This window comes from Alligator mississippiensis, chromosome 6, assembly GCF_030867095.1.
Source record: "Alligator mississippiensis isolate rAllMis1 chromosome 6, rAllMis1, whole genome shotgun sequence".
NCBI lineage: Eukaryota > Metazoa > Chordata > Crocodylia > Alligatoridae > Alligator > Alligator mississippiensis.
The window spans coordinates 8,755,989-8,827,171 of NC_081829.1; the positions used below are offsets into that span (position 1 = coordinate 8,755,989).

At 48.5% G+C, this 71,183-nt stretch overlaps 1 protein-coding gene and 2 long non-coding RNA genes across 4 annotated transcripts; 2 read left to right on the forward strand and 1 right to left on the reverse strand.

The window, feature by feature from the left end:
• The first annotated feature begins 3,703 nt into the window (after nucleotides 1-3,703).
• On the forward strand, nucleotides 3,704-11,532 carry LOC106739766 (uncharacterized). Its single transcript, XR_002090479.2, has 3 exons — nucleotides 3,704-4,024; nucleotides 6,558-6,752; nucleotides 10,110-11,532. It is a non-coding gene; the product is annotated as an uncharacterized LOC106739766 (long non-coding RNA).
• A 39,661-nt stretch (nucleotides 11,533-51,193) lies between these two features.
• Nucleotides 51,194-58,390, reverse strand: C6H1orf216 (chromosome 6 C1orf216 homolog). 2 transcript variants are annotated; one of them, XM_059729611.1, is made up of 2 exons: nucleotides 58,222-58,390; nucleotides 51,194-53,489 (listed from the first exon to the last, which is right to left on the reverse strand). In XM_059729611.1, the coding sequence occupies exon 2, from the start codon at nucleotides 53,475-53,477 to the stop codon at nucleotides 52,590-52,592; it is 888 nt and encodes a 295-aa protein (XP_059585594.1). In that variant the 5' UTR covers nucleotides 53,478-53,489; nucleotides 58,222-58,390; the 3' UTR covers nucleotides 51,194-52,589. The 2 variants fall into 2 exon arrangements, with proteins under 2 accessions (XP_059585594.1, XP_059585593.1); XM_059729610.1 differs by having other exon boundaries at nucleotides 51,194-53,493.
• LOC102576999 (uncharacterized) lies at nucleotides 58,378-70,391 on the forward strand. Its single transcript, XR_002090503.2, has 4 exons — nucleotides 58,378-58,459; nucleotides 58,534-58,585; nucleotides 60,928-63,318; nucleotides 67,969-70,391. It is a non-coding gene; the product is annotated as an uncharacterized LOC102576999 (long non-coding RNA).
• Nucleotides 70,392-71,183: the final 792 nt, after the last annotated feature.

Here is a 71,183-nt window from a genome sequence, read left to right on the forward strand (position 1 = left end):
GCCTGTCTTTCACTTCGCATGCTATCTGCTGTTGCAGCCCTTTCGCCTGGTGCATGCCCAGGAAGCTTCCTCTGTTCTAGCATCAGCTCCCAGGGCGGCAGGGGAAGGCAGCTCCGCCTTCTGCGACTCTAGCGTGCTCTCAGTGTCCCTGTATGTGCAGGGCAGAAGAGGCAAAAATTGCCAGTGCCAACATCCAGGAATGAAACCGCCTTCTGCAATTTGATATGATGGGATTGGCACCCGGGCTTTGGTTTGGGGGATCATTTTTTGTGGCTATTTTATAATAAAGGCTGCAGAAACAACCCAGGTGCAGGTAAATACTGAACAATTTTAACTGTGAGACTGTGTTGTACAGCTCAGTTTTATCCCATAGACCTTCCCCCACCATGGCTATTCCAGTCCCAAGATATTCCCCTCACTCCCCCAGCTCTGCCACTTCATAGCTTTATTTATTGCTGGATTTCTAACTTGGATCTACACCCTCTATTTCAGCCCTAAACTGATGCATTTCTCCCCCAGATCCCCAAATATTCATTTGCTTCTTACTGAGTGCGTCTACACGAGACACCCATTGCGCAGTTGTTACTGCGCAGTCATTTAGTATTTACATAATCAAGCACTAAAGGTAGTATCCTGGCACAGTTGCCTAGTGACACTTACTGCACAATAGCTCATTACTACTGCGCAGTAGCATCGTGTCATGAGTTGTGCTCGGTGACGCTACTGCGCAGTAGTAACGAGCTACTGCACAGTAATCGTCTTGTGTAGACGCAGCCACTTTAAACAAAAGTAAGAGATACTGTACTCCCCCCTGCATTTTGGACTCTTGGATTTGCATTCTATGAACGTTCTAGCCAAAGAGTTTGATGCAAGACTAAATATAAAGCAGACATTGCAGAATTAAATTTCATATGCAAAATTCTGAGCGTTTTCATCAGAACTTGAATTCTAAGAGCTGTGCTCATCCAATCAGAGATCAGAAATGACACCCTATGACCTATGTGCCCTGTCAAATCAGCTTCTGTTTTAATTCAAGCCATTACATTACCTGTAAAAAAGAAATATGAAAAAGTAGCAGGAAATTTGCAGAGGCAAAACTGATATGTATAAATTGTCTGTTACAAAGTATTTCCAGAGCTCCAGATCAGACCATTAGGGTGATATGGCCAAAAGCATGCTGGACCATGTTCTTTTCCACCTATTAGGAATGCAAAGGGCCTTTGCATCAACGTGTGCTTCTTTTCTATCCTGCTCAAATCACAGAAAAATAATGAATGCAAAAGTGGATAGGTCCTCTTCCTCCTCGCTGCTTCTTTGTGACTTACTCTTAAGCGTAACATGATGACGTGTTACAAAGGTTGATGCTTTTCAGGTAGGGTAGACCTGCCCTTAGGCACCTAATAGGAGGAATAGGGTCTGGCCCTTTGTGAACAGAAGTCCCAATGAGAGGCAATGGGACTGGTGTTCCTAATAGCCATCCTCAAGCTAGTTTTGCAGGTGGGTGGCACTTTGCACACATATAACTACACCCTTTACCCTTGCATATTCTAGTCCTAAAATCTAAGGAAGTCAGTTTATAGATGTCTTTCCAAAGTTCTTAAAATAATCTTACACCTCTGCAGGCTGGGAGCTCTGGGAAAGATCGCACCCCAGATAATATCTTGTTTCTCTTCTTTTGCTAAAGCCTTTGGTATGTCTGCATTTTTCTCCCAGCAGGGATCTAACAGGAAAATAATTAAATAATGCCTAAGAGGACCCTATTAATATGATGTACATGTTGGATGGTATGTGTACACACATCACACAGGCGCATCTCTCTCTTCCACACACATACACATTTGTACCACACTCCTCACACTCATCTACCATCCAGCCCTTATGCTTATCATGTGAATATGCTCTTGTAACACCCAAGTATGCCACCCCATCAGGTTCATCAAATGCACACCATCTAACACATGTACAACACATATCGCTCTTTAGCACATGCACCAGGACCCCAACCCATCCTCCCCATACATGCTGTCCATACATGCATCATATATACTTCTTTATAGTCATAAAGGACATAAAGACATGCAGGTGCACACACATATTCTGTACACCCATAAAACCTTTCAGGGTTCACGGTGCTTCTGGCTGCATAGCAGGTTTGGTTTGAGAGAGTTAGTGAGCCCATGCCTCTGCCAGATGCCCTTGTTCCCCCTGCGTCTGTATTTTATGCAGCTACAAACTGAATCATGACATTACATTATCCACCCCAACCAATTCAGAGGAACTGCACAACTTCCCAGAACCTAGTGAGCCTGACCGGCCGGTAGATGACTGTATAGCCAGGCTATGCTGGCTCGCACCAAATATACCCGATGCTTTGACATGCAGGCCAAAATGTTCAAAAGCATGTGTTACATTTTGAATGCCCACCTGGTAACAGCTGAGGCCTGATAGTCAGAATGGCTGACCACCTGCTACTGTTATAGATCCCAATGGGGTGTTTGATGCTCCTGAGCTGAGCAATGGGTGCCTTCGGACTCGAGTTTTTTGTCACTCTCCCTCCTTCACGCTAGACTTTGGCCTCTGCCTTTGTCCTGTTAGATTCCCCAGAGCCAAACTATAGTGCTTGAAAGGAGAGGTTGTGTGTGGGGATGGGCATACGCCTGAGGGTGCATCAGGGTTTGTGTTTGGGAACTCTGTGAGTATGCCTAGGTAAGGATGTCTATGGGCTATGGCATGTGTAGGGTGTCTGAGTACTGGAGGCTTTGTGCAAGTGTTTCTTTGGGAAGCATCTGAGTATATAAGTGTGTATGGATGCAGATGTGTGGCTTGGGAGAACAAAGAGTGATCCAGAGATCAGCGCTCAAAGGTCAAGATTTTATCAGCTTGATTTCAACTAAGGGACCCCAAACACCAAAGTGAGCCCTTTGCTCAGCTCCAGTTGATTCTTGTTGCTTTGAAGTCTGGAGCTGAATTGATTTTTACACTGTGGTCTGAATTAAAGGACATGTAACCACATGGCCCACAACACAGGAACTTGCTGCACGGTCATGGAAAATGTCTGGCTGCCTCACGCTGGGGAGGAACTCCAGGAAAACAGCGTGCCTCTCAGCTAGGAGGGAGGAAGAAAGGAGCTTGCCTAAAGATTGACCTCAATATATCTAGTCCATGTCAATGATATCAGTTTAGATGGGCAGAAGCCACACAATTTAGGTCTTCGTTCAGTTTATAAATGCCCCAGATATAGGGGTGGTTTGGTTCCATCCCATTGCAAAATTCAGCCGCAGAACCCCATTTTGAAGGTCTCCCAAATACCAAGGTGGTTGGGACAGTGCATTTGTTCTGAGCCATTTCCAGTAACAAGACCCTCACTCTTGTGAGCACTGAATGCACTTTTTGCCACTCCAAAGTGGGGTCATGGCAATGGCAACTGGCAGTGAGGTATACCCTGCTAGTGCCAGAATAGAGATGACTGGGATGTCCCCGTTGTGCTTAGCTACATAATGTGTGTGTGTGTGTGTGTGTGTGTGTGTGTGTGTGTGTGAGAGAGAGATTTGCAACTGGGCTAGGGAAATGAAACCCACATTCCTGACAAGCCAATCTTCCTCCCCTCCCTCCACTTCTCTGTGTTTATATCAATACATATAAAACTGGCCACTCAGCAAGTTGGAGTTAAAGTTATGCTTAGTTAACTATTCTGCTGCTTTCTCTTGCAGCCTTTTAGTGTGCTGATCAGGCGAGCTTAGAGATGGGGGAACGGGAAAAAAAAAACCCAGAAAGGAAAGAGAACGAGAAGCCCAGGGCTCCAAAGCAGCTGAGGTGTCAAAGACAAAGATTTAATGAATGTGCCTGCGGTTCACCTGAACAGATGAGCACAAGCTAGAAGGAAAGAACGAAGAAAATGGAAAAAAGAAAGGATCATTTTTCAGATTGGCAGCTCCCCTCGCAGACATCTTTTAACAAGAAAAAAAAAGGACTCCCAGCCTTGCTTTTAAAGGGCCAGCATCATTATTCTGCTCTGTGGCAGCAGGTAGGGTGTTCTGGTCCAACCAAATGTGTTATGATGCTTTTCCAATGATGGGGTAGTAGATCTTGGGGTAATGGAGAGGTGTTAGCATTTCTGATTTTTCCTGTCTGGCACTCTGATCTCTTGGCTGATTATCCTCACTCCTTCTCTGTCAGGGACATCTTCTTAAGGGCAGAGAAGATGGACCGAGCTCAACCCTTCTTGGGTCTGGTCAATCTACACACGAGCATCCACACCTTGATATCAAGATCCAGCAGCCCAACTCTCATAGCTTATGTCGTGCTCTTTGGTGATAACTACTGTAACAGGAGCAGAATTAGGCCCCCAGGGTGGCCAGTATGCATCACAGCAGCCAGCGCTAAGGAACCACAGGCTAAATAAGACTCATAGCCTCTGTGTGTCCAAGGACACATACACACTGGGCACGTCTACACAAGATGCTTACTGCACATTACCCTAATAACACTGCACAGTAGCGTGTCACAGCAAAAACCGTGCTAATAGCCTACTGCTCAGTGTTATTAAGCTGATGCACAGTAAGCGTCACTAAATAACCGTTTGCCGGTGCTACTGCGCAGTAACTTTAGGTACTGGGCATTTAGTTAGTACTTTATTAAGGAAGTATTGAACCAAATGCGCAGTATCTAAGGTGCATCAATGAACGTGTAAATGCGTCCACTGACCGTTGGGTTGTACTTCTACTGCTGGTGAAGGAGGAAAGGTAGTCTGTACCAGCGGCAGCCGAGTCAGCTGCTTATGGATGGAAAGGTTGATCAGGGGCTGTAACAGCTGGGGGAGAAAGGGAGCAGGTTTCTTTAGTTAGCTGCTGTTAGAGCCCTCCGGGGGCTGTGGGGAATCACTCCTGAATCATTGGGGCAGGTGGGTTCATTGGACTCTGCTCTGAATGGAAAGGAAGCGGGAGCTGGCATCTGGGCCCTGAGGTGGGAACAGTTCAGTTTTGAGGATGGGCAAGGACTGAGGAAGAAGCTTTGCCTGTGGCTCAGGCTGGAGCACGTGCAGCATTATTCTGGAACAAGATTCAACTCAATAACAGCAGCCCCCAGCCAGGGGTGACTTCCAGACTCCAGGCCAAGGACCTCAATTTGGTTTGGGGCTGAGGGAGGACTCCAGAGGCATTTTCATTGAGGCATGTGTCTGGAAGCAGTTGCACAGCTGCATTTTAGAGGAAGATAGCAAGTTACCTGAAGAAACTGCCAGCAAGACCAGGCAAACCTGTTGCCTCATTTATCACAGTGCCCACAGATTCCGCTCCGAGACAGGAAAAATGGCAATAAATAGCCTGCCAGGACAGCTCTGCTGTATGCTGAGTATTTTCATAAGTACACCAGGTTTTCCAAAGGCCAGTGCAGGCTGTCGGTTCTTCGCATAGCCAAAAAATCCAGTTGTAATTTGCATGTGCAGTGATGTGTGTAGATATAACAATACACACATGTTCTTGCAGCCAGATTCACACAGTGGAATACATCAGTCGCTGGGTACATACAGACATCGCTGCTGCCAGCTAAGTGCAGGTGTTAAAGCAATGATGATGCTCAACTGTAGCACCCTGGGGTGCCTTGAGATCCCTTCAGGGGTGCTGTAGGGTGCTGCACAATGTTAGCACTGTTAGATGTGCAAACATGATTCACAAGATATACCTAGAGATTGCAAACAGGAAGCCATAGGGTTAAAACCATTCTGACTTGTTGAGGTCTTGCTGAGTTCTTTGCAATGGAAAAAAAACTGCTCTATTATTTTTCTGTAGTCAAAAAAGTGTGAAAACTAAGAGCTGACATTCGCCAAGAGTGCCGTCGGTTTATTGAGGGGTGCCTGGAATCCATCAAGGAGTACCTTGAATCTAAAAACCACCATTAGATAGAAACTTTCACTCCAGAATCACTGAAGCTAGCAAAATATCCTACATTACACCCTGGTGTGTTAAGGGTCTCCTGCATAAGCTATTGCTCTACAGTGTAACACAATCACATGCTGTGACCTGGTCTCTGCCTTCACTGGACAGATCACAATGCTGCGTGTGCTCTGTATAGCAAGTAATGTGGCATGCACAGCTGCCTCCCACTTCTACAGGCATCCATGGAACTCATACTTCATTCACATACAAAGAGACCTGCATATTCCCACAGGCACAACCCTATCCTTTCTTGCACAAACACACATGCACAAATGCACATACTTGTATCCTGACAAGCAGACCCATTCACGAGCAACATCAGCAATCCAACGTATACACATAAACACAGCCGTGCAACTTCCCCGCACAGACACATCTAAGGCCCAAAAGCTGGCGCTGGGTTTTTTTTTATTCCTCCTGAAGACAATTAAATGTGAGATGATGAGAGAGTTTCTGGTCTCAAGTGCCCTTGCTACTTAACAAGGGGGGGGTGTCCTCTCCCAGTGGCTCTTAGCAGATCCTTTTCCATCTTCTTTATAACCATTTCTCATGGATATCTTATTCTCTAATCAGTACCATATCCAAGTACTTGGCTATGATTTTTATCTGGATTTTCTCTTTCAGATGTCTAGAGGAAGCTATTTAATAAAACTATATTTAATGCAAAAGGTTCCAAGCCAGCCGTCTCCTTCCCTTTTTCCTGCTCATAATTCCAGCTGAGGCTACACAATGCAACTCAGGGAAGAGAGCAAAAGCAGACAGAACCATCCTCAGAAATGCCTTGGTGTTGAGGGCAGTGAGACATCCAGGCACTGAAAGGTAAGAGTAGTACTTCCTGTTCTTATGGAGCATTGCATCTTTAAAGACCCCAAGGCAAATGAGAAACCGTGTTTACAGTGATCAGTTTATTCAGCTACCAAATTGCAGCCACCTCTGGTGTGCAGTGCAGTAACTCGCTGCAATGCTGTGTATCATAGTTTGGGCAAGGAACTGAGAATGAATCTTTTAGACATGGGCCTGTTCTCACTTAAAGCCTGGCCCTATTCCAGAAGTTAATCATAAATCGTTGAAGTTAGATATAAAGACTTGAATTGGCTGTTGTATTAAGGCATTGAGATATCAGTGTAAATTTGGACCCCAGGGTCAATTTTGTTGGACAGGTAAACGAAGACTTTCCATAAGGTTGCTGAATCCATATAGAACTGATCAGACATCAGAAAATCATCAGCCTAGAGAAAACATGTTCATGGCCATCTCTGAGAAAACTAATGCCATATATATAAAGCTCAAGCAATCAAATCTGCAAATGACTTAAAAAGATTTCAGAATCCATAAAGATATATGTATATTATACATATATATCTTACATGCATACATACATATATATATATATCCATACATGTACATATTACACACATATGTATGCATCTTGTGATGTTACACATTCTGTGTTAGATTAATTAACATAGATAAAAGAATACATGTGCACACACATTTTTACATATGTATACATGTGTTGATGTATATGTAAAGGTAAGTATCAAGTTACTAACATAGAAACGTTCATGCTAAAATTTAGAGATGGCCAAAACTGCCAATAAGGTTTTGAGAGAAATGTATTCTTTTTAGATGTTCTTTTGCCTACATTTTTGAGGAAAATAATATATTTCAATAAAAAAACCCCAAACCCCTTGTTTCAGTTTCTTTGTTTCCTTTCCTCTCCCTTTTTCCATTTTGCTTATTTGCCCATGACAAAATGAGAGTGGGAATAGAAAGAGGAGAAACAACAAATGTTTAAATGATTTTGGGGAGGCTTTTTCAGCTTTTAATTCAAAAAGTGAACAAATGTCAAGGGCATATATGTATATGAAAATGTGCCTTTTAAAAGGAAAAAGGACATTTTGAGATGAAAAGCATTTGTCACGGGCAATTGGACAACCTCTGTGAAGTTCTGGAATTGTGAGCATGCCCGATGTGAATGCCCAGACCATATCCTATATATCATATGGGATTACACAGACACATCTATACAGTGATCCATAGTTCTTTCCCTACGATCTCCTGATTGTAACATTGGCTGGCTACTTCCGTGTCATTGCAGTAGCACTCCACTGATAGTAACCTAATCTCCTCTGCTTTTTTTTACCTATGGCATGTAGAGCAGAGGTTCCCAAACTTTTTCTTATTGCATCTCCTCTTCCAGATTTACCAGCTGTCTGCATATCTCTACCAGCATATGTTTTATATTTTAACACCTTAAATTCCCATTATTCTCATAATGAAAATTAAATCTGCCATAATACACAATACATACCTAATTTCTCTCGCGTACCCCCCAGAGATGTCTTGCATACTCCCAGGGGAACCCCTGTTATAGAGTGTTCTTGGTGTTTTGGCAATTGGTCCTTATAGTTATAGATAAAGGTCTGACATGGTGATTTTGATGGTTCCTTTAGTTAATGGAAGCCAGAGGGCTGGACACAATGGCCTAGGAGGCCCCTTCTAGTTTCATTTCCCTATGTACATCTCCACTTAGATGGGTCCTGCCTGTATCCTGACAACATACCTCCATCCATACAGTCTAGATCTAGATCATGTATATCAGGCAGCGTACCCATGTATATTGGGTACACACCATGTGCACACAATCTATGTACACCCACAGGGAGGCACCTGGGCATATTGAGATGTCTGAGCCAACTCAGACTGAGCTGAGCGCTCACCCAATTAATGAAAAAATTCTGTGCCTCCTCTCCTGACAAACCCAACTCCCAAGTACTTATTCAACATTACAGATGAGGGAATGAGGCTGACGTGAGGCAGAAGATAACTAGCATTTCAAGTACTCAGGGCAGGTAAACACCTGCTTGCCATGCAGACCTCTGTGCTCCTTTCGAGTGATAATCAGCCCACACAGAATTACCTTGCCCAGAGGCACCCAAGCCAGCGAATGCCTTCCCATCCCGGAGAACTGCAGATACAGGTCACAAGGTCACTGCAGCTGAGCTGAGGAGGAACAAAGTCCAATCAGAACAGACTCACTCCACTTTAAACTCTTAGCTGGGTGTTTTGTATTCCAGCCTGGGCCCTGGAGCACACGTTCTGCGACAGGAGGTAATAAAACCTGTTTATTCTGGATGCTGGCAGAGTGGGGGGCTCATTTATATCGTACAGAATTAAAGGGCTTGCAGCCAGAGCTGCACAACGGGTTCCCCGCATCAGCTAACACCCCACACACAAACCAAAAGATGTCTTTTAAGTGCACAAAAATTTCCGCCTGGCATTCAAGCAAAATTGCACTGGTGCAAGTGAGCATTGAGAGCGATGTTTCCATTTGGGGTTTGTGCAGCAGCTGGTTCCCTTTCACACTTTGTACCCACTTGGCATGGAAGCCAATGGCTGCACAGGTCCAGAACAGTGATGAATTTGTGTTTGTCTTTATGCCATCTCGGAGCAATCTGGGCCCGCTGAGAACTGGTGTCCATGAAGCCACAAAAACCAACAAAGAGAAATCCAGCCTCAGTGCTTGCTTCTGCCTACATGAATGAGTCTCCAGGATCATCCTGGCCTATTCTTCATTCTACCCAGTCATTTTAACTTGGTGCCTATTTCCATTTCATGTGGATGTTAGCATGGAGAGAGTTACGCCATGGGTGCGAATGCACCCCCTGTGCTGGAATTTGGAGAGGATGGAAGGTCCACGGCAAGTGATCTTGTCTACGGGAAGGGGGCTGGTAGCACAGCGAGGACCCACTTAGCAGATGTACATCATGATGCTAGCACCCACCTTGCCTACTTGCCACTTGATGCCAATAAGAAAGGTGCCCATTAGCTAGTTACATTCGAGCACTAGACAACTAGAGAGGTGCCCATCTGCTGGTTACATTTCTCCCCTCCCTGTAACTCACCCCCATTGTGGGTCTCAAAGCACCATGATGGCCAAGACCCCTCATGCAAAAGTCCGCCTTTCCTCCTGCTTTGCTTTTGCATGGCCTGAGCATTGTTTCCTCAGTCTGTGCTGAAAGCGGCATACGGCTGCCACAATTAAGGCTATCTAGGTTTCTGTTTAGCTGCGGGACAACATTGCTGAACACAGGACTTTGATCTTATTTCCTAAGAGTTTTTTTCTTTCCCTTTTCATGTGTGTTTTTCCCCATTTTTTGTCTCATTACTCAGGTGAATGCTGATGTTCCCGAAGGCGCCCAGAGCCAGGCCCATCGCTCCGGTCCAATCCAGGATGCTGAGGTCCCGGTTACCCCCCCACCCATTTACCTACCCCCACGGCAACCTCAGCCACCGTAACCTGGAGGCATGGGATGAGATATAATTTGGTCTGTGAGCAAGTTTGTTTGTGGGCCTCTCCTGAGCAAAGGCTGCCAATTATATTCAATGTGCTGAACTCTGTCAGATTAGGTTCTTGTCATCGAAAAGAGGAGGGTGCTTCCCCCCCCCCCCCCCTTTCTATTTTAATAGCATTTCAGAGGGACCCTAAAGACGGAGTTTGGGGGATGGTGGTGAACGCTGCTTGCGGGCGTCCTTCATATTTCTCTCCTCTCCTATGCAACCTCCCCCAGACCCTCATCCCCTCGCAGATCTCATGCACGACATGCATGCAGCTATTTTGAATGCGTGACTGATACATAGGCAGACAAGGTTCCTTGGGTGAATTTGATATTTTTTATTAGACCAACCCAAATAGTTGGAGAATAGTTATTAAGCAAGGGTTTTTCGGGTTCAAAAACCCTTCCCTTGACTGATACACGTGCACACCATTGTTCTTTATGGAACGCAGTCAGCGCCATTCGACTCCTTGTCCTAAACCAGTCATTCCCAGCCAGGTTCCTGTGGCACCCCGGTGTTCAGTGAGAGCCTTTTCAACGTGCTGCGGGGTGCTGCGCAATATCGGCACTGTTAGATGTGCAAATGCCGACATGTGATTCACAAGATAAACCCAGAGATTTCAAGTAGGACTCCACCGGGTGAAAAGCATTCCGACTTTTTGTGGCCTTTCTGAGTTCCCTGCAACAGAAAAGGGGATCTATTATTTTTCTGTCATCAAAAAACAAGTGAAAATAGTTTGTGAAATGGGGTGCCACTAAATTCTGTAGAGCTATAAAGAGGTGCCTCGAGTCTGAAAAGGTTGAGAACCGTTGTCCTAAACCCTCCATCGCTCGCAGAGGTTCTGCTTTAGCTCAAGCAATAGCAGGTTGGACTTGGGAGGAGGGAAGACCTGAGCTCTTTCCACGCTGTCACTACAAACGTCGTCATGGCCAGAGTATACAGCACAGTGACAGTTAAGATTGGAGTTTTACAGTACAGCTGCAGATTAAATGCATCATCTTTCCCCTTTGATATAAGGTGTGACCTATGCCCAGATATATCTGAACTAGACTCCCCTTTCTTAATGATCAGGGTTTGATGTTCATGCCAAATATAGGAAAAAAGGCTGCCAAATTGACCTATTCATTCCTTCTAGGTACAGCACACACACCAACTGCAGATGTTTCCTCAGCCTGATGAAAGGTATTTATACCTGAAAGCTTGCAAAGAAGAATCTTTCCAACTATTTGAGCTGGTCTAATAAAAGATATCAGATTTATCTTGTCTGCCTGTGTCCTTAGACCAATGTGGCTACAACCGATACCTCCAAATTGACCTCACTTTTACAGCGCACGTATCCTCAGGCGGCAGTTTCCTTGCCCTTGTTGTCATAATTAGAGATGTATTTCAGCTGTTGAAGGGAGACGGCTTTTGCTGGATGTTGGGGAGTGCATTGTTGGAAATGATGAATTTTGGGACTCCTTTCCAAGCACAAATTCTGTGCTTGGAAAGGAGTCAATGCAAGGCATCAGGATGCGACTGAGGGAGGAATTCAGGCCTAGGTGAGAGGCAGGAGGGTCTAGGCTTGAGGTCATTGAAATCAACAGCCTAGAAGAGTTTGGGGATGGGTGGACAAACTGTTCACCACAAAGTAGTAGCTGAAGCTAAACTGTGATCACGTCCTCCTCTTCTAGTGGGGACCAAGCTACCGCAGTTTAGCTTTTCTTCTCTTGTAGGGTAAAGGCGGGCACACAGGCAGTTACTGGGGAGCAGGTGATGCGTGTGGCCTTGGGTGGGTGGCTTCATCTCTGGCTGCCTTTATATATACCCCTGTAGAAAGGCAGCTAATAACACCTACTTCAATGAGGGGGCATAGGAAGGGCCAGTGTTGAGACGTAAGGATTTATTAAGTCACTTTGTCCTTCATAGCACCTGCATGCCTCATAATCCCATAACATATATGAGAAATTCTCAGGACTACTCTTCTACCCATCATGGGTGTTATTATTATTGGCCCATTTTTCACAACTTATCTGTGAGGCAGAGCAGAGCTCTTATCCCCATTTTACAGATGGAGAGCTGAGGCATAGAGAGGTAAAGGAATGGGTGGTGAGATGGGACGTGACCTCCCTGATCTCCCAAGACCTATGCTGCTGTTCTACTTGCTGGACCCGCCTTCATCTCTTCTTCCAAAACAGTGTCCATCAGCAATGGGAAATGGCGACTTTTTGAACGCAAAGAACAATTAGGATTTTCCCAATTGTTAGAGCGTTTCATTTTTAAAGACTCCTTGAGCTAAGTTAACCACACATTAAATATCGGAAATTGCCCAAGAGCTTTGAAGGTTTCAAGTCTGCCCTCTCTGCATTCAAGTTGGGACATTTTCTTGTGTCTCAGTACAGGTCCCAGTGAAATTACACATGTGGGGTTAACCTCCCTGGGAAGTCATGTCTTGTAGACTCAAGAATGTGAACCTCTGATGCCTGGGCAGGAAAAGCTGTGTCTGTTAGTACAAAGTCAGTAGCCAACAAATAACACTTTTGTGCCGGCCAGCTCTTGAGGGACGCCACTATACAGGGTTACCCACTATCCTGGGTTACTCTCTTGACCAACTTCATTGTTATCAGACTGATTATTTGTATGACTAGCATCATGGGACCCTCGCCATGGACCTGTGCCCCATCGTGATAGGCCCTGCACAAACGTTACAAAGGTTAGCAGCCTTCAGTTGGAGGATGACTACTCACAGGCAACGAGATAGGTGTTGCTGACATACTTAAGCCAAAGGAAGACAACGCACAATTTTGGCATGTGAACAGTACTTGGCATTGAGCCAGGAAATCAAAGCCCCCTGCCCCAAATTTTTCTCTCTTTAAATATTAGAATTCCCTCCTTAAACAGGCCAGGCATTCATGCAGCCATAATCTCTAAGAAGACCAAGCTCTGATTAAAACTCTAGCGTCGAGTGAGGCGTAATCCTTGCCACCTCGGGGCCATTTTATTATTTTTTTAGCCATTAAAAACTGTTTTCGCTAAATGAAATAAAGAAAGGAGGAGGAGATAACAAAACTCATTGCTTTTTCATATATATATATATATATATGAAAGAAGGAAGAAAAATTTTACATTTAAAAAAAGTTAATAAATGGCCAGGCCCCAACAGATGGGTGTGTATGTGCGGAATTTGCATTTTTCAGATTAACATGCACGAGCGAAGATAGAAAACGCACTCGCCCCTGGGGAAATAATTTGAGAAATCTTTGCATATTTTATTTAAAAGCATGCCGCGTTAGGCAGGGTAATAATGCAGAGCACTGGTGATTAGGTTAGGCCTGGAGGGATCGCAGCCTGGGACTCTCCCTCCCTCTCTCTCATCCTCCCTTCCAACTCCCACCCCCTCCTTCCTTGTTTGACTCCCCCAACCAGGCTGGGTGAAGAACTATTAGACATGGAGGCGTTACTCCCATGGTTTAACACACATCCCTGCTAGTGGGTATGTCCATGGGCTCTACCTAAGCCCCCTTTCAAATCCTAATGGAGGATGTAGGTGGGGGAAATACAGGGTCCTTCTATACGGAGGAGACAACATTTGTCCCTTTGCAGAGAGGTCAATGCAAGGCACAGCCACTACTTTTATCCCACATCAGCCCAGATTTAAATAGTGCTTAAGTCTTAAAATGGGACTTCAGATGAGCTTGGACTTCATGCCGACCTTTGCTCCATGGCTATTTCACCCTTGTGTGAATGTTACATTCAGTGCCCAACTCTAGCCCAAAATAAGTGAACTAGGAATCCCTTCCTGTGCTTTAAGCTCACCATCATCACCAGTGGGGAGGCCAGCTGAAACCAACAGGACTGACCCCAAGCCCTTGAGAGCTCCCAAGAGCTCAGCTCGGCCTCTCAGCAGTCTTCAGCAGCGAGGGGAGCCTGGCACTGCTCCTTGGGAGAAGCTGAATTGCATGTGCCATTCATAGATTCATAGATTGTGGGGCTGGAAGGAACCCCGGAAAATCATCAGGTCCAGTCCCCCTGCACCAAGCAGGAAAGATAACTGAAGGTCAGGTGACCCCAGCAAGGTGACTGTCCAGTCTCCTCTTGAAGATCTCCAGGGTAGGTGATTGCACCATCTTTGGAGGGAGCTTATTCCACAGTCTGGACACCCTGAATGTGAAGAAATTTTTCCTAGTGTAAAGCCTGAAACAGTCTTCCAGGAGTTTGTGGCCATTACTCCTGGTTTTCTTCTTGGGTGCCTGGGTGAACAGTTGCTCACCGAGCCCTTGATGTACTCCCCTGATGTAGTGGTCAGCAGCTACCAGGTCCTCTCTCAGCCTTCTTTCCCCCAGGCTGAAGAGTCCCAGGTCCCTCAGCCTTTCCTCATATGGCTTGCTTTTTAAGACTCTTATCATATGGGTGGCTCTTCTCGGGACTCTCTCAAACTTGTCCATGTCCTTGTTAAAGTGTGGTGCCCAGAACTGGATGCAATCCTCCAGCTGCGGTCTCACCAGTGCTGAGTAGAGCAGAAGAATCACCTCCTTGGTTTTGATGGAGATGCATTCATTGATGCATGCCAGAGTATTATTTGCCCTGCTGGCTACAGCATCGCACTGCCAGCTCATATTCATACTGTGGTCTGTTATTACCCCCAGGTCCCTTTCATTCGTGGTGCTGGTCAGTTTGGTGCTGCCAAGCCTGTAGGCATGTTGAGGGTTGCTCGTCCCGAGGTGGAGCACTTTACATTTCTCAACGTTGAACTTCATCAGATTCCAACCCATCCAACTTGCCAGCCTGTCTAGGTCTTCCTGCATCACTCTGTAGCCTATCTTCAAGCGTGACCATGCTCCCCCATCACTTGGTGTTGTCTGCGAACTTGGCCAGTGAGCTCTTCCCCCCACATCCAAATCATTAATAAAGATTTTGAAAAGTACTGAACTGAGCATCAATCCCTGTGGGACACCGCTGCCAGGATGACACAGATCCATTCACTATGACGCTTGGGGTCCTATCCTGTAGCCAGTTTCGCACCCACGTGGCTGTCTTGGAGTTAAGCCCACAATCCTCCAATTTTCTCAAGAGGACATTGTGGGATACTAGATCAAAGGCCTTTTGGAAGTCAAGGTATACAATGTCAACCTGCTCTCTCGTGTCCAGGTGGCGAGTTACCTGGTCATAGAAGGAGATGAGGTTGGTAAGGCAAGACCTGCCCGCAATGAAGCCATGCTGGCTGTCATTCAGGATCTTACCTTCTGCAAGCTTATTGCAGGTAGACTCCTTGATGAACTTTTCTAGGCTTTTCCTCAGGATGGAAGTTAGGCTGATTGTCCTATAGTTACCCAGGGTCTCCCTCCTGCCCTTCTTGTGGATGGGCACAACATTGGCCCTCTTCCAGTCCTCAGGGACTTCTCCAGAGCACCATGAGTTGTGGAAGAATTTCACCAGGGGCTCCGCAGTGACTTCGGTCAGCTCCTTCGGCACTCTTACTTGAAGAACATCTGGTCCTGCTGACTTGTATATGTCTAATTTTTTTAATTGATCATACACCAATTCAATGGTGATAGTAGGAAGGAAATTATTCCTACTGTGCTCATGCTGTACTCTATCTGGCATGGTTTTCCCCTTGGTCCGGTGAAAGACAGAGGCAAAGTAGTCATTCAGGAGTTCAGCTTTCTCCTGGGTACCAGTAACCAGCTCTCCTGAGTTGTTGAGCAATGGCCCCCCACTCCCATTTGTTTCCCTCCTGCTCCCTATGTGCCTAAAGAAGGACTTCTTGTTGTCCTTAATTCCCATTATGATGCAGGTAGCAAATTTACTCCTGAGTGGTTACTGCACAGTAATGCATGTACAGATGCCTTACTGTGCAGTAACCCTGTGTGTGTGGACTGACTTGGGATTAACTTTAGTCCAAAGTCAGTCCACACACAGCATTACTACATTGTAATGCCTGCACATGTAGACACGGGTGTAAAAACCGCTTACTGTGCAGTAAATTACTGCACAGTAAATGCACATGTAGACATGCCAAGTGAGACACACTAAGGTCGGAACAAACCCCCTTAAGCATTCCTTAAGAGGCTAGAGAGGTGAGAGTTTCAGCCTTTGAATGGAGCATTTGTAGTAGACTGATCTTGATATAACAACCCTCAAAATGTCCCAGATAGCCACCATCACCAGTTATTGCTTTGCCCTTGTCTTCCTGCCCCTGTATTATCAAGTCATTACTCCCTTGGGAAGCAGTGTTGCTGTATGGAGCGTGGAGACACACTCACATCCCAAGCTGCTTGCGAGACAAAGCAGTCAGGGCAACACTGGCTGCCACCCAGGAGCTTTCAAGGCTGTGGGAGGAGTAAAAGGGAACATCAGTAGCTGAAATTAATTTTAAAGCAATTTAGTGGAAGCCCCCATGTAGACACTCATACTTTGGCTTAAGCATGGCTCCCTCCTGCTTAGAATAAATTGATTCCTCAGCAGCTAATCACAGGTTTCACAAAATCTCTTCAGAAGCCCACTAGCTAGCCTGGCACAACTTTCTTGGGTAAAGCAGGCTGGAGGCTCTAGGACTGGTTCTCCGTTGCTTTGCCCGTGTTTTGTTCTTGTGCAGTGACCACTGATGGGGCAAATATGAACCATCTTAAGCACATCAAGCAGCAGGGGAATGATAGGAAAGATGTTATTTGCTAATGGAGGCCGATTACCCATCCCTTGCACGGTGCATGGAGGAAACATCTTTACAACGATGACATCTATTTCCCCAGTTATCCAGAAAAGCAAAGCTCTGCTGGGGGGGGGGATATAAAGTCACGTTCAAAGTAGAGAACAGAAGACAGTCTTAGTCCCGTTCTGTAGGCTAGTTCCACACCTGGGATTGACTTCCAGGTCTAACATATCCTATTCTTCCTTTTGCATTATGCAAAAAGATGACTTAAAGCTTGGCTGATCCAAAGATTAGAGAACTGCACCATTTATATGTCTAGAGAGGAAATAAACAATAATTTAGCCCTGACATACCTGGATCCACCTTTGAGGCACAAAACGGACACTGAAGCACCAGAGATGCTGACAACAACTGTACCAGGATGCTCCTTTCCCAAGGTGATGCACCCATTTTTACTTATACATGGTGCTCTCTGTAGTCTTCTGAATGTCTCAAATCTTTCTGAGCACCTTGCTTCAATGACAGCTTTGTGACAGGCTGTCCCACAGTTTATGTTGTATGTAAGGAGCTACTTCGCTTCTAAAGGGATTGCTTTTCAGTGTCATTGAGAGGTCTCTTGTTTCTAGAGGGAAATGTCCACATTATGTACCACCCTTTGTTTTGTGGGGGAAAGACAGTTTAGTGTTTAAAGCACTGAACTAAAACTCTGGGTATGTGATTTTGACTCCCCTCGCTAATGCAGATGTCCTGTGTGTCACAAAACTACACTGTGCCTCAGTTTCCTCACCGATAAAAAGGGGGTGTCATCGGTCCTTCAGATTCAAGTCTGGGCCAGACAATATATTAAAGGCCAATTCACCATCTCAGCCTGAGGAAACATATATCAGAGAGTTCTTGCAAGTGAAGTCCAAGGGAATTAGGGGACATAGGTACACAGATCCCTTAGGTCTCTTTGGAAACTCCAGCCACAAAGTTCAGCTCTCAAACTCCAGCCTCTCATTCCCTCAGGAAGATGAATCACAGAGGGAGCTGGGCTATCGTTAAAGCATTTGGATCATCTTGCCCCTTTTGAAGTCAGGTAATAAATCAAGGATCATCCCTTAAAACGCATCCCAGCTTTGAAATGTTTTGCGCAGAATATGTTTAAAAAACACACAGCCCTTTGTTGTGGGGACTCCGGCAGCCTAAAAAAAATGGCACAATCTCTCATAAACTGCTTCCTCTGTCCCCCTAAGAGCCCCACTTAGTGCTTTTATAGATCTTTAGAGCCTTTAATCCATAGATCTGAAAGCACTTGACAAAGGTGTTTATGTCTCCCCATCCCACAGAGGGCAAACTGCAGGACAAGAAGGAGACATGATATGCCCAAGGTCACAGATAAAGTCAGTGGCAGAGCTGAAACAAGCGGCGAGTAGGCAGTCTGCTCCCTGGACCACCCAAGGAGGGTCTGGAGTCCTGCGTTCTCACGCCCGCTCCATCTGCCATTAGCCCAGAGTGTGGCTCTGAGGTTTTTTCCCCCCAGCCCTGTGCCTCAGCTTTCCCAGACCCAAAAACGGGGATCATGGTACCTACTTAACCCCCTTTCCTGTGTCCTTGCACACCCTGCTAAAGCACTGGCGTGGGGGGATAAAATCCTCTCTCCAAGTACCTATGCCTTGTTCTGAAGGGGGCCCTGGCTAGCAGGTCTTCAGAGAAGCTCCTGGCTTGGCCCTGCCCCACAACCCAAACTGGTTAGAGCTTATGGGGGAGAGAGAGAGATCCCCCCAGAGCCAGGCTGCATGGCACATGGGGGAGAACTAGACTCCCCAGCTCCCACTGCCCTTGTCCGTTCTGCGCGGCAGAAGCAAACTGATCTGCTGCATCTCTGGGACACAGAGGAGGAGGAGGCAGGAGCTTTGGGCACACCTAGCTGGTCTAGAAATGACACTGGGAAAAATATTTTACTCCCGAGAGAAGTCTTGTACATCCCCGTTTGGCACAGGCCAGATGTTCCACCCAGGAAGCTTCCTTCCTCGTAATACCCACGGCATCTCACATTTATAGAGCAACTTTCAGCCTCAAAAGTGATTTGTGCCTATCTCCCTGGGCTGAAACACAGTTGCCTCTGGGGCAGGGCTGAAACACAGTTGCCTCTGAGGTTGGGGATAGCAAAAACCTGCTAACCCAACCTAAGAGGATATGAAAAAAATGCAGTTCTACTCTTCCGAGGACAAAAAATGATCATCAGATTCTTAGTGTCCAAAAAACACATCGGGAGGCATGGATTTGTCGGAAAGACTCTCACCCAGATGATAACATATCTATTTTGGAGGTCTGTATTGACTTTGCAGAGGTTTAAATGGGTGATTCGAGGCTGCAAACAGCACTGCAGAGCAGTCTGAGCTTTGCCTCCGCAGCAGAAACAGGAGGTGCAAGAAATGAACCAGCAAGGTGAGCTGACCCAAGTTTCAGGCTGTCTTTCTTCCCCTCCCCTGATTTACAGCTGTCTAATTAATCCATTGCTGATACTAAAACCCTAGTCAGCATGAGATACTGAGAAGGAGCTTCTGTGGACAGTATAAGACCACTTATATCATAGGCAAGAGATATAGGCCTGACAGCAACATACCAAGAAACTCCTGTTAACACCAGTGCTGGGATGCTAGGTTAAAAACTACAATCCAGCTGGATGGCCAAGTGGCAGCAGCTGTGCAGCTTACAGCAGGCATTGACTGGCCTAGGAGGGAAGGGGGAGATATAAATAGGAGGCACAGAGGCTGTATCAAGCTTTTGTTGATTAAGCCATAGTACCCAGGCAGTAGGGGTTGAGCTGCTCTCGGTAGTAGGCTAGGCATGGGGAAGAAGCAGAGGGATGGCTGTGATCACTGTCTTGCAGATGCTAATCTGCGTGGAGGATGGGCAATTCTGCCAGACTTAGGTGTTTGTGGAGGAAGCTGCCACCTGCCAATTCCTTGAGTATCTCTCACTTTCTCAAGGCTTTGGTTAGGCAGTTCAGGGACATTTAATCTCATCCATGCACATCAGGCAAGGTTATTCTGGCTTTGCAGGTCTATAAGGATGGTAGGAGTTGCAGCATATTGGGGGCCTCGGTTGCTCGACAGGATGAGTCCACCTTGCTGCATTATTAGCATTAATTTGTATTATAGTAGTAGAGGCCTCTTTCTTCATTGGACTGTTCAAAGACCTAAAAGGCCTCTGTCCTGAGGAGTCTGCAATCTAAATAGGATGCACAAACTATTATCTGAATACTGCCAGTAGGAGTTAATGGCATGATGAGATGAGGTGACTTTGATAAGTCACCTTGCCATGCAGCAAATACCTTGCCAATTAAAAAAATAATGGGGCTTTTATTTTCATTCTGGCTTCTGAGCCTCTGGGGATCATGTTTGCCCATTCTAGGGAGCCAGGAGGCTAGAGTATTTTTTAGATGAAAGCTCAGGCTCTCCTGTAGGGGATGACACCCCAGGATCTGGGGTGGTGATGCACCACCCCAGGATCTGGGGGTGGCGATGGAGAGCACTAGGTCTCCTGGAACACAGGGTAGCACTGGGACAGGTGACGATGCTGAGACTTGGCCAGGGTCACACCAGGAGTCTGTAGTAAAGCCATGGAACAAACTTGGTCTCTTAAGTCTCAGTCCAGTGCTCTTGCCCCACAATTGCCCTCTTCCTTCAACCTGCATCCTGGTACCATTGAGTCAGAGGCCTTGTGATCCAGCTCAGCATGCGCATCTTTCAAGCACCCCTCATTGCACCAAGCAGCTCTAGCTTTTCCACTGGCCTGGGTTCCCAAACTCTTCAATCAGTAACCTGCACCATGCTTTGATGCTGCACCCCCCACTACGCCACCCTATAGGGTCTGGGCCTGGGTTTATACACCGGACAGCTTCTGTTAGCTCCAGATTCTACTTTCTAAAGAATAGGAGAGGGGGAGGAGGATAAATCCTTCCCCTTGGCAAAATCCAGGAACTCAAAAAGCCCCTGCTCTTTCCTCCAGCTTTGAAATCTGAAACAGAACAGTGGAGAACAACACTTAAGCCAGGCTCTCTCCCTGTCTGTTTCCATTATTAATAAACTTTGAAGGGCTCCCTTCTGTCCTTAATGAGATTAGTGTTATTTTCATGCATTGCTGCAGGGCAAAGGACTGAAAAAGTGGCTGATCTGTAAACTAAAGGGTGCTAATCTATAGAGGGTGGGTCCCCCCATCCCCATAGCCTGGAGGCATCAGGGTTTGGGCCGAGAGTAATCAATTAAAAGAGGGGATTAGAAGTGCCTTGGTCACTTACTATATTGAGGTCACTCTAACACACTTCTGAAAACAAACAGCCAGGAGGCCGCTCAGGGTGCCTGTGCGCTAGCTGCCTGCCAGGGATGTGAGAGGTGACGGCTATTCATCAGGAGCGGGATTCCAGTTTTGACATTTAAGTGCTTTAGAAGAAAAATCTTAATCACCCGGCCCCTGCTTAGATTGGGAACCAACGGGTAGGTGGGGAAAGAAATCTGTTGTTAATACACCCATAGCCCCAATTTGCTCAGCAGTTTGCGTCTGGGATTTTTAAACCGTTTTTAATTGAAAGCACAGCTTTTATTTTTTTTGGAGCTTATTTCAGACTTTTTGAGGGGCTAAAAAAATTGGGAGGAAAAAAAGGATTGAATGCAGGGACCGAACCAGTCATACTGTGTGTGTGTGTGGATGAGGGAAAGTGGGAAAGACCTCCAAGATAGCTATATCTGTCACAAACTGCAAGTCTTTTTAACTAAAAATGATTTTTTTTAAATGAATAAAATCCCCCTCTCCCTCTCCTATCTGCTCTGGCTCTAATAGGGGCTCTGCATTTCGCATGGTGTTTGCAGCTCTTTTAAACTTTTCTCTTAATACGTTCTAACGAGCTCAGGCACGTTCTCTGGCTCTTTCGCTCCCCTGAGAATCAGCATCTGAGTTTGGGGTGGTTTGCCTCTTGCTATTCCCTCCTGTGAAATGGGCCCAGTAATCCCTGCCACGTTTTCCCAGCCGGCTCTTGTTTAATTTCCACCCCCTTCAACCCCCATTCTAAACTGTCCTATCTTTGGGGAGGGCAGGAGCAATTCACTTGGCAATAACTACATGCTCTATGCAGAGAACTCGGTGGCGGTTACTGGTTAGCCATGTTAAAGTGTGTAGAGAGCAGGAGCCTTAGTGTACCCTGGGACAGATGTCAGAAGGGCTGCATGTATGGGATGCACCTATGACCGGGGATGATCCAGGTTGCAAAGGGGAGAGTCAAGGCCCAAAGCTGTCTTTTTGCTCCTTTTTGTGGCATTGCCTCATCGTTACATGACTCCTGTTGCTCTGTCATTAAACTCCTCTCAAGCTCCTGTTGACTTCAGCAGGTGGTGAATAAGGTTATAATGTAGTTGACAAAAAATGTTCATTGTAATAAACCTCATGTAGGATTTAGGGTTCATAGAAGCAGTTAATTTGACCGCCCTAAGTCCTTTCTTTACCCAGAGATCCGTTGCAGGGTAAGCTTCCCTATCCATCCATGACCCCATCACTGCGCCTCACCTCCACCTTATGGGTTTGGAGGGGAGTTCAGTGTCTGCAGCCCTTTCAGTTGAGCTCTCTCCAGAGGGGCCTATGAGCTGTCCATTTGATGCCAGGCACATGATGATTTATATGATGTGGACAATGGGAATTGTGTTGAGACCCTTTCAACTCCTGTTGTGTAGGACTTGGACCTGGGCTGATGGTAGTGCCTTGGAGGGAAATTTTAATCAGACCTTTTAACAAAAACAAAAGAAATTGGAAGGCTTCCTAAAATTAGGATGGGCAGGTATGGTTGCTGCTTGCAACAGCTAAATCGGTTCTTAAAATGTTCTAGCCATTTGCTGCAACTAGCAAAACCTGCTTGACATATCTCACTGTCAAGGAGAATTTCCACCTCGGCTTTCCTCCATTTCTGACCCCAGGCAGCTACATGGTCTTCTTGGTCCACCTTGAATAACCTATCTCCCTTTTTCGCTTCCATACACCCTGCCGACATTTGTCGCAGGATAGTAGCATGTCCCACTGGTCCATAGCTACATCTGCAAAACCAGACAGAACCACACAGTATTACTGACACCATGCACTCAAAAGCCATGAATCGGAGCCGCTCACAAACCATGAGACTGACTTAAAGATCAGGAAAGACTCCTCCATCTGAATTCTTGGGTGATTTTTATTTACAGTCTGGAGATTTTTGAAGAGCTAAGGGTTGGGTTTGGCTTTTCACTTGTAGCCATGAAGACAAGTAACGATGAAAAGCCGAGATTCTCACATAAACGGGCACCTCCAGCAAAGTACCGCACTTCACAGGGGCTGGTGACCCACATCCTATTCAACACCGAGTATATGTTCCAATCATTCCCTTTCCATTATTTCTTCTGTTTGTCCAACTCCCCAAGCCAAATGCCAGGCAGAGGCACCTGCATCCCTGTCCTGTGGGGAACATCACCCCTGGGCTGAGAGTAATCAATTAAAAGGGGGGATTAGAAGTGGGATGGATTGGGATGGGTGACCCCAAAGATCTCTCACGGTCAGGATGCTGGGCTCTTTGTACCACAGCAGACAGAGGAGACCAGCAGGATCCCTCTTCCACCCATTTCTGCCCTGAGTCTGCCAGCAGCCTGGGTCACTGGGCCAACCCCTTCTCCACTGCTCTTTCACTGCTCCTTTCCACTAGTCCATTTGGGGCTGGACCCGATGATTTTGTGAGGTCCCTTCTAGCCCTAATGTCTATGAAATCTATGAATTCCCTGAAGACACCTGCCAGGGACAGTCTTCTCCTTTTTCTCTATTTGAATGTCTTTATTGGTAGCATTGCTGCTGACCTGAATCTGCGGCGGTCTTGGGTATATGTGTCCCCAGTTAACCCAGGAACTGAAGGAGGAAAGAAAAGGGCCCCACAGGGACTTGTGATAGCTAGGTGCTATTGAAAAAGAGACATTTAACAAATCCAACCATGATGGGAGGGCCGAGGGCAAGGCACTAGCCTGCCATGGATTCTGCGGGTGTCTTTCAGCAAGTCACCGAAACATTTTGGTCTCTGTTCCCTGGTGGTGAAATGCAGGTAACGAGCCTGGCTTTGTCCGTATCTATTTAGACTGCCAACCCTTTGGAGAAGGGGGCACCCGGTGTCTCTTACTCTCTGTGCATACAGCACCCAGCACATGGGAACGCCCACTCTTGATGGCATCTTCTGCTGCTTCAGAACCAATAATGCGACCGACGCTGCATGCAGCCCATGGGAGCCTTGTGCTCCCCTGCCCGGTGTCCCAAGCTGTGAAGGAGGAGCATGCGGCAGCAGAGCTTGAGATGAAGTGGTGCCCATTCGCGGGGCCCTCGTTATCACGTGCAGAAATGGCACGATTGACTTGCATTAACGCTCATCTGCTCTGACTTGTGGCAACACAGCTTAGCACAGAGGCTGTGAGGCCCAGAGGTCAGGCAGGATGTGTCACCCCGTGAAGGCTGCTGTGGCGACGTGTCCTTCTGACACCCAGCAATGCCAAAGTTGGGTTTGCTTCCCCCCCTTCCCTCTGCTGCCGTGGAAGGATTTTTGAGGCCGCATCCACGTGCAAACAGGGATGTCAATTTGTTTTTATTGCAAGCCCGTTGTCTGTCTTGGCGATAGTTATGGGGTGCTAAACGGATTAGCAGACCCTGCCGTCTTCTCTGTGCTGAACCTTGGTACGGCTTCTTGCTCCAGGAGATAACACAGAAGCAATAACACAGAAGAAGCAGAGGCTGTGAAAATGCTTTAGTTTTAATTTAAGATTGACTTTAAAGAAAGGACAGCCCACGATGCTGCATCCTCACGCTAATGAGGAAAGAGTTGTTCTTCTTTAAGGGCGCTGATTAGTGAGTGAGACCAGTGCATGAGACTGGACTCGGGGCAAACCCCCACTTCCAGAGAAAGGAGATGGGCAAATTCCAAGAAAACACCATATACTTGACATTTCCATCCCCCCTCCCCCAGCTTGCCCCAAGCTACTGCAGACGGACTTTGCTGATCTGGACTTGGCTGATCTATACTACAGTCCCAGGTCTGCCACATGCTCCCCATGGGACCTTGGACAAAGCTATGCATCTGTGAACTGGGGACAACAACCCATCCTCTGTTTGCTTTGTCCATTTACACAGCGAGCTTTACAGGGCAGAGGTGTCTCCCTCCCCTTGTGTGCACAGCACCTAGCGCAGCTGGCCACAGCTCTCCAGCAGGGCCTGCAGACATTATAGAAATTCAGACATCAGTGGCCAATAGTGGATGGCACCTCTCCCCTGGGCTATGGACCCAAAGCTTAGGCAACTGTCATGAGTCCCTTGAGTCGTTGGCCTCGAAATGTCACCAAACTATTTATCTCGTGGGATATCTAGCACATCCTATCTCTGGCAGGGAAAGAACCTCTCCTTTCCCCTTGCAGTGGACTTCCCTGTGATAGTATTTCACCATTTCAGCTCAGCATTAAGAAGAAAAATAATGAAGAGTACTGAACTTTTCCAACCCCTGAAAAGGTTGGGTTGGGTTGGATTTTATTGTGCTTGTACCCAGTCACTTGTGGGTCTCAGCACTGGCAGCCATGGGAACCTGAAAACTTGCAAAATGAATAGAGTCAGCAGCTGCTGCCTGCAGCTAGTGCTTCATCATGTTTTGTTTTTACAAAAAGTATAAGCATTTTTTAAAAATGCAAGTAAATAAAGGGCAGTATCCAAAATTGAGAATTCCCTCAACATCATCAGATATCTATAAAACACTCCTGAAGTCAAGGCATCCACTGTCTCCAGGTAGGATGATAATGCTCTTTAATGCTATGTGAGCTTTCATCCTGCATCACAGGGGGCTTAAGGTAATCTTCTCAAGTGCCCCACATCAGGAAGATCTGAGAGAGGTTCAATATAATGGAAGTGAAGTTGTGATGGTGGTGACAATATTCCTTGAGCTCTTGTCATTTCATAGATGGCATAGACATTGGGGCTGGAAGGGACCTTGCGAGATCATCGGGTCCCTGCCCAAGGGGCAGGAAGTCAGCTGGGGTCAGATCATCCTAGCAAGATAAGCATCCAAAATATTTTATTTATGCCGTGGGGGTTTTTTATGCCTAATCTTTGCTACACGATGCTGAGATGCCCTCATTTTGGGTGCCATGATGAGGAATAATAATAAATAAGCAAAGAGTTGACAATAATAATATTGTCCTTATAGCACAAGCTCCTAGAACGGGATCTAAAGCTACTGTCCCACAGACTAAATGAAGGGGACCCTTGAGAGACAAGGCAGACTGTGCTTCTACCCTCTCCTATAGTTTCTTGCTATACAGGCTCAGATTCACCCCGCAGAAGTCCAGCTCAAGCAAACCTGGGTGTTAATTTTGCTTCTGTAATGGACTCAGGGAAACCCACGTTCTGCCTCTTCCTCCCTGCGCTCAAATTATTTGGTGCAAAATAGTTTTGTTTCGTTGTCAAATGTGTGTCAGGCTTGTTCAGCCACTTTCAAGTGAGTTTTTCAGGGTGGGAATAAAATCCTCCGAGCAGAGCAAACCCTGGCAGCTTCTCGCTAGCAAGCCGGCATCTCTCCATCTCCCTTCGGCAGAAAGATCTTTCCCGATTCCTGACCTGCTGGAGAGAAAACCCATCTGAGTTTCCACTTTGCACCCTTCCCCCCAAAGCCTCCCATGGACAGCAGGTTTAATCCTCATAGCCACACGGTTTCACATACTTCATTATCATGTGTTTGTGGATTAAAGACCAGCCCTTGAACACTCCTTTGTCCGGCCTATTGTTGAGCATTTTGCTCGCCTCTGCTTTAAACCTTGTAACCATTTTGCTGCCTTTTAAAATCAGGCTGAATAGGGGGTTGGATCGAAAAGGGGAGGGGGGAAGAGTGGGTGGAGGGTGGAAAAGGAGCTGAGGCTTTGAGGTTAAAGAGAAGCATTCAAACTGCAGCTGCCCCATCTCAATATCTTCCCAATGACTCCCACAGGCACAGCAGCAGCTACTGAACATCGTAGGCAACTTGGCTACCCCGGGACAATACACCTGCTTACTGAGGACAACCACTTTCATGCTTATTGGGATTAGAGATTTTTAGTGTCGTTCCAAATTGTGCGGATAAACAGTCTTGTGAAAACTTGTTATCGTGGCAAAAAGGCCCCTGCCGCCACCCTTAGTCCCTGGCCTTTTGTTCTGGCAATTTTTATTGGCGGATTGGATTTGATGAGGTTTAAGGTTTATTCTAAGGACTCCATTGAAGAGCTGATCCTTTGTCTTATGCCGTGGAGCGTGAAGAATATGAAACGTGGGCAAAAATAAATCTGCTTTTCACATGCATTAGCCACTGGGACACACGGGGACCACCAAACGCCAGCTGAGAGCTGCGGAGCCCCCCTGTTTGCCTCCCAGGGCTGGAGTGGGCCTGGCCGCCCTCCTCATTTTAGAAACCAGTTGAAAATCACCTTTCTTGATTTTTAAAACCCTCTTTCCAGGCCTTGCCCCAGGCACTCGCTCCACTTCCTTCCCTGATACTTTGTGTACTTTGCACTTTGCTTTTAAGCTTTGGCACAGTCTTGCTACCCTCTGGGTTATAGTCAGGCTTAAGTACTACTGGCTGAAACCTCTAGCCCCAGCTCTGGGAGTCACGTGATGAGATCGGGATCTCCGATTGTCTTCAGTGAAAGACGAATTCCAGCCCTGTCGAAGCAAAGTGAAGTGTGAGAGTGTGACCCGAGTGTGACAGAAGTTTGCTGGAAACAGCATCTCAGAGATGTGTGAACTGCTCTGTTCAATTCATCTTACCTCTGCCAATGAGGCAGGGATAAACTATGTCTTGGGCTGACCTATAGAGACTGCCTGTATGGTAGCTTCGCAGCCCGAGACTTCCTCCGTTTGGCCCAAATACTATGGTGTAGAGCTTTCTTAAGGACCTTGCCTGCACTTTCTACCTTGCTAATTCTCCAACCCTTTTCAAGTCCGCATTGCAAAACATCTCTCTCTTTTCCCTGCTTCCTCTGCCTCCTACTTTATTTCGCTCCCTCTGACTTTTATTTATTATTTAGGTCCCACTGTATTATTTAACTGTAAGGCATTTGGAGATGAGGCTGGGATGAAAAGATGCTATGAAAAATAAAGCCAAGCTTCCTTATCCGAGCCTTTCAAATGGGAGACAGGAGGTGTTTCTCTTTGGCTCTGTGAGCAGGCTTTGTAACTTGGAATTCACTTTTCTTCTGACATCCTGATAGCCTGGGGAAGAACTAGCTAGGAAATGTGTGTGTGTGTGTGTGTGTGTGTGTGTGTGTGTGTGTGTGTGCACATGTGTTCATGCTCGTGTAAAAGCCTGGTCAGCGTGTGTTATGTCCCTCTCTATCTGAACCATCAAAGAGATGAAATGTGTATGCCCCCCAGCCATGGGATGCAGCCCTTTTATTTCAAGCGGAGGCTCTGGAGATGCCAGTTCAGCGAGTGACCACGACCAGGATGGTGGCCATCACATGCTTACCCCTGGCAGAGCACTATGAAAGGTGGCTATTTTGGCTTGCAGGCATTTCTGCCCATCTTCTTTCTGATTCAGTCTTAAGTAGGCTTTCCTCATTCTGATTTTTGCTTAGAAACGGCCCAAGAACTGACTCTAGAAGTCAACCCAATCCACTGAGATTCACTGTTTCCTTCCAAACCCCACAACCGGTTCCAGTCTCTCTGGAAGCTCACCATGATGTCAAGCCAGGAGCTCATTCCAAAACTCACCAAGGGACCCTTGCCAAAACTTGCTCCTGTGCTCATTCAAAACCCACCGCCCTTGAAACCCAGCCTGGGTGTGCTTGAAGCTGGCTTGTGTTTGGCCAAAGGGTTTTGCTCATGCTTAATGGCATCCGCATATGTTTGTTTGATTGTAAGCCAGGGATGGGGGGTGGGGATGCGAGCCCTGATGGCCTAGGGGCCTGTTTGCCTGTGTTGCAAAGGCCATTCCTCAGATCCAATAAAGGAGCATGTTGGAGCAAGTTACACGTAATAAAGGTAAAACTCATAGTGAGCTTCTCAGATTAAAGGCAGCCTCTAGGGCAAACCTTCCTCAGAAATTACCCTGTTGATTAATCTCTCCCAAACTGACTGGTGATAAATGAAGTGATTAAGGGACAGACCTGCCAGTGGAGTTTGATTTTTATTTTTAGGGGGGGGGGGGGGGGATGGGTGCTGGGGAAGAAAAAAGTTACAGAGCGTCCTATGCTCACGGGCTCCGGTCCTGCAGAATGGACCAGAGTCCAGTGCCAATGGCTTGCCATGGTTTTGAAATGCAGTCGTGCCCTCACTGCACTCCTGAACTGGTCTGCGGGACAGGTTTCAGTGCAGCCTGTATTGCCAAGACACATTCTGAATGGACCGTGTTGAGAGGAGCGTGGATGCGTGAAGACAGGAAACTTCAGAGCCAGGAGGTGTTCAGCGTATGCCCAGGTCGGGCCTGTGCAGCTGCTGCCACATTAGTGACTTCATTAGAGTCCCAAAGAGCTTCAGTGCTTAAATGATTATGGAGGAGTAACAAATACCACTCGATTTTGATGCAGGACTTCTGGAATATTGAGATGTGAACTCCACCTGCTCTGCTGGGCTTACCTCCTACCAATCCATGTCTTTAACAATCAGCTGCTATTTTATTAGGATGGTCATCGTGCTGCTGAATTGCAATGAAGTGCTTGTTCGAGGTGCTACCAAGGCAGCTCCAGCTGTGTGCCTTTAAAAGGAAATGATCTTTGGAAAGAGATTTCTTTTGTTTCAAAGAGCAGCGAGATGGGACCAAAACAGAAGCCCCGGTAGAAGCACTGTTGCAGTCAGAAGGCTGCTCCTGCTGGATCTACATCTAATATTTCTGAACTTAGTGCTCCTTGGAAAGTAACTGATCCATAGCAATATCTGACTTCTGAGCTGCAGCTTCTCCAGAGCTGGAAGAGAAGGGAAGATACGATATTAAACAGCAGTTCTGATTTATAACCCTAGAACAGGGGCGGGCAATTATTTTGGGTGGAGGGCCCCTTACTGACTTTTGGCAAGCCACCGAGGGCTGCATGACAGGCAGCCAGGAGCAGATAAATATTAATTTTCTAAATTTTTTAGGGGCTCCACAGGCCAGATAGAATGGCTGGGTGGGCTGCATCTGGCTCGCAGGCCACATGTTGCCCACCCCTGCCCTAGAGCATGGGAAGCACAAATGGGTTTTCCAGGGTGCGAGGGGTCCAATCTGAGCCTGGGCATCGTTCTGGGAGGCCTGGCCCAGCTTCTCTTGCTGCCACAGGCAGTGTGGCAAATGAATATCTTGTGCAGCACCACCGACCTCACACCAAAGCCACTGAGGGTTTTCCTAATATTTTGCTGACCCAAATGTCCAGCCATAGATTATAACCTGCAAAGCGGAGCAAGCCATGCTATGCTCTTCCCCATGGCTCTGCTGATGCACCACAGTCCTTACCCATCGCCGCTATTCTGTTACATCAGTCCTCTGCCAATCCCCCTCCCTCCTGACTTGCAGCAACCCCTCTTACCCGAGTCCCGGGCCCTTCCAGAGCTTCCATACGCAAAGCCAGGCCCTCTCACACTGACCATAGTGTTTTCTCAGCGATGGCTCAGGGCATTTTCCTATTTCTGGTCTGTCCCTTCACGGTTAATAATGAGGTTACTTCTTATGCAACAAGGGAGCCCTGAAGCAACAGCATTCAGCCGTTAGCATGCCATGTCATCAGAGCATAGATGGGACTATAAATGCTTCTTTTCCCTTTCAGTTACTTAAATTTAGGCAAAGAAATATTGCGATTATTGGTACTGCTGTGATAGGAAAGCGCCCATCGCAGACCAGCCTTGTGCTTAGCACTGTCCAAATCCAAATGAAAAGGATTGCTCCAAGCAGCTTTATAATTGGAGTCGAGAGACAGCAGGTAGAGACAGCAATACAGTGAGATGATACTGGTTAGCACGATAGGCAGTGCTCCAAGCACACCAGCTGCATAACCAGTTTGGTCCAATTCATCCCCTGATTTCCAAACATTTCAGCCTCATGACTCAAAGGTCTAGAAGGGACAGCTTCTTCCACCACTGAAGTGCCATTGCTTCCAGGTGGAGCAGCAGGTGTTTAGCATTGCCTGTTGGTTTAAGGCAAGAAGCAAAGTCTCCCAGATCCAGTTTTAAGTGCAGGGAGGCAGCGGGTCATCCATTGAACTAGGGTTTGGCTGAGACACTGGGGTTAGTATCCCAAATACAGGACACTTCTCGTTCAGCCAAACCATTTGAAGGGGAAGCTATTTTTGAAAGACTGGAGTTATGTTCTGCTGCAGTAACAACCATCAAGCAGTACAAAGGCAGGGCCAATATTTGGACTGCCGGCTGGCTAGCGGAGAGCATAGACAGAGACTTAGTGGAACGCAGCTCAGAGGAAATTGGCTCCAAGACAGACTCCTGTTTCCAAAAAACTCTAACAACTTGCTTTTCCAAGAGCCTGCCCTGGCTGTGGCCTGATGGGGGGGGAATAAGAGCTGGCCGCTTTGCATAGATGGCTCATTTCCTTGCTTTTCCACCCAAGCAGCGTGCATCCTTGCAGGTTATCCTAGAACGACAGAGAAGGAGGGCTGGAAAAGCTCTCCAGAGGTCATCTAGTCCAACCCCCATCCTGTACAAATCCATTGTGTAACCTATTAGCAAAATAACACATCAACCCTGACACAACCACAAGACATAACACTCAAACCTGCCGCAGGTCCGGCCCATAGCAGCTGTCCTGATGCTGAAAAAGTTATTAAAATATGCTTGAGAAAAGGAAGAGGGCCGCGGCTCCCGCTACAGAGGAAGACAACCACCCACCCCCTCTCCTCCAGTCCATATCAATCTGACCATGGGGTAAAATTCCTTCCTGACCCCAAATAGGGCCCCAGATCAAGTTAGCATGCAAACAGGGAGGGAAGGGCAGGAGAACAATTAAAGGTGATGCTCCTACAGACATCTGAGAGCAATCAGTGCTTCAGCAGCGGCAGCAGGGACCACAGTCACAATCGCAGCGCTGCTGGTGAGGAGACTGCCGTATGTGCCACGCAGAGACAAACGAGGTTCCCTGCAGACACCCAAGTGACATGCTTTCTAGGGCTATTGAAGGAGGCAGGTGGGGGGCAGTGGTTAACAGCCTGGCAGACCTGGTGGGCTGCATTCAAGCCACTTCACTTCTGGTTGCCCTTTGGTTTCTCTACCAGTCCAATGGAGCTAAGGATACTGACTTCACTTCATCAAGTGTTTTCATGCCTACAGGTTGAAACAGCAGCAGAATTTGGGGATGGGGAGTGGGGCACTGGCCTCAGGTACCAACTTAGTGGGGACTCCAGAATGGCAGCCCCAATTCCAGGCTGTGGCAACTGCAGAGGCCAGGTGCAGGGACACTGTATAGCAGCAATAACTGGGGCAGGCAGATCCTAGTGCAGCAGTACAGCTGGGAACTTGAAGACCCTGGAGCAACCCTCCCCCAACCCTTCCCTCCAGTGCCAAGGGTGCAAATCCTGCTAGTTATGCCTCTGGGTGGAAAGTGCTGTGTACACACTATGTTTCTGGTAGCATTACACAGGAGAACGGACCACACGGAAAACAGATGTGCCGCGAAATCCAGGTGCCTCTTGCCAGTTTGGCCTCCCATTCAGCTGTATATCCTATGGCCTGGTGATGCCTAATGCCAACCCACACTACTCATAGAGACTTTATCTCTTTGTGGAGCGATGCAGCTGGCAGACACTTGCAGCAACTTGAGAAAGTCTTGGCCAAGCCATGCTGTAGTGCTGCTGTAGCTGTGATGCTCCAGGGAGTAGCGGAGAGTAACTGCGGTCCTTTGTCTGGGCTATGCAGGATGTAAGTTTTTAGATCACTATAATGGCCCTCCGGCCCTCTGATCTTTGTACCCAGAAGTCAGGTTTGCCAGCAAGCAGGAATTCCCTTATACAAACATTTTAGGGCTTCACAAGTTGGTTTTGTACCGTCTGGAGTGACACCAAGACTTACTAACATCTCCATGGGAAACAACCAACATCTTCATGCAGCCAGTGGTTTGGTATTTAGGGTCCTTCTCTAGACCCGAGTTAAGTCCCCACTTAGAAGCCGTGCTCAGAATGAAGGATCTTCCTCAAGGTCTCCCACATCCCAGCCATCTGCCCTAACCATTATGCTAGTGGATATTCTGGGATAGCCCCAATCAAAATTTCCATCCTGGAGCTAAGAAACCTTCCCAATGAAGGCAATACATTTCAGCAAAACATTTCCACTTCCATTGAATCAGCATTGCCCAAGGAAAATTGGGTAGTCAAAAAAAAAAATTCCTGGCCAAGCGTCTGGGCTCCCAGTCCCTCCTACACAATGAGCACATTTCCCCTGAGATGCAGAATGACTGTCCCAACACTGGTCCCCTTATACTAGCCCCTGGACATCCTTCCCTTCCAGTGACACCAGAAGGACTCGGGTCTTCCTACCCCTGACACCACACTGCCTCAGCCAGGGTGCTGCGTAAGAGTCCTGGCTGCCGGACGTGTAGCCATGCCGTTCTCCCCCTTTCCTTTCCTGACGTTCTTGAGTGCTGGGTAGCTGCAGACCCCCAAACCTTCCCTCCCTGCTGCCCATGCCTGCTTCCATTTTACTGTCAGGTAGGATTTGCTCTGCATGGGAGATTTCTTTCTGTGAGGGACCGTTGCACAGCCCATCTCAGCAGTGCTCGGCAGCCTTTAGCTGGCACATTGTGTTAGTTGCTCAATGAGACCTGACTGATGACCTCCGCAGCCCCCCTGCAAGATTCCCACTCACTGTCCAGTCTTCCTCATTCTGGTACCAGACTCTCATGCAGAAGCAGGTACACTGGGGGAGAGGAAGAAACCCCCCCTGAACTCAGCTAGGCTCGCAGTGTTTTTCTCTTCCACCTTTTAATGGGAATGGGCCATTTGGTGCCAAAGGTAGGCATGTCCATTCACCACGGCCTTGCATGGGAGCAGGTTGTGTTTCCCTCTAGCGGCTACTGTCCTGCAAAAGGAAGCACCTGCTACATAATTTATCTCACTCATGCAGTGACAAGCTCTGCTTTGGGTGCTAAGCCCTGGATAAGGACCGATGACAGAAGCTACCTCTGCTTGCTCAGACATGAAGAGCCTTGGTATTGCAAACAGAGAGTCCATAAGAGGGTCTTGAGGAGCATCGGCTGTTAGAAGAGCAGGACCTGAGCCCTGCTGTAGACAGGCGATGGTAATGAGACCCTGCTGGTGGTGCCCACTGACTGGTTTGTCCCAGCACTTGTTTCACAAGCTATTTCCGAGTGCGCAAGTCTGAGCGGCTCGTTTGGCCTGGAGATCACTTTGGGAACTGGCTTGGCATCTTGGTCTCCTCTCTCAGGTTCATATCTGAAGACTTCCACTGATTTCTGCCCCCTGAAGATCCCTCTGGTTCACACACTGGCATTGAGATCAACACCAAAGGCAACAACATGGACAGCCAGAAAAAGCCGAAGGAGTAAAATGGGAACCGGAGCCCAGAATCACTTGCTCCTGAGCTGGCATGTCCCTAATCCAGAGCCTCCCCGCCTCTCGGACTCTGTGTTGCAGGGTGTTGGGAGCAAGGCTTTGTTTGGGGGACCCCGTGGCACAGAGATCTGGGAGCGATGACAGATCGCATCGGGTGAGGCATGGGTTGACTGGGAGCTGCCTAGTGCAGGGAGAGGAAGTGGCTTTGTAAAATATGAGACCAGACTTCTTTACTGTTAGGATTGCTCAGGATACTCCTCCTCTCCAGCAGTGGCTGCCGCTGTGATTTGGGGATTTTTGGTGGGGTGGAAGGCCACAAATTCGGAGCTGGATTTCTGCTCCACTCTTCCTGTCAATAGTAGTAGAGAGGGACTTTCTTGTCCTCGGGTTCCTCTTCCAGGTCTGTTGGCTTCTTGCTCTGTGGGAAGTTCCTGGAAACAACGGGGTGAGGAGAAGGGGGGATTTGGGAGAATAGTTCAGTGGGTGGCAGTAGATCCAGGGGAAACAGCCCGTGCTGCACATTTTCACCAACTCTTAATTCGCTTTCCATTTTGTTGTGTGCGTGTTCCCCCTCCCCCTCTGTGTCTCAGCTGCCTGATGAATGAAGGATGGTTTTTTAAGCCTTTTTTACCCCCAAGGCCTGCAGTTCTGGCTTGGCTGCTATCACTGGGATAAATGCAAGCTTTTCGGCCTAGAGCAGAATCAGGCAGAGCCTCGTCCCCCCCACCTCCCCCCCGTGAGTTAGGTTATCAATCCAAGCTCAGAATCGCTAGTACCAGTCTGGGTTCTCTCCACTGGGAGCCCTTTTCTTACCCTCTGGCCACAAGTAAGACCAGAGTGACTTAATTCTGCACAGTATCAACACCAAACAGACTCAGCCCAATGCTACTGGCTTCTCCTAATTCGTCTTTGTATTCTTCTCTTTCATGAATTTTTAAAAAACTTTCAGCTTCTGTGAGCCTCTCCACAGTCTGTGCTGGGCGCATGGTTTTTCTTTCCTTTTTATTTTTCAGTGGGGGTTTTTTTAGTATTATTTTTGCTTCTTGCAGTCCTGTTTACTTTTTTTTTGCCTTGCCATTCCAGAGAAAACAAAGGAAGCAGAAAATCAGGTTGGATCTCTCTACCCCACCTTTGCTGAAGCTCGGAAGTTGAGGGATGGATAGAGAAACCCCCCACCCCCGTGTGTACACGCACATGCACACACATACACAGCCCCTGAAATGAAAGGCCCCTTCTGCATATCAGATCTGCTGTGCTTAGGCTTTGGCAGAGCCCAGAAAGTGGCACGGCGCTGTGTATCTCCAAGGCAGCATTGCCTCGTCCCTGATTCCATTGTACATTCAGCCAGCATCCATCACCCGTGAAAACATGGATAGTGTCATTTCCAACCCCAGATTGGTACAGCTGTAAGTAAAAGGACTTTTAAAAGGTAAAATAAAATAATTGAAGCTCTTGGAAGAGCGAGACTTGCTTTAAAAACCATTCCCATTTGGTCACATCTTTTCTGCTCTAAAGCGAAATAGGATGTCGGTGTGAGGACACACCCTAAGACCTGCTCTGTCCCTCTCTGCTCTGCCCATGTGCCAATGAAAGCAGGTTGCAGAGAATTTGAGATGAACCCAAGATGGAAAAATGGATCCAGGCTATAAATATGGTCAAACCCAAGGGATGTTTGGAAATGGGGTTATGGTTTGAATCGATGTGTAATAAGAATCATCCTCCCACCTTGCCCTTACCCTTCATCCAGCTTTACCTTCTGAATTATTTGCCTCCAGGACCATCTGTCTATTGGACTTCCAGGTTCTCACCAAGAGCAGGTAAAAGGCAAAAAGTTGCTTTCTGTTGCTTTTCCATCCCAGCTTGGGGATGTTTGTGCACTACAGGAAGGGTCTTTTTGTGAAATCCTCAGCCTGGTTCTGCCGAGTGGAGCTACTTTTGCTTATGCCGGAGTTGAACTTGGCCTGGAGAGCTCCTATCTGGAAACAGACCTTTGTGTGGACTGATGCAAACTGCAGAGTCTGTCAGAGACGGCCTCTGCACTGTCACAGAAAGAAAGGGATCCGTGCAATGGCAAAGCCTCCTAGCCTGGTACCGCTGCAACAGTTCAACAGCCTCCGTCTGACCTGGGGAAGTGCATTGCAAACCGTGTTGCCCCCCAGAGGGGTCTGGATAGACAGGGCAGCTAGGAGGATAGATCTGAAACATGCATGAATGGATCCCCAGGGTGCCTGCTGGAAGCAAGCAGGGCAAACCCATTAAATAAATCAAAAGCAGCTGGAGCCTCTGCAATCCACAAGTGGTGGGGGAGCCAGCCCACTGAAGACATCTCTGTGCCTCACTCTCTTTGCCATCAGACTTGAATGTTCTTCCTGGGCATCTAAAGGTTGCAAGGATGATTACACAAGAGCGTTTTTGTGGTGTGGTGGGGTAATGCGTGGGCACGTGACTGTAAGAACAACCACCTTACACATTATCTTACCATTATCCCAAAGGCTCACAATACACTTTATAAACTAGCTAAAGTAGTAGTACAATGATGCATCCAGTACTGGGTGAGGATAGAGCCAGCCATCCTATGGCATACTTAGTAACAGCGGCAGGAGCTAGGTGTATTGTAGATAGAGACCAAAGCGATCTCCTACCAAGAAGTGCTGTGAGATCTTTCTAATTAATTTCCAGTAAGTGTCCCCAGAACTTTACTGGAACAGCTGATATTCTCTTGACTGTCCAAGCAAGATCTCCATCAAAATGCTATTCATAAATGGCAAAGTATGTGAGATTCAGATTCATGTTCCCTTGGAGAAATAAACTACAGAATCTACTGGGATTTGAACCTCTGGTTCTAGGGTCTAGATATTTCAACTCTGATGCTTAAAACCATGAAGGCATTCCCTCCAGCAAAGCAGCCACTACATCATACAAAGAATGCACTATGAAATAATGATGTACAACTGGCCTTAAGGCACTCTTTGCAGCTTGATCGGCCTTGATGACAGAAGAATAACGGAGAGTTTTATTGTTTCTCTCTTAGCAAGCTTTTCTCCCAGCTGTTTTTCTCAAAAAGAGCTGGATTCCTGCCTGTCCCTGGTCCAAAAAGCAAATGCCTGATTCTCAGAGGTGGTAGGTGCCCAAAGCTCCTGACACCAGGAAAGTGGAATATATCAGGATTGAGATGCAAGAGGGAGCCTCTAGTGACCCTTTTAGATGCCCCCCCCACCTTTATTTGCTATATTTAGGTTAAAGCCAAAAATGGCTACACCACACAAGCAAATTCTGTTCCTTTGCAGCAAGGTGAACTGAATTTTGCTCCGTTCTCAGCTTAGGGGAGCTTTGCAAATGACGCTAATAAATGCAGATTGACACACTTACTTAGCCATGTTCAACTGAAGCAAGGAAAAGGCAGGGTAGGTTTGCAGAAGCTTCTCACACCATCTGATGAAGTGAGCAACAGCTCATGAAAACTTGTACTAATCATCATGCACATGCTTTGGTTTGTCTATAAGGTGCAAATCTATCCTGCCTGCTAATAAATCCAGCCATACATAGTCAGGTGAGTAGGATGTGGCATGGCATGGGTGTGCTCACCTGTCTGGCGGGTGATACTGCCAGAGAGCAGAGTGAGCAGTAGCTCTCTGGCTGGTTATTTCTTTCTTTCACCCCCCTGGAGCCAGACATTTCTCACAAGAAGATTTGGGTTGCCTCTGAATTTGGGCCAACATTTGTAGGTCACCCCTTCTGGGTCTGGAGCTACCCTTGAACTAGATCATAGGACTGGCTTGGTATACAGACATTAGCAAATCAACTCTCCTTTCAAATTCCCTTTATAATGTTCATCAATATATGTAGCCTGGGTCACCTGGCCACCACCAAACACCTTTGTCTGGAGTGCCAGTACAGTGCAGTACACGCTGGCTTGTGTATCGGACAGGTTTCTAGTCCTGACTCTGCCACCAACTTCCTGTGTGACCTTGGCCAAGTCACCTAACTCTCTGACTCTTTCACGTCCCCCCACCCTGTCCCTGCCATGCCTACCTGTACGTCGGGTCCTTCCAGGCAGGGGGCTGCCTCTTACTGTGTTCATACAATGCCCAGTGCAATGGCACTTCTAGAACCAAAGTAGCAACACCCATCCAAGCTGCTCTGATTAAACAATAGTGTCAGGGATTCATGCCAAATGCTCTGTTTACAGGGGTTGGGTTTTTTGGTTTTTTTTACTATAAATAAAATATCAGGCCAGATCTTCAGACCTGGCTCTCCTACACATTTAAACCTTTCCCTTCAAAAACAAGGGGCACAGACCATTTTCAGACTCTTTTTCACCTAAAAGTTACTGGTAAATCCCCAGCTCCTGTTGAATTTTGTGTGGGGAGAGGTAGGACTGTTGTGCTCTGTTCTTTTTTTTTTTTTTCCAAGGACCCACACTGCAAATAGCCTGATTTATAAGATTTCTCTATCATTAAAATGTAAATGAAAACAGACACGAAAACAATCTGCATTTCCAGCCGAGTTGCTCTTGCTTAATATTCTACCCTGAAGGGGGAAGTGAGGAAGCAACAGCATTTCAAACGGAATCATTAAAGAAGGCAGTCTCAAACTGTGTTTTCATCAGATACTGTGGCATAGTTAAACACTCGGTATCGTGCCCATCATGGCGCCGCTGAAAAAGAGGTGAGAGGGAAACAGCTTTGCAAAAGAAACACCCACATTAGGAAACCTGGGACTGCATGGAAGCGTGTACCTGCACATGTGTTGGTGCACAGGGGAGGTGTTTATGTGGGCAAGCCCATGCGTATCTGGTAGCTTTTATATACACGTATGTGCATGTGTGTACACACACACACACACACACACACACACACACACACACGGGGTTTGCATGCATATAAAGTGCACACGTGTTGTCTGCATGTGTGCATGTGACTGGTACATTTGTGCAATGAGTGGGGGATGTATGAGCCCAGAACGACCGTGCACATCTACGTTGGCATATGACAAGTGACTATATTTAGCAGCACTCTGCAGTCCAAAAATGTTCTTTTGAATGTGAACGGAGCTTTCCAAACCCTGCCCTGATACCCTTGGAGCACCAGTGTGGCAAATCCTATACCTCAGACCCTGCTGTTCCTAGACTCTGCCTGCATCCTGCTTTCTGCGCTGCGTGGCACGTACCAGTTGATGAGATTTTCTTTTGGAGGGGGAGGCAGAGGTAACTGGGCTTGTACAGTTAGCCCAGTTGCTCTAACATCAAATACAAGGGACAGGAGGGGGAGTGAGAATCATGACCTGAAAGATGTAAAGCACGAGTCCTGTTCCAAGGAAGCGCCGTGGCACGCTGGGATAGCAAAAGGGCTGAGCTATTTTGCTTGACTCGCTAACACAATATTTGCAACCCTAATAAGCTGAAATGTCAGCCTCGCTTCTGTCTTGTCTGGCACAAAATTGCTCAGAGTGTTTCTGTTTATATTTAGCATTTGCAAACAGAGGTCACTGTCATCAGAGGCGGTGTGCGCGGTAGCACTGTCAGGTTGTGGGATTGCCTTAAATAGTCCCAGCGTTACACGGGCTCATCTCCAGAAACCAGAACAGGTTCCTTCATCTCTTGGATGGCTCCTCATGAAACATGCATGATGCCAAGGGGCTTCTGGAGAGGGCCTGCCACTTTGTTTGATGGCCCCCGGTGCACCATCCGTCATCCCACAGAGAAACCAAACCCTGCACGGCAGTGGTGATTTTTTTTTTCCCCCCCAAGAAGATTCCTTATTGCTCTCAGTCAGGAAAGCAGGGCCATAATGGGCAGCTTGAGGAATCAACCAGGAGACTCCCGTTTCACATTAGTGCTTTAACTGATGCGGTCAGCAACCTAACACATGAGAGGTGACTGTCTGTCCCTAGCTGGCTTCCTTCTGCATTTCCCCATAGATACAGGAACTGTCCTCAAGGTGCGGTCATGGCCCAAAGGGCAATTTTTAGCTTTGAGGAGCCCCATGGCCAGGACAGAGAAGGAAAGACGCCTCTTAGGCAACACCTGGATGGGCAGCAAGAAGGTTAAGCCCCTTTGCTGGTAGGCTTTCCTGGCAGTACTGCTCAAGGAGGTCCGGCAACCTGCAAGGACCGCGCTGCCACGAAGCTGCCAGCACCAAGAACGGCGCAGGAGAGACACTGCATCGAGCCACCGGGACACAATCCGGCTGCACAGCCTGCAGCCTGGGCAGCCTTTGGATCCAGCGCTTGAGCTGTGCACGGTGGTTGCTCGCACTTCTTCCAGGGTTACGTGAGACCGAATCTGGGCTGGGCAAGAGGCACTGGGGGGGTCTTCTGCCAGAAGACAGAAACTGCCTCTTGATCACTTCCTCAGAGCTGGCTGGAGGGCTGTTGTTCCAGGTCACAGCAGCTTTGGAGGCTTTAGAAGTGGTCTTTGCTGGGCCCTGCGGGTAGATCTGGGACCCAAGTGATGCTGAAGCTTCATGTCGGCTCCTCTGCACAGGGGTGACTCTCGCTTGGGGAGAGCAAGGGAGATGATACCAGCTCTCAGGATGGAGGCTCCCTGTACTCTCTCTTTCTGCTTCCCTCACTCCTCTCCATGCACCAATCCAAAGCAAGACAAATCCTTTCTTTCACCTGGTGTTTTTTATCCCTGCTCATCAGCTTGGAGCATGGGCTTGGCCTCCAGTTCGAGCAACAATGCATCCGTCATCCTGAATGGGCTTGATCTCTGCTGGCTGAGGAAGGGGCTACAAGACTGACACAGCCCATTGATAGATAAGGGGGCGGCTGCACGGCAGGGCTCTTAACTCCGCTCGTCAGACCCCCTTAGGCAGCACGGCTGAGCCCTGCCTGCGGCTCCCTGCCCAGGGAGCGCTCCTTTCTCTGCTTCGGCATCCTCCAGAGACCTCCCAGGCTGTGGCAGGTGCTCCAAGCACGGACGCACATATGGATCCTATAAGGGGACGATGAGATCATCTCTCAGGGTGACTTTGTTCACAGACACTAGTTCTGGCAATCGGATCTGTGGCCAGAGAGGGAGCTGCGAGTCCTCCCCAAGACACCAGGAAGGGAGCTCTGGGAGATGGCACTGGGCCGAGTAGGGTGAAGTTACAGGTTACACTTAGACCACACTCAGCATGTGAAACATTAAGCAGTGTTAAAGTTAGGATGGGCTGTGAGCAGTTGCAGGTTAAGGAGAAATACTGTTTTTTTTAACTGTACAGCTCTGAATTGCCTCTAGAGAGCTGGTGAGCAAGGGCATGGCTAGCATCTGGACTCTGTCCCTGCTCTGGATGGTAGTCAGGGGCTAGAAGCAGTGCATCCTGGGATTCTGGAGGACAGCGGATTGCACATTTCATCTCCATGGAGCAGGCTGAAGCTACCCTAACCAGTGCCAGAGCAAGGGGAGGGAGGGTGGGGGGTGAGCAGGGCAACTGCCCCGGACGCCAAAGCAAAGGAGTGCCAACAGGCACTGCCCAGCCATGGCGGGGTGTGGGACGGAGCTGCGAGCGGCTTGATTGGTGGGGCGCGGGGACGGGGGAAGGGTGGCTCCCACCACTGTATGCACTCCTGGGCAAGCAGGGGGGGCAGGGCATGTACTCCCTAGATCTGTGCATGGGGTGACGGCAGGCTGCCCCTGCAGGCTTTGCCCCAGATGCCAAACTTCCTTGCCGCAGGACTGACCCTAACACAAGCTTGGTAGCACAGTCCGGAGTTAACCCTGGCCTGAAGCAGCATAACTTGGAGATCCTCAGAGGGCATCTAGTGAGTTTTAATGTATGCATGCTTGTGTTTGAAGTGCCCTTAGTATGGTCTAAGTGTAACAGAGCCCCTTGCCTCTAGGACGATGCTCCAAAACCTGCCCTCAGACCAAAGGGTTTGTTTGCTGTTAGGTGAAATGCACACAAGTGTCCTTTTGGCTCGCTGGCGTATGCTGCAGCCCCTAGCCTCCACCGGCATTGTGGGTTCTCTGCTTCTCCCAAAGTGGCTCCTTTGTCAATGAAGAAGCACGTGTATTTGTGCCTAAATCAGAAAGTGATAAGGTTCTGTGAAGGCACGTGCAAAAATAATCCAGCATCGCCTCCCCCTCCCCACCCCCACCACTACTGCAGACTGGGGTCTGCAATATTTGAGGGGTGGGCAAGCAGGGCCAGTTCCCCTGGCACTAATTGTACCAGCTGGGTTTTCTGTGGCTTGTGAATAAAACCAACTGGCTGTTTAACCAGGGGTGAGTATCCCTGCATTGCTGCTAGCTCCAACAGCATCTTCTGAACACAGGCTTTTATGATGTCTAAAGCCAGCCTCCGATTTTGCATCTCCTTTTGCTTTTGCACCCATAACCAGCTGCTCTCATGACTGACTTGAGGCATAAATACATAGCTGCCAGATCAGCTGAAGGGCAGGGAACTCACCATCAATGCGTTGTTCATAAGCAGACTTGTTTGCTAAAGCCAAGCAGCCACATCTCTGCTCAGTGGAGGTGAAGGGTTGCATGGACAGCATAAATGGAAAATGCTGGGGCTACCCAAGGTGCACATTATTGCACGATCTCTGTTGCTGGTAGTGGGCGGTCAAGAAAGAAACGGAGGGGCTCTCAAGATGTACTCTCCGTTCTCAGGGTGAGTTTGGAGGTTGGAGAGGAGACCCTTTGTACTTGTAAGCCGAGCCCAGGAGATGTGGCCCTCTCAGAGATGCAATAACCACAAAATCCCACAATACCATTTTAGAGTCACTTTTCAGAGTGGAAACATCCTCTAAGATGTTTTAAATACATCCCAGTCTGGATCTTGGGATGTTAATGGTTCAAGATACTTAATTTTCTTTTGTACTTTCATGGCATCAGTTATCACATCATTTTCTCTCATTTTTTAAAGACTTTTTAAGGCTGCAAAATACTGGAAATAGTTAGAATGGATTCAAATTACAAGGTAAAATATTCCTCCCCTCCTCCAAAGAAACCTTCATAAATGCTTGATTTTTTTTTTTTTTTAATGCTCTCATTTTAGCTTTCAAAGAAAGGCAACATTTGCCAGACCTTGCTTTGCTCAGTAAAATCAGTCCAATGTTACAGGGATTTAATATAATAATAACAATAAACTTTCAGAGGAGACCTTAAAAACAAACGGTCCTGTCTCCTCTGTATGGAAATTCAAGATCCCATGCCCTGGGGTCCTTAGCTAAAATTTCCCTTGCGTAGCTGGGATATGGTTGTGTACTAGATATCTCTCTCAACCCAACCCCAAAAGTGGTTCCCTTGCAGTGAGAGATGGTGTGTGTGTGTGTGTGTGTGTGTGTGTGTGTGTGTGTGTGTGTGTGTGTACCCTGATTCTGTTCCCATTTATGCCCCTAAAAAGGCTTGATCCGAAGCCCATAGCTATCAATAATGCCCTTTTTCCATTGGTTTCAGCGAGCTTTGTATCAGGCCCTAATGCAGGAGCAAAGCTTAGAAAGTCCACGAAGCTACAGCAGGCATCAAGCAAGATCTGAATTGGGCCTAAGACCTTGTAAAGAGCTTTGAGATCATTCCAGATGAAAACTGCTGAAGAGGTAAAGAGCCCTGCGCTCAGCTGCTTCTCTATACATTTGATCGGCAAGAGCCTGATTCTGATGGCCTCCCCCCGGGGACTGAGTGCTGCCACAGTTAGGTTGTAGCTCTTGACTAAAGGATTGTATACGAGAGGCAAGGATTTCATAGGGCTATATCTTTTTATTGGACCAACTATGGAGTTGGGATAAAGTTAGACAAGTTTTCAAAGACACAACATCAGGTCTCTGATCCCAGGAAGCCAGGCACAGCATAGTGCAATACAGCAGAGGGGAGGCTCTGGGAGAAATTCTCTGGGGCAGCAGGCACACAACTAGCAGAAGAAAAGCAGCTGATTACCGGGAGACCAAGACCTAGCTAAAAGGAGGAGAGTTTAAAAACAGAAGCCCACCCTACTGCTTTATGTTCAGCATCGCCCTTTGCAATGCATTTTGCCCACCTCTGTCTGGGAGGCCTACAAGGCTTCTTCTTCCCAAGGATCTTCAAAGCATTTTTCCTTATAACCCTCCCTTCCCTGAGGTTACCCCTTTTATAGATGGGCAGTCGAGGCACAGAGAGTTTCCCAGGGCTCCCAAAGTCTCTGTGGCAGAGCATCTAACTGAGCCTATCTCCAAACCCTTGGGCTCCCTTTCCCTTTCCATTTGCATTTTGTGACCCATAGAGGTAGTATTGCGCCCTGGGCAGTACTGTGCCCTCTCCCTTCCCTGCATCCTTCCCGCTCTAGGTCTGGCTCCAGGGAGGGCAGAGCACAGGCAGCGGTGCCCAGCAGAAGGGCAGCTGGAGGTTTGCTGCAGGGGGAAAAAGTGGGGAATGTCACCCTCTCTTTTTGCCATCAACGGGTAGTCAAGTGGCCAAAAGACCCCTGGTTTTTGGCAGCAAAAAAGAGGGAGACATCTCCCCCCACAGCAATGAACCTGTCTGCCCTTGCACCATGCACCACTGCTACTTCTCCCCCCTCCCCAGAGCTGCTGAGCAGTGGGGAGGAAAGGTGCAAGGGACCCTTTGGAAAAGTCACTGGGAAATGGTATGTAAGGTAAAATAACCCCAAAAAGCCCCCACCTTCCAGGATAGTTCTCACTGCACAGACTCTCTGTGGTGCCCTGGCAGCAAAGCAGGGTGAGGAGTGTCATCCCGGGTATGGCAGGGGGACGATGTTGGGTGCACTGCGTTGCTGGGAAAAGTGACAGAGGGATCACTGGGCCAAATCCTCAGCTGGCACCAATCAACTTATTTCCATTGACTTTAATACCCCTGCATCCCTTGGCACCATCTGAATCACTCCCCACCTCTCCTGCTGGGAGCAAAATTGATGTTGGCCAATGAAAGAAAGGAGGTCGCTTGCTTGCCCCGCAGGTCAAAGGGCAGGTATAGGGCAATGCAGCGATGATCACCCTCCTAGGGAGGGAAGAGCAGTGGGGCTGAGCTGGATGGGTCGGGTTGATACTAGAGACCCTGCACTTTAAGGGGATTGGAAAACTCTTGGACCAGGGGAGAGAGGCACAAGGGGAATTTGTTTTGCAAAGTTATAATCTCCCTAGATCTTGGTGCCTTGAAAACAGAAAAGGAACCCTGGTCTCCTCTGAGGCTGGCATGGGCTCAGGATTTTTTTTTTTTAATCTGCACTTGGTAGGATTTTTAATTCATTTGCAAGTCTTGTTTGGGTAATTGTGGGGGGGGGGAAGGAATCTCTGTATGGGGTTGATTTTGCAAATCAGGACTGGCCATCTAAAAGCAGCACTCAGGGCATGAGCGGAGGGGACGTCAGAATAACCGAGAAGGAAGCCGATTGCTTATGGAGCAGATCGACGGCTTTGATGTGCTCCCTGAGTTATTCTTTCATTTCTTGAGCAAATAATCTGGATTTTCACAATATTTACCTTGGAAATCATGATTTGTGTAAAAACCCTCAACCAAGATAAACAGAGGATCGCTAGTGCTCTCTGCTAGCAAGGCGAGCAGACAGCCCAGGGTCTGAGGTTCCCCTAACCCCGGAGAACTCCTGTCTGCGTGTGTGCAGGCAGGCTCGCAAATGGAGACGAAGCCAAACTACAAAACAGCCTTGCCTTAGACAAATTAAGTTATAGCGCACGCAAGTCCTAAAATGCTGGCAGAAGCGTGGGGACCAAATTCCTCCTGGCCTGCACCACCGGGTGGTGAAAACACAAGCAGGCAGCCCCAGGCTGCCCTCCATGGGCTGTGTGTGTAAATGGGCCGGGGGCTTCTAAAAGGGGCCAGTGCCTCTGTGAATTCCCACAGATTGTCAGGGCTGTAAAGGAGGAGGAGGAAGGGGAGGGGGGAAGGTGAAGACAGGTTCAAAGGCCTGCTATGGCTTCTTCTTTTTTTTTTATCTCTATTTAATCTCTGCGAGGCCTGAGGCAAAGTCACCTTTAGGTCAATACTCAGGTGTTTTTATCTGCCATCCCCATCTGCCTGCAGCCAGCTTCCCATCCCTCCTTATTAACCAACAGCTGCAGGGCAGGAGGGGACTGGGGAGCCCAGGGAACCCAGTCACCCCGGCTTAGGCCACACTCTAATAAGGCAGAGGGTGAATAATGGAGCTGGTCCAGTCCATGGGACCAGCAGCAGTTCCTGCTGACTTGGCTTTATTGGAACTAGAGAAGTGCAAGGCAGGCTCCGTCTTGAGTTTTGCACGGTCGAGGGACCCTCAAAGTGCTCCATGCGCTGTCTGCTCCATCATGGTCAGCCTGAAAAACCTGTACCCTTCCATGCAACTGTTTTTCATTACATTCTTCATTGATGGGTACTTGAAAACTTGGTCACAGAGGACCACTGGAGGCCAGCTTCATGAGCAAGGAACTCAACGGTAGTTAATTTGATTGCTCGGAGGTTTTCTAGTGTTGCACGTATGAAATCCAGGTTGCTACTTTTTGAGCCTGGGGGGAGGGTGGTGTGGATCCTGTGCTTTTGGTTTAGCTCTCTGTCTACTTTTTGCTGGGTTGCTCATGGCCACTCTTCATCCGACACACAAATGCAGCCCAAGCAACATCAGCTTCCCCCCTGCCCCCACACCAGACTCGAAATGACCTCACCTTGTGATGAGACAGTCCTAGAGCGAAGTTATACATTATGCTTAGACCAAAGTAAAGGCACTTCAAATACATGTGTCCACACATTAAAGTTCATTAACTTGTGCTTGTGCCCGCTGAGCATCTCAGGTGAAGTGCTACCTAACTCATCTTAGGGTAACTTCAGCTTGCTCCATGAAGATGAACTGAGTAATTTGCTGTCCTCCAGCATCCCAGGATGCACTGCTTCCAGCTCCTCCCCACCACCCAGAACAGGTGTCCTGGCTTCTAGCCAAGCCCTTGCTCACCAGCCCTCTAGTGGCAAGTCAGAGCAGTACAGGCAAGAAATGATATTAACCCTTAATGTGCAACTGCTCACAGCCCATTTTAAACTTTAAGGCTGCTTAATATTCCACAGATTTATTCTAGTCTAAGTACAACGAGTAACTTCACCCTCAAATGGTCAGCCTTTGCCTTCTGCTCTGTGTTTGCCTGCAAGACATTCAACTGGTAGGGTGATTATTGTGGTGGGTCTGGTAATATAGCCCCTTTTCTTCTAGAAAAGTGGTTTTCAATCTGTGGGCCACGGACCCATGAGAGTCCACAGGCTATGTCCAAGGGGTCTGTGGAAGATGACTATGATCAATCAGAAGTATGTGAATACCCACACTTACTGCTCAAAGGGGTCCGTACCTCCATTTGGAATAGCCAAAGGGATCCGCAGCTTCCATTCCAGACATGGGTGCCCAGCTCCTGGCACAGCTGCAAGAGTTCAAACCCATGGCACAGAGGCAGCTCACCCTGGTTCTAAGCAGTGGTGTAACTTAGACCATCAGCTAGGCATTATTGCCTGCAATTGGGGTAGAAGATGCCCAAGCCGGGACACTGTCCGACCCTTCCCAGTGGTGCAAGGAAGGATCACATGCTGCATTCTCCTCTGACCCTTTCAGATTCAATTGATGTGCATCATTCCTGCATGGTGGGACCACAGCCGGCTGGTCTTGGCCCATGTACCAGATGTGCCACACCATCACTCGACCCACCTCTCACTGGTGGTGCAAACCTGGCTAAATTATTAATCCCTTTGCATGAGTCATGAGACTTGAGTTTTCTGGGACAACAGCTCTTCCTATCTTTAGTTGACAACAGTAAGCTGAACTGACAACGCAAGGCTTATTCATTCTCCACCACACTCAGTGCTCTGCTTGCCATGGTCTTTCTTACCCTTTAAGCAATTGGACATGACAGCCAGTGCATTTCTGGGTGATTTTTCAAGCCTGCCCCGTGTGTGGCCCTGAATCAGATGCAAGAGGCTGGAGCCTAGAGGGACTGTAACTCTCCATGGGAAGCTACAACTGCCATGAAATGTGCCACCAGTAAAACTTGGGGGGCTTGAACATGGAATGAGTCCATCGGTGTTAGGGATCGGGTGACTCCTCTTTCATTTATGGGGTGTCAGGGGGGCATTTGGGACTTTGGACTGCCTGTCCAGTCACCAGCAGCCCATCAGGAACCCTGGCTGGGTGAGGTAAGGGCTCATTCAGAAGCCGCCTCATAATTGGAAAGGAGTAAGGCTGGAGGCCAGGGTTGAGGCAGGGGACAGGCAGTATCCACAGGCTATGGAAGTAGCCACATCTAATCTTCCTCACTAGACGGACAGACAGGGAGGGAGCTGAAGTCAAGATGGCTGGGTTCTCTTCCAGAAATCGCCACCAATTTGTTATGGGACCATATGGGCACGTCATTTCAGCTCTCCAGGCACCACTTTGCCATTTGTGAAATGGGGATAATGAATAGATATCGGTATAGGCTGAGGGCAACATCAATTTTTATTGGACCAATATTGACTTGGGGGTTGGCTCGAATCTTACCTGAACCAGCTAAGCCATCAAAAGTCCCATGTCACAACAACTTTGCGCAAGGAGCATTGGCATGTATATGCACACATAGGCACACGTGTACATACGTATATATGTTGCGCTGAGCATGCACCAGTAGGGCTCATTCTGGAGAGAAGCAAGATGCCGGGCATACTAAGCCCTCTGCCTCAGCCTGATTCCTGAGTTAAATTCTCCTCTCGCAAGGGCATTGTAGGGCAACTCCACCACTCCAGTGCCCCATGCTCACTTCCCACTAAGCTCGGGCAAGCTGCTTTGCTATACAGCTCTTTTCCAGAAAGATGAATTCCTAGTTAGCAAAGCAGAAGCAGGCTCTTTGTGTTTTATGGTCATATCTGAGGTCTAGAGCAGTTGGGTTTTAAATGTGCACAGTAGGGAGGACTGGCATTGGCTGTAGGAGTTTGAAAGAAAATAATGGAGGCCTTTGTGGAGCTGGGTTTCTTTGTCTCCCAACTTTATTGAAATGAATCATATGCCCGTGATACATCACATGTCTGTGATTACAAACAGCAGGTCCTGGAGTGGAGCACAAGCAAACATGAACACAGCAATGAATTTCAGAGCAGCAAGGGGCTTCACTAAGGAGAGATGCTGAAGTCCTGATGGGAATGAAGCTGGTGAGAAGCCTGGTGCAGGTAGGAAGGGATGAGCTTTGGTCATTTTTGCCCTTTGAAAAGTGGCCCTTTAAGAAGACTCTCCAAGAAGATCTCCCATTGTTTGCTGATCAGACCGGGTCGTTTCCATTCTTCGGGAAGCACAACTCAGACTGTCTCGGTGTTCAAGTGCTGGGGCTGCTGGGCGTCTTCAGACCTTGACCTTGCTCATCCCAATCACTCCCACTGGCCTTGTAATGATCACTGATTTGCATTGCAGTAGTACCTACAGGTGCTAGCCAAGGACCAGACCCCACCGTGCTAGGCACTGAAGGGCCATCCTTGTCATACCAAGCTTAGTATCCAAACACATGTGAACATGACAGGACCAGAGTCATATAGATTTGTTTTTTCCACCCTTTTTCTCAGATGAGGAAACCCTGTTGCAGGCATCAACTGCACCTTTGTAAAGGAATGGAGGCCATGGAGTACAATCTACCAGTTAACACTTACAGACCTCTTTTTACCCTTACATCTTAGAGCTCTCTTCTGGCTGCCTGGGTTAAAGATCATTACCCCTGTTTTGCAGACAGGAAAACTGAGGCCTGGTGAGGCAAAGTGACTCACCAAAGGTCACCCAGCAGGTCAGGGCAGAGCTGGGCATAAAACCCAGGTATTCTGAGCCCGGTCCTGGTCTCCAGGCACTACCCCAGCCTGCCTCTTGTACTGCAATTAAAGTAAATAGAATATGATATGTACAAAACTAATTTTTAAGACTATATACCAAATAAACCCAATATACTCTTTTACATTCTCTCCTCTTTAGATAGAATATCTTTCCTATATCTTATATGCTTGCCTCGTTGGAGAAATATAGATTAGAAAAAAATACTTGTTTTGCTTTGAAATGATAACTTAAGATACTATGAACAGCACAGGCTTTGAGAAGGGCCTTCTCTGATTTGGCACCTATTTTTAAATAGATAGTATAAACAGACTGAGATGAGTGAAGACATGTTCATAATACAAATTCTAAATCCCATACACAATAATACAGAATCTGAATGAATATATATATATATATATATACACATATGAATGAATATATATATAATATATATAAGATTTAAGTGCAATGAGCCTCAAGCCTATTTCAAAGCATTCTGAGGTCAGATTTTTAGTAAGATTTTCTCTCTTTGGGGCCTAATTAATCAGCCCATCAGCTAAGCAGCCAAACTTTTAAGCATGTGATTAACTAGACTTCAGTGGGATTTAAACCTCTAAGACAAGACTAAGCCTTTTTTAAAGAGATCTGTTGTGGCTCAGACAGAAGATATGGGCTTCATGCAAAAGCCAAAGATGCTTTGGCTGCTTATGTGGGAAGTGAGACTAGATGTTCCCAATGATCATATAGCCACCCATGTGCTTATGTATTTTGCTGAATAGGAAAGAACTGAAACGCCTGCTTTAAATGCTTTGCTGAATTGCAACCTTTGTCACCAGATGGACTTTTGTAGTTGAAGCACTTCTTACATTGTGGCAGCGAACAATCCCTGGCCATATGTAACTCATCAATTCTTGCGGAGCTCGCTGGACGTGTACAAGCTGTTTCGTACAAAGCACTGGCTTCAGACACAAGAAGCACACAGGCTCGTCGAGAGCCACATGCTTTCTGCAGCACTGAGTACATGGGAGAAGCTTGCGATGGCTGCAAAAATAAGTGTCCAGTCTTGCAGTGTCCTAAACTCTCAGATGCAGACCTGAAAGCATTGAATTAAGAGGCCAGGGGTTCCCTGTGGTATTCTAACTGTGGCCCATGGGGTTCTCCCATCCATGATTTTTAGTATGCTTCCCAGCTCATAGTCACACTCTAAGTGAAGAATGCTTTTCTAGGGATTGTTTTAAACCTTCCTACTGTTGCCAGCTGTGGTGAACAAGTGCCCAGAATTCCCCTTTGGAAATAATACAAGGATTTAGAAGTAGGGTTTAAAAGATAGGTTTTACATTCATAAACCTCAGCAAACCTATATGCTAATGAGAATTCTGTGAGCTTATACTATAATTAAACGGGTGACCCCATAGGCCTGGGATGGGAGCACAGGCATTTTGAGGATGCTCTTTGGAAGAGGCATGCAGGTGAGCATGGGCATGGACAAAAGGTAGTAGAGGAGCTATGACCCTAAGGAATGGCTTCTCCCCAAAGCACGCAGCTACCTAAGCTATTCTGACCAGACTAAAATGGAGGAATAGGGATGGACTTGGGTGAAAAATGGGGTGAGCATGAAAGTTAAGGTTCAGGGAGGAAGAGGAGCTATTGAGGAGACCCAGCTCTGCATGAGGAACTGGATGGTGGCAGCATAATGTCCTTGGATCTTTGAACAGTTCCTGACCAGTCACTTTGGAAACACATCAGGACTGATGCTTAAGGGGGAGGAGTGGACCTTCAGAGGGACTCCTCGAGGGACTCACTTGGTGGAGGATAGAGCGAGAGACCAGGCTGTGAGACAGAAGGAGAGAAAGGTCTGTCAATTGAGAGCCCTTTTGGGTGTACACTTGTGAAGGACCAATTCTCCTGAAATAGCACAATTCCTCTTCCCTTCACCAACCAGTTGGGTGCTAATCTCCTACCTATTCCAGTTCTCCAGTGCCCCTAAATCATGGGCTGGGCCATTTTGCATTAGGCAATAGGAGAACCTTGGCTGCTGCTCAGCTGGGGCAGGGCTGTTGGGTTGTGATCAAGGAAGGTGTTGGTAGGAGTGAGGGAGAATAAAATCCTTCTCCTCCTGCCCCTTCATTTCTCAGCCCTAGTTACGGGACATTTTGGACCTTTGACTTGCACTAACAAAGTGAGCCATGCACTACAATGGACTGGGACATGCTTCTAGTTAATCTGTGCCTACTCCTAAACACTACGTGGCATTTGTCAGGGTATGGGGCCTTCATGCAGTGGGGAGCCCTAGAGTCAGGAGAGGACTGGGGAGCCGAAGACAAGCATTTCATTGAAAGGCTCCCATGCAGAGCCGGAGAAGATTGCACGGGCTCCATCCTGGGGTCCACACTCAAGCAAAGTTCCCTCTGAGTCTGGGTGAGGAGCTAGGGTACCAACCAAGCTGTCACGGGGTAGTAGTGAGCGTCTCTCCCAGGCTGGCATGAGCCAGCTCCCTGGAGTGCACCATGCCCTGCTGGATGTACTTAATGAGCTCTTTGCGGTTGTCCAGGATGGTGTCGAAGCTCTCCTGCAGCCGGTTCTGCTGATCGATGACCTTCTGCTGGAGGCCACGGATCCAGCGCAGCAAAGCCAGGCGCCGATACATCACCAGCTGGATGTGGTGCTTCTCCTTCTCCTGCTCCTTGAACCTTTCCTTGTCCTGGATGTTTTGGAAGGCCTCCGCCAGCACGGGGAAGATGGTGTCCGAGTCAGAGGAGTTCTCGGAGTCGGTGTCGGGCAGCTGCGGGTCTGGCAGGCCCCTTCGGTCTCTGGTAGAGGCGGGCATCTCCCATGTGTTGCCGGTGCTACTATCAGGGCTGTCAATGCTGAGGGAGCTGCTGCCATAACCGTTGTCCTCCAAGGGGGAGACGACGGACTTGTCACATTCTTTGGCCACATCCTCAGTAGCGGCTTTCTCCAGCTCCGCATTGCTGACCTCTGCCCCCTCCGGGGGGCTGCGCACGTCCTCCTCGGAGAGGCACCGTTTCTCTGATTTCAAGCCTTGGGGAGCATCCCTAAGCCTGTCCTTCGCCGTCTGTCTCTGCACTAATAACACCAGATTATCTGAGGGATTTCTCATGTTTTCTATCTGGCTGGGGTCCTCCTCCATCCGGGTCCCAGCCACCGTCTGGCTCCAGTTCTCGTTGCTGTCATATACTTCCCCCACAAAGTTGAAGTTACTGTCCTGCCTGAGCTCCCCTTCCCCGAGGAAGGCCGTGCCCAGTGTGGGGTCCTGTTTGCCCTCGTGGAAGGATCTGTTCAGGGGGACGTCGGGCTGGCACACCGTAAACATCCTTCCGCCTTCCTGGCTGACAAAGAGAGAGACAGTAAGGGAAATGAAGAGAAAAATAACCAGGAGGAAAAAGGGCCTTTCTCTGAGTTACCAGAGTCAACCTTGTTTCGGAGCCAGTTCTAGTTCCAGGGGTGTGATTCTGTTTTTGCCTGCCATTCAAGGCCAGTAATCCCTTGACGTGAGTAAAGCAGCTCCTGACTTCTACCATATAAAGTAAGAGGAAACCTGGGCTCCAAGGACATAGGTATGTCAGCATGAAGCAAGGAGGGCAGTGGTCTAGGATGATGCACTAAACTATACGCTGGTCTTGTCGGCTGCAATACAGACCAGATGCCAAATGTTTTGGGGTCTTCTGGAAATTTTAGTTGGTCCCGGTATAACGTTAGGGGGCAGAGGCAAAGCTCAGATGTGAGTCACAAGCTTTCTGGTGCTTGGATAGTAGGTTTTTGGTTTGGTTCAGCTCTACTAAAGACACCATGTGGGATAGCAATGTGTGGGGTAGTATAGAAAAGAGACACGTGAAACCTGGTTCAGTCCCCCTCTGAAAAGAGTGGCAAACTTCTCCTTGACTTTAATAAGAATAGGGCCAGGTTCATGTATTGACCTGGAAAGAACTGTTTAGTATAGATGGAGTGGGGTAAGGCACTTATTTTTTGTCCTGGTACAGTGTTTATGAGTCCAAGTCATGATCCAGGACCCCAGCACGCTAAGTGCTGTATAGCTGCACAACAAAAGGCTGCCCCAAACAGCTTATGATCTAAATATAAAACAAGAATCAAGGCAAACAAGGTTCTCTGGGAAAATGTGATCTTTTATTAAACCAACTAAAGAGTTGGAAAAATTGTTCTTTGCAAGCTTCTGGGTACAAACACCCTTCTTCAGGCAGAGGGAGAGTCTATAGCTGTATTGAGTAATACAGTACAACTGTAGACAGTACAATTGTAGACTCTCCCTCTGCCTGAAGAAGGGTGTTTGTACCCAAAAGCTTGCAAAGAACACTTTTTCCAACTCTTTAGTTGGTCTAATAAAAGATATCACATTTACCCAAAGAACCTCATCTGCCGGTGTCCTTAGATCAGCATGGTTACCACCAACACCCCCAAAGCAAGAAACAAGACATTGCAGGAGCACAAGACATCTCTGTAGGACAGCATTTGGGTGTCACTGAGTTACAGGATCATAGGAAAGCAGGGATGGAAGGCACCACATGAGGTTATCTACTTCAGCTCCCTGCTCAGGGTAGGATCATCCTTCAGTAAACCGTACCAGCCCAGGGTCAGTCTAACCTGCTCTTGAAAATTTCCAGGGATAGAAATAGGCAGCCTGTTCCAATGATTAACCACCCTCATAACCAGAAAGTTCCTCCTAATCTCCAGCCTCATTTTCCTCTGCTGCAATGTAAGTCTGTTGCTCCTAGTCCCATCCCCTATAGCCACAAAGAAAAGTCTATCTCCATCCTTTTTTTTTTAATCGCCTTTCAGGTTATGTGGCTTGCTTGAAGCCTGGGCTGCCTCTTGCTCTGGTTTTGTGAGCTGGAATGGCAGACTGTACCTAATGGCAAAGTGAGCTCCTATTACCCATCTAACGGGATGAGAAAGGTGGAAATGGAGCCAGACAAAACTTCTTGTCGGGAACGTCGGTAGCCTGAACACCTGGGCTCCAATCCTTGGTATAGCTCCACTGCCTAAGGAGATGGCCATGAGGACTTAAGAGAGGACAGTGGCTTAAATCCCATGTGTCCCAACATGGGGTTTTGTGCAGTGAAACACGCTTTGCCCCCCGAGCATGAGCTATGGACGCTGGCTCCACAGCTGCTCGATGAAGGTGCTGAAGGGACAGCGACACTCCGAATGACGTGCGTGATCCCACCCCGCAAAGGGGCATGTCTGGCTGATAAGGAGCAATGCTCGGTCTGGATTAACGGGCCTAAATAGACATCATCACACAGGATCTCTTCCCTGCACCAACCAAGCCAGGAGCATGAAGTCAGCCGTGCAAAACACTGTAGGCTGCAAGAAAAAAGCTGTGGGAAACAGTGGGAAACAGTTTAAACTTTGTCCCTGTTGGTGAGGCGTATGAAGGGAACCTGTGTAAATTTGAAACACTTTTGGTTACTTCTTTTAATGTCTGTTCACCTTCCCCAGTGGAAATCCTATTACATCCCATTGGATTATTTTAATAGATCTGTGCAGCTTTCCATTGGTCTCTGACTTTTCAAGGATGCCAATAGCACCAGTAGGCCTGCTCCTTCATTACAAACTGGAACCAGTGGAAAAAAAAATGTCAAACTAGAATTCCTACCAGGGTTATGAATAGAGATGGAGGAAAGCTTAGTGCTAGAAATCACATGCAGGAAAACCCAGGAGAACAAGATTCCCTCCCCAGGAGACCAGACTGCTTAGCTACCCCTTTTTTCCATGCAAAAGTTAGTGGTTGAGTGGGAATAATACCAGTGTTGATGGGGAGTGTTTACTGCATGGACTGTAACTTGGGGACGTTTCCCTGGCCAGCCCTGCCTAAGCAGGACTGCGATTTTTAGCAGGCTACCCAAAACCAGCATTAGTTGTTTTACCTTTGCCATTCCTCAGTGAGGTAATAACCAATATATCTTGGATGGCAACTCCCCTGACAGATCAGATGTAGAGGATTCACAAAAGCGGGTGTTTGCTAAAGCAATTGGGAGAGTTTTCTCTGCATCAGTCCATTGATTTAAGGCACTGAGCTGCAATTTGGGAGAAGTGGGGTCAACCACTTCCCTACCACAGACCTTGGGTGAGTCTTCTAGCCCCTGTGAGCCAGTGAAATGGGTAGGGGGGAATAGTACTACTGTGCTGCATAGGAGTGCTGTGAGGGGAAATGCACTAAAAGCTATTTAATCAGCAAGAAAAGTGCCACAGAGATGTCACTCCAGGCTCAAGCTGCAAATACCCAGAGTTTATAGGTGTTTGAAAGCCAGGATTTGGACTGGACGCAGGCAGGGGGTGAGTCTGGATCTAGGTCTGGATATCCCTAAATGTTGGAAGGAATGCCTACAGGGCAAGAGGTAAGGGTGCCTGAAACACAAGGCAAGATGAAGGGGCAAAGCTAGAAGGAAACAGAATCCAATCCTTGAAGCTGCTGGTGCAGGAGCAATCCCAGGAGGGAGAAAGAGGAGCAGAGAGTGGAGCTGGGGTGAAGCGTGGGGTGTCACGGGCTGGCTTCGTGGGCCTGTGTGAGTGACAGGCCTCTCTGGGACTGAGGACCAGCTGCAGCCAACTGCAAGTGCCCCCACTGGCCTCAGGGAAGAGAGGTCTGTGCCCTCAGAGGCAAAGCCCTAGCTCAGCTCCCCAGGTACCTGCTTTACAAGAGGGCTACAGCTCAGCTATGGCCTGCAGCTCAGCAGAAGCCACTGCAGCAGCAACAGGACCAAGTGTATGCCCCAGCCTCCTGCTACAGGGGATGGACCCTCATTGCAGGATGACTGCAGCATACGGACCATGATCCTGTTCCTCTTCCCCTCTCCCCCAGTGTAGACCAGGATTAGTTGCACTTAACAGAACGGAGCTACACTGGTGTAGGACTGGTCCCAGCGGGAAGAGGAGGCCCAGTGTTTTCAGGGCTACTTGAACGGGGTCACTTTCACCTGTGCTGCACCCCATGACCCTGTCCCTTTAAACCTGGATTCCAGTATGGTTGCTATGGTGAGGTTTCCATGGCAAGCAGAGATGTGTGTGTGTGTGTGTGTGTGTGTGTGTGTAGCAGCAGCAGACAGCATGATGTGCTGCAGCGTGGTGGTAGCATGTGATGGATGGTGCCCAGAGCCACAGGGGAGAGTTGTGCTGTCCCCGTACAAACATCACAAAGCTCTGCCTTGCAGCGTGCCGGCAGGGTGGACCTCCCCTTTCTCTCGCATGCCTAGAGTTTGGGGGGGAAAAACCACACAGCTCCCCAGACTTGTGAGCTCTGCAAATGGTTTAAGGAAAATGCAAGGGAAAGGCAACGCAGAGGCAAAGGGGTTCTAATGCTCACGGTAATCCCTGCCAGGAGACAGAGAAAACAGATGCGATCAGGATTATGAGATTGTTGGAATCACTGTCCCAGCACATCCTCATGTGGCCACTGAGCTAACCTTGATCCTCAGTTACGGCAGGGTCCCCTGTACCAGCTCATGTGGCTGTAGCAGGCTCAGCACCTGGGCATTCAAAGGGGAAGGGGCAGGAGGGTTTATCATGCCTACGTCCAAACTTTGTGTTTTGGGGCAGGGGCCAGGGGGTGGGAGGGGAAGGGCATGTGTGGTACAACAGTTACCAGCCACACATCCCTAAGATGGCACCGAGCAAAAGCCCTGTCCATGCTGTGGGACCCTACAAATAAATCAATGAACGCTTTGCAAATCAGAAACCCAACAAGCACATGCATATGTGCACACATGCACACATGCACATGTGCTCATGCACACTCTCTCTCACATACACACACACACACACACACACACACACACACACACCAGGCCAAGCACAGGTGGGGCTGGGGTCCTGGTACCATCTGTGTGAGCAGAACAGCAAAGTGCTGGAAAGTCAGTAGAAACCCCCACTCCCCCCACACACACCCTGTCAAAGGGGTCCAAATGTGACCATGGGGCTGTGCTCTTTGCCCTGTGCCTAGCACCGAGGTGGGGAAGTAGGTGACTTCAACCCCTGGCATCAGGTTATCTCCTGCCACATACCAAATACAAACAACCCCCCCGCGTAATGCACACACTTACCAAGGAGGTCTTGGGAAAGCAAAGGTGGATTTCTCAGGCGGCTGCTGCTGCTGTTGCTGCTGCTGAGCTGGAGAGAACGGAAATAGTCCTCACTCCAGCAGCAGGAAAGCGTCATGTACTGCATACTTCCTACAGCAACCGGCGCTGCTGGGAGTGCCCTGTCACAGGATGATCAGCAGGCAGCAAGAAATGCAAGGCAGCACCTACGGCCACCTTAGCACAAGCCTGGCACTGTTAAGTGAGTGTGTGTATGTGTGTGTGTGTGGGGGGGGGGGGTTAACAGAGCCTATAAAAGATGATCTGTCTCCCTAGCGATGGAATCAGCTTCCCTGGAAACAACACTCAGCCAGGAGATCAGCCCTCGGTAAGTAAAGAGATGCTCGTGCTGTGCAGAGGAACCTGCATTGAGCGTCCGGCACATCACCGACTCACACTTCAGCAGCAGCAACTTTGGAGGGCCTGCCTAGAGGCAGCTGTAAGGAACCTGATTTTCTGCGGGAGAGTGGCTTAGGATTTTCTGAAAATCAGGCTGCATTAGAGTCGCCCCGGGGAATCTGAGGCATCAGAAAGCCACCAAATCACTCTGGAAGATTTAGCTCTGATCAGGCTGGTTGGTAAGTGGACAGATTCCCAATACATTATGCCCTGGATTCCCCCTGGATTTGTACAGGGCTGCACATGATGAAGGCCTGGTCTGTGATAGCTGCTTCCCTGGCATTACCACAATACAAAGGAATGAATAAACAGACATATATTCCTGGCAGCAGTCTTGCTAGCATGTCAGTGGTATGTGACCCCCGCACCCCCAGGCATGTGCAAGGGGTCAGAGGAACAGTCGCAGTGCAATTGGGGGGGGGGGGTGTTCCATGTCTCCAATTGGTTTTTCACCAGACCAAAACTTGAGCCTGATCCATCCCCACAGCCTCACTCACTGCTCACCTGGTGTGCTTGTCATAACCCTGCCTCTGGTGTGAGACCCTGTCAGTCCCTCTGTCTTTCGTGGGGCCCAGGAATGGATGGGAGTGTGGAGCTAAGCAGTCGGAGGGGTGCAGGTAGAGAAAGGAAGCGAGGTGCTCTCACCTCCTAGCCTTGGTTGTACCAGTGCGCTCTGAGACACCCGTGCAGCCAAGCTCTGCTGCTGGGAACGCACACTTGATGGTAACTTCCAAGTACAAAGCACGTGGGGAGATTTTAGTGGAAACCAGGGCAGTTGCAAGACCTTTGTTTAGAAATTGCTATAGCTGGTGCTGGTCCAGCTGAACTAGAGCATCAGGCCTTCTCTCAAGTAGGACACCTGGCCCATCTGAAGCCCCTCTCCCTTCACCTCTACCATGGGTGTGATGGGTTGAGGCAATATTTCAAGATCAAGGATTTCCCTGCCCATGGCTTATCATGAAGCTCTGTGCAGAGAGCATCTGGTCAGTGAATGTCCTGGACTACAGCCATGTTTTCTTCCAGGGCCTGGGGCATAAGATCTTTTTAATAGAGAGCCCAGCAATGGGACTGGCTCTGATCCTCTTTATAACAGAAGTCTGTGGCTTCTCTGACCTGGATACATGAGGGCAGCAAGAGGATGTGAAGCTCCCCTGTCCCTTGGGCTGGTGCAGAATCTCTGAAGGTGCAGACAGAAGTGCCGCTTCCTGGTCTAACTCATGGTGCTTCACAGAAAGCGCCATGAGTTAGACCGACCCTCCTGACCCAAAAGAGGTTAGGTGTTGGGTCAGTGGGGAGGGGGGGTCAAGCTCCAATTTGGAGCTGATCCAGAGAGAAAAGCTGCAACTCTGCACCCTCTTCCCCTAGCCCCACTACCCCTCTCCTGGCCCCTGGTGCTGTCTCAGGCTGGGAGAGGGAGAAGGCAGGGGAAGGAGTTGCATTCTGGGGTTTCCTCAGACTGCACTGGAGTCAGAGGATGGATGAATTGGATCCCCCAACCTTGGGGGCATCCAAGCCACCTGCCTTACCCTCCAGCACTGACTAAGCAACAACCAAAATGAGCTCCCTACTCTCTCTTCCCCCTCCCCCATTCTGAAAGCACCCAGCATGCACAGACAGAAGTTAATGAAGGCACTCCTGTTTGGAGCACCTTCATCTGAACCCTCATGTAATGAGAGTTCAGATTGTTGCGGGATCAGGCCCTTTTAAAGTGTTCTGCAGCCATGCACTTGTGTTAGGACAGGGCTATAGAGTACTTTCAGGGGCCAGATGGGGCAAAAATTGTCATTGTCTGCACCCTGAGTCCCAGGGCAGCCTGTCCCATCTCCAGATTAAAGAGCCCTCCACAGAGCTACATCTGGATATGATGCTGATGCCCATTGGCTGTATGACTCCCATCATTAAATCTCCCTAGTGGTTAAGAGCTTTCTCAGCCTCCCTGGGCACTCCCTTGAAAACCCAACTATCTTTCTAGCTTAATTAAAGGTTTCAGAAGACTTCAAAGACAGAGAATTTGCCACCTAATAATGTAGTTTAATGGGATCTGCAAGCTACTCTTACCTACCACTTTTGCTGTAACATCAAGACCGGTGGTGTACTAGAATCACTCTTTTCTCTACAAATACCACAGTAAGGGGCTTGCGATGAACAGGCAGTGGCTGGGATTTTAATCATGCTGCTTAGCTGGCCACGCACTGGTGAGAGAAGCTTCCCAGAACCCTTTTGGGCAGGTGAAAGTCCTCAGGTTGATGAGGCCTCTCTGCTATATTCCAGATTTATTCGGAGTCCCAGAAAAACTCCAGTGGAGAAGCAATGAGGCAAAGCTACAAAATGTGTCCTGGCTTTTGGCACAACATGAGTCTATGGGGTACCTGCCTGGTGATTAAACCTGCTAAACCTGAAGGAAAAGAGGGACATGTCCCTGCACCACCACCTGCTACTGGGTAATGAGTGGACGGTATTGGCAAAACGTCTCTGGGGGTCTAACCCCAAACACAGCCTGTAGCCCAGCAGATACCCCCTGTGTGCATGTGTATGGGCATGTGTATGAGGATGCATCTCACCCAGCAACACATTGAAGACAATTTTTCATGAACAGAACAGCTCCTCCTTCTACCTCTTCCCAATCCCCCTGATCAGTCCTATGAGCTTTAGGCTACCCAGACTCCCCCGTGGTACCTACCTCACAGTCCATCAGCTCCTTGCAGAGCGCAGGGAGGGGGCTATGGATGCAGCTTTCTCAATAGACCTTTTATCCATCTGTGCTGGGACTTGGGGGTGTCTCCAAAGGTTAAAATAAAAAGCAGTAGCACATCAAACAAGCAGGGATGAATGCAAAGCCTGGAGCAAGAAGGTCACATGAAGCACCACAAACACTTTGGGCATAAAGGGGCATTGTCAGGCTTAATGCCAGGATGAAGGGAAAGAGCAAATGTAAGGGGTTCTGAATGGTTTGGATGAAGTCAGCATGTTAAGCAACATGAGTCTTGGGGGTTGGAGAGGTGACAGGGGGACAAAAATGTGCTTCACATGAACACAAGGAGGGTTTGTGTTCCTCCTTTCTATGTTTATCCCCCTTCAGCTCCGGCCCCAAGCAGTCAGCTGTAATATTGATTTATACTTCTACCTCTCTGGGGCAGGGGATGTGTCTTTGTTCTGTACAGCACCAAGCACCATGAGTGTCCCAGCCCTGGCTAATGTCCTCAATCCTACAGCAATACAACCCTATCACAGCAATACTGCTCGTTAGGGCTGGCCTTTTATTCTATTTCTAAGGTGCCCGGCACAACAAAGACTCCTTGAAGTGGGGTCCTTGGTGTTACGAACAGGCTACAAACAGATGTTGCATTTGTCCTGGGACAAGTTGTGCCTTTGGTTGTCCCAGAAAAGAAAAGTCACAGGACTGGCATGTATACACGTTGCCCCTCCAATCAGGGTTTAGTGAGTGGGTGAATGCACTGCTGCTTTTCTTTCATTGGTCCAGTGATGCAATCCCGGGACATCTGCCCTTAGGACAGAACAGTCCCATGCACCGGTACAGGTTGGACCGACTGGCTAAGCAGCAGCTTTGCAGAAAAGGACCTGGGGGTTACAGTGGACAAGACGCTGAATAGGAGCCAGCAGTGTGCCCTTGTTGTGAAGAAGGCTAACGGCATCCTGGGCTGCATTAGTCAGAGCACTGCCAACAGATAGAGGGAAGTGACTATTCCCTTCTATTCAGCACTGGGGAGGCCACATCTGGAGTACTGTGTCCAGTTTGCCCCCCCCGAAAGGATGTGGACAAATTGGAGAAAGTCCAGCAGAGGGCAACAAAAATGGGTAGGGGGCTGGGGCACATGACTCATGAGAAGAGGCTGAAGGAACTGGGTTTATTTCGTCAGGAAAAGAGAAAACGGAGAGGGGTTTAAATAGCAGCCTTCAGCTACCTGAAGGTGGTTCCCAAGAGGATGGAGCTGGGCTGCTCTCAGCGGTGGCAGATGACAGAACAAGGAGCAATGATCTCAAGGTGCAGCAAGGGAGTTTTAGGTTGGATATTAGGAAAAACTTTCTAACTAGGAGGGTGGTGAAGCACTGGAATAGGTTACCCAGAGAGGTGGTGGAGTCTCCATCCTTGGAGGTTTTTAAGACCTGGCTCGACAAACCCCTGGCTGGGATGATCTAGTTGGGGCTGGTCCTGCTTGGAGCAGGGGGTTGGACTAGATGCGACCTCCTGAGGTCCCATCCAACCCTCATTTTCTATATTTCTATGAGTTTCACAGTCCAACCACAAGAACGGAGACCCAGAAGTAACAACAACTGTAAATGATAAAGGGACGGCTATAGGGCTCAAAGAACTTAGCTGCACTGCAGCATAGCCAGTTGCAGCAGCAGATCTCTGCTCTAATCAGCATTCACACAGTGCTGTATTTCTCTGCAAACAGTGGAAACTGGCAGCTTTCTACACCTGTATGTCCCACCTGCAGCTGCTTCGCATAGGGGACTTACCCTTCAGTTCTGAGGAGGCAGAAGGGCTCCTGCTGCACACTAAGCTAAGTGTGCCTGAAATCATGATCAGAGCATCAGTCCTGCTGCAAGAAAGATGAGTGAGTCGGGAAACAGAGGGGCTCTGTCTGGAAGATGGACCTCGGTCGTGATGAGAGCAGACACGAGGGAGGAACCATACAGGTAGCTCAACTTGGGAGAGAAGGTTTGAATCCTCTGTTACCGTATTCTTCATTGTTGAACTGAGCTGCAACCAAAGCATGAGTTTGGGCTCTGTGATGGGTGGGTTTATGATTATACACAGCGGGTTGGGGTATTAAAATGGTATTCCTGTCCCAGGAAAATTTTTCCCATCCCAAAATCCTAACAAAAAAGTCAAAATCCCCATCCTTAGGTATTTATTTATTTGCAAATGAACAATTAAAAAGAGCTTGAATTGACCCAAACCATTTTGTTTCCATGTTAAACATTTATAAAGTTTGGGTTCTTTTACTGTGATTGGTTTAGAGGCTGATGCAAACGATTATCTGGAATGGGAAAAAAGGGAATTTTCATTTTGAAAATGTCAACCTGAAACATGACTTTTTTTTCCCTAAAATTTTCTTTTTACTGAGGAATTCATTGAAGCCAGCCCTCCTTCAGCTCTCACAGGAAAGGCACCTGCTCCTCTCCCACAGTTCGATTGCTCTCTACTCTATATGTCACCCTGGGCAGGTTGGTGTGGACACTTCCAGGCCTGTTTTAGAAAGTGGTATGCCTTGGCTTGGTTTAACATACATATAGAATAAGCCCCAGCATCTTACTTGTTCTATTTCAAGGATATTGGTGACTTTGCAAACCTCGATTTATTCACTTATTTAAGAAGTGAAGCATGGAGAAACTTTGCAGCTGTTTTGCCTGTTCAGGACTATGTGGTTAATGGGTCAGACAAGAGTTTCCCTTTCCCCACAGAAACCAGGGGATTGCTCTAATCCTAATTCAGACCAGAGTGGTATTTGCCATCTGAAAATAAAATAATTCTGTTCCATTGAAAAACATTCTCCCTAAAACCCATAGACCTACCCAGAGTTAAACCATACACTCATCCACATCTGGTGCTAGCTCCCCTGAAACAAGCTTTCCTGGTTAGAAATCAGCTGTGTGGCAGGACAATTTTCATGCATGCTGTTGTAAAAAATAAATGGATCAAGAGCAATAGGAAATAACGCCCTGTTTATCAACGAAGCAGCCTGCCCTTCGCCAGCCTAAGTACCTCTTCTTGTTCCCAGACAGCAAGAGGGCAGTTACATTTCCAAGGCCCCTAACTGGCCCCGAAAAAGCCCAGCTGAGCCGCGTTTTGCAAGGTGCTGTATACATACAAAGAACTCATAGTCTCCAAAGATACGATGGATTAAAGATGAGGAAGCAGGACACACAGAACAGTGAAATGACTCATCCGAAGTCACACAGCCGGGTGAACGGGCAGGGACCCCTAACTCCTACTTTATCATTGCCTTCCACGCTGCACTCTAGTATCCAGCACAAAGGGAGAACAGAGGCAAGGGGAGATCAAGTGACTTGCCCAAGGTTGCACAGGGAGTCTGTGGTAGAGCCAAGACCTGAATCCAGATCTCCCAAGCCCCAGCCACAAGCCTCTTTCTGTTCCCTTGCCTCACTGCTAAACATGTCCCCAGCTGCTGACAACCATGCCGTTTTCTGTGATGCGGCCATTTCCCCGACTGGGGAACAGGCTGAGAGCCCACCGTGACTAAAATCCACAGAGAACATGATCACAGCCCGAACCACGCAGAGAAACGGCGCTAATCCAGCCCCAAACGCCGCACGCAACAGAACGCAGCAAAGAGCATGGAATTCATTTGTGCATCTGCTACAAAAACAAATCGTTTTGCTTTTCAGATCAAAGCCCCTCTCCTTTGTTGATGTTGGATCCGGGGCTGCCATTGTTCCCTAATTTCACCCTCTGGGAGGAGGAGGTGGAGTCTAGACGGAGCCTCCAAATCTTGCTGCGGTAGCCATCTCTCTTCAGCAAGAGAGCATCTAGGAATCTGAGTTGCTGGCCAGGAAGCCAGAAAAGCAGGGAGACTTTGGGTCGCGGGGAGGAAGGGGGTGTAAAATGCAACGTGCTGATTTTTCTCAGAGGAAGGAGGACGCACTGGGGGGGAGGAGGAGGAGGACACAGGCTTAATGCTGAATTTTAGAATTGCCTTCTCCCCCCCCCCTCCTACTCCTGACGTCAGAAATAAATTAAAAACTATCCTTACAGGAAATTGAAAATTATTTAGAAGACCCTGAGCAGCAAATCTAATGAGCTGGCTTCCCAGAGCGAGCTGTTCTGGAGGAGATAAATGCAACACGCTGCACGGGGTTTGACTGGGGGGTTATGCCAAGTCCAGAACCGGTCTAGGGATGACCCGACCCCAGCCTCTAGTTCCCGCGAAGGGCTGAGACTGGACTCCCGGGCTCTTCTCCTGGTTCCCTCCTTTGCCCCCTGGGCTTTTCACGTAGCAATACCTCCACGTCATTGGAAGACCTAGAGCAACTGATCTAGCCCCAAGCGTTTAAGAGCAGCATTATATTGTACGTGCCTTGACTTTTTGGGTGCCCACAGTGAGAGACCCCCGGCCTGATTCCCAGAGATGCTGAGCACCCCTGGTGAAATATGAAGCAGAGTCTGCCATGTTTCTTGTGAAAACACAAGCCCGCCGCACAGCGGTCCGCTCCACAGACACGTTCAAAATCTGACAACTTTGGAGCTCTTGTTTTTCTCTTTGCACCAGCCTATCTTCCACCCCAAACCACTAACCAGCTCATCATGTTTTGTCCAGGTGCTGCTAATGTGAAATCTCTACCGCAGCCTGAACCGGCCTCCACCATGACAGGCAAGGCAGGCAAGGAGGTGGGAGTGGAAAGCAAGGCAGAAGGATGTGGTTGAATTGTCCAGGCCCTTGCTGCCTGTCAGAGCTGGGCATAGAGCCCAGGTCTCACATCCCAGTGTGTCCCACAGCCTGTAGTTTACCAGATCACAGAGGTTTACAAGCGCAGAGGCAAGTTATCTTAAAAGCAGTCCTTCCAAGTCCATGCTGCTGAGGCTAAAACCAGGTCCCAGCCTCCTCCGTCCCAAACTTGACCCAGCCTTCATGCAAATAGCCTGCCACCTGCTTCTCATACGCCGTGTTTCCCATTAACCCAGGCACCGTGCCACAGGCTTTGAACAAAATTGGTCCCAGCACAAGTCCTCAAAATCAGCTCCAGCACCCCCATGACGTCGGCTCCGTGTCACGAGATTCTGCTGCTGGTTCCTAACCTTTTCTTTCAGGAAGGATGAATAAGGAAGTTCAAAGCATCCCACATGCTGGATGAGTTAGGGGCGAATACAACACGCAAAAGGCACGCAGTGCAGCCGCTGTGTCGCAGCGCTGGGTTTCAGGGAAGGGCTGGCCCTGCGTGTGGCACCAGCCAGCTTTACAGAAGGGGGAATATGTGAGGCATGAGAAGATCACAGCCTCTTGGACGAGGCACATGCCTGCCCTCTCCACTGCGAGGGAGGGGGTGCAGTAGCATTTGCTGGAGGCTTGGACAAGGCTGGAAGGACCTGGGCAAACTTCCCACATACAGCCCCGCTCAGACCCAGTCCTCAGACCCCTCTGCTACACCAGGACTGGGCTTCCTACTTTGTGTATAGAGATGTCCCTTGGTCCTGGCTCTGTGACTGCACACGAATGCAGGCTCCTTTATCACCTGTTCTCCAGATACCTCGCATGCCTCCTCCGAGACCTGGCAACTCCAGCACCTGACAGTACATGTGAGCAGAGCCAGCCAGGTATGCAGGGCCAAGCTGTTGCCAGCCCCCCAGCATCTATCTAGACTGACTGACTGACTGAGCTGTCCTGTCTGTCTCCACCTCTCTGCACACTCCCTGCACACTAAGGGTATCTCTACCCAGAAACAAGGAGCTTCCCCAGGACACATCACAAAACTTCCCCACCAGGCAGTTCTGGTACCCATTAGCATATAGGCCAGTTTTGATTCTGTCCAGATGAGATGAAGCCAGTGTGGCACCTGGTAGCCAGACAAGTCTGGGAATCCTAGAGAGCTGAGAAGTGCACGGATGCTGGAGGAGCAGGTTCCTGTCCAAGCAAGAGGTGCCAGTGTGGAGGGAACGGGACTGAGCCTAGGAGAGTCGGGGACATGCAGCTAGCAATTGCATGCATCCTTGCCCTTCTTGCAATCAGGGTGTTTTAAGGAGCAGCAGAGAGTCCACAAAGGAAGGCCCACAGATGCCAGGAGAGCCCACAAACACCAACAGACCCTCCCTAGGTCTGGAGCAGGGTGTTTGTGCCCAAAAGCTTGCAAAGAACAATTTTCCCAACTATTTAGTTGGTCTAATAACAGATATCGCATCTACCCAAAGACCCATGTCTACAAAGGAAAGGTGTGAGTCGGTGCCAGTCAGGCCCATCCCATGATATTTTAGAAAGCACGAGAGACCCAAAAAGGGGAGTGAGGATGGGCAGAGAATTAGGGGTCTGCAAGCCACCCCCTCCCACCTGCAGTGGCCAGAACATGGCTCCCTTCTAGAGGCAACAGCAAGCACCAAAAGGAAGAGGCTTGAGAGCCTGGAAAAGTAAGTAAGCAAGAGGCCTTGGCATTTCTGGAAAGGCTGGTGCATAGCAAATGAAGCCAGCTAGCATTGTTGTGCATACAGCGGTGGGGGGGCGGGCACGGGCGCATCTGCGCTGGGATCTGCAGGCACTTGAAGGAAATGAAACTTTTATTTGGGAGATTTCCACATTCTTTTTCTCTTTCTTTTCTTTTTTTTTTTTACCCCTACAGGGACATGCTGACCTCACAACCCTCACTACCCCATGCCCGTGACCATGCCAGGGAGCAGGAAGCCAAGAACAATGCTGAGTCTTGGGGTGGACATGGGAACCCTTTTCTTCTCTGCTCCTCATAACTGGGGTGTCCTAGGGTCACTGCTGCCTCCAAAGTTTATGATTATTCAGCAATGCAGAATTTCCACCTAATGCAGAACCTGGCTCCCTTCTCCCATGCCTCTCAGTCCCAGCCCTCGGCTTGGCTTAGCATCGTGGTCCATGGCTCTTCCATTGCCTTTAACCCCAAGCCACTGCCCAATGCACCCAGAAGACAATACCAAAGACTTTCCCCTTTCAAGGACCCAATGTGCCTGCCTTTCTCCTTTCAAGGATCCTGCTTGCTTGAATGTGCCTGCTCTGTCCAGAGGGTTGGTCCCATCCTCATTGCTCTCCAGTGGGAAATGATACCCTTGTTCCCGAGCTCTGAAGACCTTACCCAGCCTCAGTGGGGAGGAGTCAGGTCAAAGCGGCAGCACCTGGAGCCTAGTGGGGAGTACATAGGCCAAGCTTCATTGATCATGATCCAACCACCTCGCACATCAGGACCTATGTTCTCCCTTTCTCCACGCAGCCCCACTGCCAGCCCCACCAGGAACAGCAACCTTCCCAAACTACACTTCCTCCCTGTGCCCTACGGGGAGAGAAGTTCTGGCCAGCCTGGATGGGAAGGCTGCGACAAGCCACCCATGAAGAAGAGAGGCCAGGGGAGGGAGACCCAGGATGGACTTTAGCTCAGGAACGAAGAGAGCTCTTGCGTGGTGAGCCCCAGGTTGGAATAACAAGGCGTTGTATGGGGCAGGGTGGAGGTGCCCTGGCCGTGCATGTCACCTGCCCATCGTCTACCCAGCTCTAGACAACAGCAGCCACCTCCGTGCTTCATCAGCACTGTCCTCTCTGATGACTGGCCTAGTTAAGTGGGTTGTGCTGGGCATTCGCATCAACCCACTGGGCCAGAGTGGGCCCTTCCCTGGCCAGGCAACAGGCACTCGGGTCTTCATGCTACCTCCGCCTTTGCCCCGCCAACGGGAGGCTGGCCACTGTCCTGGCAGAGGGCTCCATCCAACCCTCCCCCATGGCAAACGAACACCACGGGGAGCCAGCCTGGGAAGAGTTAAAAGCAAAATGATTAAAAAAAAAAAAAAACCCAAACCCTGAACCACATGCGACCTAACCTCCCCGAACGGCTCATCTGAATTTAATAAAGCGAGAGGGGAGTGGAAAAAAAAATCTCCCAAAAAGCTCTCAAAGAAATTAAAGTAAACAACATTCTGACCTTCGACCCCTCGCTGCCCTGCGACTGACTCAAGTCTATTCTTATGGTCACAGACGCTTTGACATTTTGTTTAATTGTAAACACATTCAGTAAATACAAGGGTCTGGTGGCAGGCAGCTCCCTCTCAGAAAGGATCCAGTAATGCGCCCGGGATAGGAACATCTGTCCCAGAGCAAAAGAGAAATCTCTTCTTGTGCTCTCAGAGAAAAAAGATGCAAAGCTGAGAGCAGGGGGTTGGAAAGCTGTCAGCAGCCACAGTGTCTCTTCATCCAGCATGGGCCACCGTGCTGCCATGCCATGCTGGTCAACTCCTGAGACCTGAAAGCACGAGTCTCTGCAGCTTGGGTTGAAGAGGCACGGTCGATAGGGGTTTTTTTGATGAACCTTGAGAAAATCTACCATTTCAGAGGGAAAGTCCTGCTAGAACCTATAAGGAACATCACATCTTAGCATCGCTGAACAGGACAGGTGGAGGCCACCCTCTTGACAGACATGTCGAGGGAGGAATAGTGGCCTCCAGAGCTGTTCTGGTTTGAGCAGTGGGTGTTGCTCTGAGGCAGGGGCTATCACAGCTCACAACTTCTCTGGATCAGGCACACAGCGAGGACAGACACATGTCTTCTCTGGATCAAATGCTCCCTCACCCATGGCTTACAGAGACCTCTTCTGAGCCAAGTTCAAACAAGCCTAAGGACTTTGTAGCCTAAGTCCTGCTTTCCAAAGAGACTCGAGAGACAGCATCGCACTGGCTCTAAATGAGTCATTGTTTCCTCCATGCCTAAGTCACTTTGGACTGGCACTGAAGTCATGTAGGCACCTCTGAACATTTTATACTTGGGGACTACAAATTGCAACCCAGCCCATAACTTCCTATAATTGTCTTCTTCCCAGAAGGGAAGCATTACACAGTGCTCGGTGCTAACAACTCCAAGCATTCAATAGCCAACGAGCCAGGCCAAACATTTCTGAGATTAGCTTAAAAGGTATCATAAAATAATTGGCTTCTTTTCATTTACTTTCTTGTTTCTGAGCCTTTTGGGGCTGCCCGTCACTTGTCTCTGTGAGCTGGGAACTCACTTTCTTTTCAATAAAAGCCTTGATGTCCATGTTGTTGCACAACCCCAGGAGTTGGTGTTTTAAGAGCAACACTGATATCCTGGGGAGTGCCGTATTATTGGGGACCTGGCAACACTGAAAAGGTGGGAAGTCCAAGTCAGGTTCCCCTGTGATGAGCCCAGCCTCCCCTGCACCGCTGGGATGGACCTGCCTGCCAAGCCAGGATAGCTCCCCGCTGGAGGAGCTCAGGGCTAAGCCCCCGTGCCCCCTGCCAGCGTGGGGCTCCCCGTGGCTGCTGCAAGGGGGCAGAGCAGGGCTGAACTGGGCTGCTCCTGTCGGGCTCAGTTTGCTCCCAATAGGGGCACACATGTAGATGTGCACCAGGGAGCACTTTCATGAGTCTGAATTTTCTGCGCAGAAATAACCCAGCCAGAAATTTGGGAACTAACCCATCCAGTCTCATACTCTGAATTAATTGCACATGTAGATGCATACTGCATGTCTTTCTGCCTCTGTGCTATCCCTAGTACCTGATAACATAACTTGCTTACTCACTCCTTTTCACAGAGCACTAAATGCCAGAAATGAGGTGGGGGAGCTGCCTGAGAGTGGCCCTGAGCATACACCATTACCTAAGACAGAGCTGGGGGTCAGCACCAGAGCAAGGCCCCGGGACTGGAGACCTGGGGAGCAGCCTGGCAGAAGAAGAGCTGCCCAGGGGCAACACAGCATCTTTCAAGCTTATGCAGCATTGCTCTTGTTTTGCTTTGGGATGCCACCAGGTTGGAACATTTTCCCCAAGGGGGCATGGGGCTGAAGGTCCATTTTCCAGCTGAAACCTG

Bases quoted from the DNA above. Each gene is read 5' to 3' on its own strand.
- C6H1orf216 (XM_059729611.1), bottom strand. From the start codon at position 53,477: ATGTTTACGGTGTGCCAGCCCGACGTCCCCCTGAACAGATCCTTCCAC.